This window comes from Aplidium turbinatum, chromosome 1 (assembly GCF_918807975.1).
Source record: "Aplidium turbinatum chromosome 1, kaAplTurb1.1, whole genome shotgun sequence".
NCBI classification, from domain to species: domain Eukaryota; kingdom Metazoa; phylum Chordata; class Ascidiacea; order Aplousobranchia; family Polyclinidae; genus Aplidium; species Aplidium turbinatum.
This window is the reverse complement of record NC_137472.1, coordinates 30,852,759-30,924,847: the sequence shown is the minus strand read 5'-3', so window position 1 is coordinate 30,924,847 and position 72,089 is coordinate 30,852,759. Positions and strand designations below refer to the sequence as shown.

Genomic DNA, 72,089 nt, shown 5'->3' with positions numbered 1-72,089 from the left:
CATTCTCCTTTTTCCTAAAACCTGTCAATCAAGAAGAAGTATTAAAACATCTTAATAATCTTTCTGTCTCTAAAAGTACAGGACATGATGGAATACCTATAAGATTTGTCAAACTATCCTCACCAATAATCGCCCCTTTCCTCACCAACTTATTCAATGAGTGTATCGATAAAGGTGTATATCCTGATGTACTAAAGGTCGCTCAAGTTACCCCAATCTTCAAAAGTGGCTCCAGGAAAAATTGTTCCAACTATAGGCCCATATCACTATTGTCCCCCTTCACCAAAATATTCGAAAAATGCCTGTATGAACAAATGTACAATTATCTAACAAAAAAAGACCTGATCACACCACATCAGTATGGATTTAGACCACAATATTCCACTTCGTTAGCTGTGTCAAACGTTTGTGATAACATCTTAATTAACCTAGATAATAAAGATACAACTTGCTCTGTATTTCTTGATTTAGCTAAAGCCTTCGACACAGTTGATCACACTATTCTCATACAGAAACTGCAAACATACGGTTTTCGGGGCCTTCCATTACAATTGTTAAAAAGCTATATCAGCAATCGTCTACAGCACACGGTCGTCAATGGAATCTCTTCAAACTCAAGACAGGTTACCTGCGGCGTGCCCCAAGGATCGACATTGGGACCCCTTCTTTTCTTACTGTATATAAATGACTTACCAAATTCAACAAACATGAATGTTAAACTATTTGCTGACGACACCAATCTTACGATGAGCGACAAATGTGAAATAAATTTGCAGAACAATGTAAATGCCGAAATGCAAAAAGTTTACAACTGGTTGAAGCTTAATAGATTATCATTAAATTTCTCAAAAACTGAATACATGCTAATAACAAATAAAAAACACATAAAAAATTTTAACATTAACATTGGTAACACAAGCATTCAACAAAAAGATCAAATAAAATACCTTGGCGTTTACATAGATAACAAATTAACATGGAAATATCACGTAGATAAAATTTGCGGAAAAGTAGCAAAAGGTTCATGGGCGTTGCTTAAACTCAGAAATTATGTCAACACAGACACTTTAAAAGATGTGTATCACGCTTTGATTTAGTGTCATTTGCAATATTGTATTTCAAGCTGGGGAAAGGCCTGTGACAGTGCACTGGATCCATTAATAAAATTACAAAAAAAGGTTATAAGAATAATTACGAAACAAAATTACTATGCTCACACTAATTTTTTATTTTTCAAAATGAACATCTTGAAACTAAAAGACATACATAACATTGAAATAAAAAAACATATGTACAAAGTTCATATGAATGAGTATCCGTCTACGTATTGTGATTTATTTACAAATGCTTCATCTATTCATCAGCATAACACAAGATATCAAACAAGCAACAATTATTTTATAAACAGATCAAACACAGAATTTGGCAAGAAGTCCATGCAGGTATTGGGACCAATGCTCTGGTCAGAGGTTCCAAGTAGGCTAAAAAACCTATCATTTCATTGTTTCAAAAAAGAGATCAAAACGTTAATTTTACAAAGCTACAGTGCATCGTAAGTGATATGTTATGGAAACCAACTTGTCAGTTGCTTCAGAAACTTTATTATTCTCTGCTTGCTTCATGGAATTTTGTGTTTTGGCCTACGTTATCATCAATATGTTTTTTTTTGTGCGTATGCTGTTGTTGAAGCGCGGAAACGTTTCAATTATTATTTTTCTCTTGTAAGCTTATTTTAAATGGCAAAATCGTAATTTCCGTAGGGTGGCAATTGACTAGTAGACCGTATGGTCGTCTCGTTGTCTCCCTGTCGGTATGGAAACTTGTGTAACTTTTGTACTGTGTATATTGCATATTTCAAACATGTACCTATGTTCCTGTTACTGACAAATAAAACATTGATTGATTGATTGATTGATTGATCATCAAGACCATTCTCATATCATCTTCACTACGTTTTTCATCATCATCACTTTGACATCATGCTCAAATAATACTTAATGTAAATTCCTGAACCCATTAGTTATCGATTTCTATTTTAAAACCATACCACTGTCGTTGCTGCTAACACTTCACTTTATTTAAAAGCGAAACACTGTAGCTTACATAGTTTTTTTTTTATATTATGGGCTCATCGTACGTTTATTCTTAAATGTTCCTGTTTTTGATTTTCGTTTTTTCTTTTGGTTGTAAGGTTCAGTCGTCCCCGCATGGCTTCATCAACTGGCACACCTCCAGTTGCTTTAGGTATGTGGAGCCAACTGGTTCTTTCAACTAATTCATTTATTTTAAATTATTAGGTTTGATGGCCGTGCTTAATCTACTTTCATCTACGTAACCTTTAAATCTACATCGCATGCACGTTTCAAACTTCTGTGGTTTTGCCACCTTTTCCTTTTGTTGGTTTTGTTCCTGTACACTATTTGTAAGTTGAAACGGTTGAACTTGAAACTATATCATTGCCATTGTTTTCCAACAAAGAAAAAAAATATTCAAGAAAAATGTACGACGACTCCAAATTATATCAAGTTATCTTATTGTGTATCGCGATTTCGAATGTTAAATTCTCTTCAGCACAACTTTATATCAGTCACTTTTCGGTGGCTAAGAAACAAATAAATTTTGTCTGCGAGCAGTAGTTACAAAATTATGTAGGCCTACATTATGAAGAAAATTAAGTCACACATTAGTAAAACGGAGTGACAAACGCCAGGGAGAGATTCTGGGGAGGCAAGCTATCCTAGCACAAAAGTGACACAAATTGTCTTATAACAGATCAAAATGATACAGTCACCATCAATTAAAATGCAAAAATAATAAGAAAGGCAAAATAACGCAAGAGAACAACTACACGCCCAGCAACCTGGTGCTATAGAGAGAAGCCCGATTACGGATCCATAGTTCATATGGGCGTGCAGTTGTTCCAGATTCAATCCTTTAAAAATTTGATCTGGTAGTCATAAACAACCTTCTTAGTCAATGGTTACAGCACCAAGCCTGGGCTGGGTTTAATCTTGGTTGGGTGAAAGTGAAGGTTGAAAACAATTTGGTGGAGTATAAAGAAGGTCAAAACATTTCTTGAGACCTCTTTTTACTTTATATTTAAAATTCAATACTAAAAGTGGCTATCTAACTATGAACGATCCAACTCAGAAAAACGAGCCGATCGATCGCCTATTTGAAGAAATGTTTGTACCAGACCGTCTTTTCTAGTTATTTTTTTCCACTTTTGAACCTTACTTGAGCTTTCAAACTCTGGGATGCGTTGATTGCTGGTCCAATGTGTTAATTTTTCGACAAGTTTGAACATACATGATCATCTCTGATTTCTTGATTACGCAGAAAAAAAACTTGCTTGAGTTCATCTTAGGAAAATATTTAATAATTTACTGGAAAGTGCCATAAGCTTGAGAAAATCACCCTGCGTCAAATCAAGGCTTGTGTTGTTCCGAAAAGTAAGCTGTGGCCAATCTTGTTACTCTTCTCAAAACAATTGTTTCTTGAACTTAAGTGGCCTACTCCAGTACTCCAGTGACATCACTTTCATGGGTTGTTGACCGACGGTAGGCTAAGTGGGATAAGAGAAAAAGACAATTAATTTAAAAAATATTTTGCTCAAATCCTGGGGTTTGTCAGAAAAAAAATGTCGTTTTTTTACACGAGTTTTGGAATTCAACTGATTGATGCTTTTTTCATAGGATACGCTCAGGCAAAAATGACTCATCGAAATACATGCTTTAAAAATTTCAGGATAATTTCTCATGACGACAAACTTTTTAGTCAGTAAAACTGTTTGACAAAGTTACGAAAAATTTAAGGATTATCCCCCCCCCTCAACTCTCCCATACATCGCCGACTCTGTGCATAAGTGTTGCAACGTGTCGGGGCGTGTTTATGACTTCAAATCTTTATTGGTAGTTTAACAACATGGTCCTGCGAACGTAAATTAACATTTTTTTAGAGCTTTTTTGTCATCAAATGTTTCAGAAGCTGCGTTTCTGATCTTTAGGACTTCTCTGAACAAGTATTGTAGGTCAAAGCATAGCCACGGTCAAAGTACGACTAAATTTTAAATACCATTAAGATTTAATAGTAAAATTATGATTCTTTTATTACAGTATTTATGTAATTTTCACAGTTTTACAAGTTTTAAGAATTTTGCAAAAATATTCCATTATCATCCCAATGCAACAAATTGAATTAGATTGTTGTGTTTATTGCGTTTATTTTATATTGCATTTATTGCAAAAGCATCGTCACGATTTTGATTGTGCTGCTCAAGTTAGCTGTTCGGATATGTAAGAAATTACTGTATATTGAAATTTTTATCGAACTTTTGGAGACGAAATATGAACATTATAAGAATTTCTCGAGTTCTGCAAATTTATAATTGTGCGCCACGTTTTCGTTACAACACTTCATTTTTAATTTGTGTACCACGTTACAAATCACGTGAAAAAACTGTAGGCCTATAGTCGTTAAAGTTGATCGAAAACAAAGCAAAAATGGCTTTTCGTCAAACTAAAAATACCATAGTTGTTCAACATCAACGTACGCTTTCCCTCATGCAGATGGAGAAAAATTCACGTAAGTTTCTTGTTTCTCTAATTTCTGGATTCTCATTCCTTCCCGCTTGTCGTTTTTTACGCCGTCTGTTATACAAATCCTCGTCATCCCCATCCTCGGCGGAGTGGCATGCTAGCAAACATTAAATTGAATTCAGAAAAAAATAGCTATGGTAGCGTCAATGACAATTCTGCGCTCTTTAATCAAGGACATGAGTAAAAAAGAAGCAACGTAGCCTACCTATTTACAAATACTTAAGGAAGCGAATTCAGAAAGAAAAGGTGGTAGGGTATTGACATGAAACTTCCATCTAATTATATCAATGTAGTATAATGAGAAGATACTTATAAACTTCCCTTAGGGCTTTTCCCGAACTGTGGAAATGTTTCTTTTCTAAATCATTTTAACTTAGCCTACATCTGTAATTTCAACCATACGGTAAAATCGTTGAGTCAAACCAACACAAAAACTTAACCAAAAATAACGCTAAAAGTATTAGATCAAAAAGAAAATAATTGAATTAATATTTTACCTAATAAGCATTAGGCTATTTATTTACTTCTTATGTTTAATTGTTCGGTTGTATCCTAAATGAAGGATTCTCGTATAACTTTTTATTTTCAATAAAATCGAAGAACTAGAATAGAGGTTGAGAATGAGAGACATCTGCGTCCATTTCATTACAAATATTTTACTAGTGGCCGCTTTAGCATATAAGTAAAACCTTAATAGTCTTGTATGACAAGCCATGGTTGCAGTAAAGTGGCCTATGCCAGAAGTGCAATTGCATTTCCCTTAGTGAAAGCTGCTTTCACAATGTTTTAACTTTACTTAAATAAAAGGTTCCTCTCTCTCTCACTAAAATTAAATGTTTAAACTTGATGGTGACAAAAATATTGGTTTATTTCAATAAATTTTTCTCATTTAAACTGTGACTGATTCAAAATACAATATTTTGAAATAACAAGATTATTGTTCTAAGATTTACACTATAACTTACCTTTAGTTAAATCAAACAAAGTTGACAAAACACAAAGCAACAGCAATGCTGCAGTGAATTTTGAATTCATTTCAATTAATTTGAAATACGGTACCTAAAAGTTAAGAAAAGGCGGTGTTAAGTTTTGTGAACCTGAATTTAGGTCTAGTGGTGCAGTCAAGGTTTGGGGACTTTTCAAGTCTCATACGCTTCAATTATTTTGCTTTTCTTTATCCCCACCATGACGCAAAAAAAAACTGTGACGTCTGTGATCAACCGAAACAACTCAATATAACGATCTAATCAGGAGCGAGTTTAACTGATTGGGGCCCGGGGCACTTTTAGATCGGGGCCCCCTTGCAAAAGTTTTACAAGGTAACTTGAAAGTCACCCACACCGTTGCTAATACCTTTACGCCAAGCTCAGTCGCCACCTTGTGACTAAATATTAACCTTGAAAGAAAAAGAAGGCATTTTGCAGAAACTTCAAAGGCTGAAAAAAACAAATAATAACACAAAATCACATTTTTCTTTGTAGGGGGGGCCCTTCAAAATGAGGACCCGGGGAAGCTGCACCCTCTGCCTCCTTAAATTCGTGCCTGGGTCTAATAATCCCTCAACCTTCGAGAACGTGCTGCGCTATTGGGACAGATCCTATTCGGGGATGACAAACTTTTTTATTGTGTGACACAAAAGACTCCTTAATCTTTGAAAAAATAAAAAAGTTAGCCATGCATCATAGCTACATGATGCAAGTCTGATTGTTACCATTGGTTGGTAATGTTTTCAGCTTAAGCATGCAGCAACCATGGCCACCTGGAGATGCGGCCTGATTTGTCACATTTTGCAGATTTTGATTACTGCTACTGCTAGTGTTTGACTGACATTTTTTGAGATGTTTTTACTTTTTGCGGTTTCCTAATGACAAAAAAAATTTTTGTTGCCTTGGGGAAGCAGTAGAAAATGAGAAAAAGTTAAATCAGACTGTTATTGAAAAATTAACAGTCTGACTAAAATCTTCGAAATCAAATTTTCTTTGTTTTTCAACATGTGAAGATGTTAAAACCTAATGTGTCATCTGGGGAAAAAAGTAAAGAAAGCTTAAAAATATAATTTTTAGAAAAAATTATTTAAACGTTCGCCCAAAGTTAGAAAAACCTGGAAATTTCTGCAAAATGTGACAAATCAGGCCGTATCTTTAGGTGGCCATGCAGCAACCATATCTGATCTGAAACGATTCCGTGTGCTTGGTTGTATAAAATTCAAGCGTAAAAATGACCAGGAATTCCAAACGAAAAAAATACGCACAAATATTAAGAACCAGCGTCAACACAGTCACCACAAAGCTTTTCATTGGTTTCAAACGAATTTCTGTTTGCAAGGATGATATTTTTCAACAGCAAGAATGTCACAACCATCCATGTTCATTACTTATTATTATTTCCGTTTTATTTTCATACTACACATATCCTAAAAAGTCAAAAGGCTTAAAATTTCGCACCCAAAAAATATTCAAAAAAAGTGCAACCCTAATGTTTTTAAGCTTATCCTACCTTCTTTCAAAACCAAGTGAGCTTTTGCTGTTTACAAAAAAAAGGAATTACAAATAGGTCTTCACAATAATAAATAAAAATTATTGCTAACAATCAAGAGTACACAGCTGTTGCTACGTTAAGCACCTAATTACTTGCCGCAATAATGCACTACCACGGCCAATCGGCCATAGTTATATGAACTGCTATATGATAATTCGGTGCGGTACTAGATTATAATTGGGTGAGACCTTATTACAAATATTTAGTGAAGTACTTATTTCTTAAAGAAATATTTCTTAAAGCTTTGTTATTTAAAAAAACAAATGGGTCACTGAAAATCTATAATGGGCCAGTTCATGACCGGTGGGTCAGCGGTTCACCATCCATGCCCTAATTTTTGAATAAATTGAGAAGTCTTGGATATGTCTAGGTCTATTTTATGCCTGTATTATCTAAATATTTTAGTCTCGAACACCTTTTGCAATAGCCTAAACCATTTTCGTGTTACTTTTTCTGTGCTTTGAGTTTTGTGTTTCTGAACCAAATTGCTTGCACAAACCACTAAACAAAATTTGTAAGTGAGATGCGCTTATTATCACATCACGTTTAGTCTAATGCACTGCCTAAAGGTCTTGTCCAGGGGTCACCAAACTTTTTTCTCTGAGGGCCGGATTGCTGCGAGATTAACAGCTGCAGGCCGGATGCAAATTGCGAAAAGATATACAACTACTTAGAATCTCCATTGACTTGAATTGAGCACAATAAATAACAAAGTCAGCGGTGGAATAGCAAAGTTGTGATGAAAATCGAAAGGTTGCTGGAAAAGTTATCCCCTGCTGTGATACACTACAGGGCATCGTGCTCTTGAAAAAACCTTACATCTTTCCAAGTTTGGCCTATAGGCTGTCCCCATTTGTGGTGGCCTAACGATAAAAACAGAACACCAAAATGTAGGCTGTCTGGTGTAAAAATGTACAAATTCAACATACAACAACGAACTATAAGAACGAACAATTTTAACAAGGAAGTCTATATTAGGCTACACAAAAAGGCAAAGCCAAAGACGGTTGCTAATGCCAAGGGAAACACACGTACAGTATTTGTAACAGTGTCTGGCAGTTTTTCTATTACTGGTATTATAGAAAAAGTATTAGGCCTATTATAAAAACAATTCTTATTTTAGTTTTAGAATCTATAATAATTTGTGATAGGCATAAGCAACTAATATTGCTATTTGCCATTAATGTTTGCTAATATGGAAAAATCATTAGCAGGTTGCGTGTAGCACAACAGCAACGTCAGTCCATTACAAAAAGTTTGGTAACTTTTTTCCTTAACAGTTGTAGCGCAGCTGTTATTTCCGCAGCACGTAGCGGGCCGGATGAAATCAGTTCGCGGGCCGGATCCGGCCCGCGGGCCGTAGTTTGGTGACCCCTGGTCTAGCCTAAACATTTTGCTTATTTTTACCGCAGGCGTTTTACTAGCTTTAACGTGCCAAGAATGAAAGCGAGAGTATTGTATGACATCCGCGATATCCCTGACTATGAGCAATCAATTTCTTACAGAAGCACTTCTGATGATCACTTGATCTATTTAGCCCAGGGGTGCTCACTGCTCAACCAGTCAACGGAGGAATGTCTGTAGACCGCGAACTAAGCCCAACTCGACCGCGTAGAGTGTAGAAAAAATTATATAGCATTTTTTCCTGCAAGGATTGTGTTTGTTAACAATTATAAATTTGTAAAAATCGAGAAGTTATTGTTTAACTTATCTTTTGTCTCCAGAAGTTCGATAAAAATCTCAATGTAATAATTGCTTTACATAACTAAACAGCTAACTTGGGTATCATAATCAAAATTATGACAATTCTTTGCAACAAGCAAAATGTTTTTCTAATTCACTTTTTGCATTGGGACGATAATGCAATATTTTTTTCAAAATTCCTAAACTTGTTTGGCCTAAGCTAAAACGTCACATAAACAAAGATGAAAGAATAGTTTTGCAAATAAATTTTATGGTATTTAAAATTTGGTCTTACTTTGAAAACCAAGCTTCAAGGAGGGTACATTTTGACAACAATTCGACAATGAAATCATCGGGGTTGTTGCAGCGCCGGATTAACTATAGTAGCAGATGTAGCAGCTGCTACGGGCCTCGCGCCTCACAAGGCCCCGCGCTTGGTGAGCATAACATTTTTTTTGCCAAAAATGTTGAACATAATTGGTAAGTAATTTTTAGCTTGCAAACTGGAATGGGATTGGAGAATATTATAGTTGAAGGATTAAACTACTAGTTCCAACCTCATATTGTCCCTTCCTAACTATTGCAAACTTTAAAAGCCGGTAATTTCCGCTGGAGGCAACTGCCTGATCGAGTGCCACGAGCCCACGATCCTAATCCTAGATATTTTGAGATACAACTCTGTAGCACAATGGTCCGCAAGAGCTGATGCCATTAAGGTTATTAAAGAACGTTTTCCTTTTATAAAAGAAGCACCGGATATACTTGCGAATGACCAAGAGCAAAAGGCAGAATGTCGACAGCAGGCAAATAGACTCCTCGAGAAAAAGAAGTTGCTAAGTTTAGAAACTGGAATCTTAGTGTTTTTTTTTTGGAATAGCCTACTCGATCGCTTCCAGGCAACTTAAGCCTGTCTTCGTGCTTGTTTCTTTGCACTTTTTTCAATGCCGATTGCTTCGTGCTTTCTTTTGCCTTTCTTCGTGCTTGTTGGTCGGTAATCCGGTAGGCTACTTGAGTCAGAGGCGCATAAGCTGACTCAAGTAGCCTACGTAGCCTACCGGATTACCGACCAACAAGCACAAGAAGAATTGTCCAAAATCGAAGGCGCGATGAAGATGTAGGCAGTGGCCATTCAGTTCCAGATGCAATGGATAATTCAAATCAATCACCTAAAGACAGATTCCGGATGGAAGTTTTCCTTGCAGCATTGGACAGCCTACAATCTGCGCTGGAGCAACGTCGCAAATCATATAGGCCTTAGGCCTACAATACACATACAATTAAACACACGGTTTCTTTTTTTGCGAAATCTGCATGACCTAACACCTGCACAGTGCACAGATCCAAGAAAGTGCTGATAGACTTTAGAAGCATATTCCCAGGATTTGGAAGACGGATTGAAAGAGAACTACCTCAGCTTTCAGAATTCGTAAAGTACATTGCTATTGATTGCTCTTCTCCAAAACTCAACCATTCCACTTTAATTAAAGAAAACAATATTGACACCACATTTCCTAACATTGACAATATGTTACTCATTTATCTATGTATGATGGTAACTAATTGTACTGGAGAGAGATCATTTTTAAAGTTAAAGTTGATTAAAAACGATCTGCGAAACACGATGGGGCACGAGCGGCTGCACAATTTAACTCTTTTGAATTTTGAAAAATGACATTCTGAATTCACTGAACTCATCTGAAATAATTGCCAAATTTGCAGAGATCAAAATGCGTCGAAAAGACTTTTGAATGATATTGCCAAAGTTTCATTTTTCTCCTTGCAAATAAAACATTACAATTTACATTAGACTTTTGTTATTTCTGTTATTGTGGAATGTAGATCAAATTTATAAAATATTCAACTAGGCCTACTTCCCGGTCATTATCTGTACATCAAATCAATCTGCTACAGGCCCGCGCTTGGTTAATCAGGCAGTGGGTTGTTGTTGTTTCGTACGACGCTATTAGTCCAAGCAGTTTTCATTTAGTTCAGACCATCCATGAGGACGTTGTTGCAATGATTGGTGGGCAGTGAGGTACCCTCCTTGAAGCTTGGTTACTACTAGCGTAGGCAATGAAGGTGAGATGACGAAATATAGCTAATGACACTTTCCAGTAAATTATTAAATATTTTTCTCAGATGAACTCAAGCGAGTTTTTTTCTGTGTTATCAAGAAATCAGAGATGATCATGCATGTTCAGACTTGTCGAAAAATGAACACTTTGAACCAGCAATCAACGTATCCCAGACTTTGAAAGCTCTAGTAATGTTGTGTCAAAAATGACATTTTGCAGGTAGGAAATGTATGGGAATGGGAAAGCGCACTGGATCAGTTGTTTCAATTTTTGACATCTTTACAAAACATTGAATGTTGAGAAGTTGTAGTGTTGAAACAGCACCACCTGTTGTAGATAAAGGAGTAACCATTCTGCAAATAAATGTTAAAGGCATCACCAACGCTACACTGGACATCATCACCCACAACAACGTTGTAGTGGTGGTAATTTTGATCAAGAAACACGTAAGGCCATGGAAAAGATTAAGGTTTCAAATTTTGACCTTGTCCTCTGTACCTTCGGCAACAATTATGGTATAGCAACATTCGTTGTGAGGAAGACTTTCAAGAGACACTGAAAGCAAGTTTTTCCAGTAGAGGATAACCTTGAATGGATCACAATAAGATTACAGGACAATGGTTATCATTGTGAATATCTACAAACGTGCACTTGGTAGATTTCTTTTGACAATAGCTTACCACCAATGCTTAGGCCTACTGATTTGCACCCTACATATAGCCTATGCTAGTGATTCAACTACTTTTGTCACAGTAACTGAGGCTATTATAACAACAACACGGATGGTAAAAATTAATAAAAATGGACCTCTAAAACAATATTTTTATGCATGCAATTTTCTGGACATAGATAGTTTTTATCTGGACGTTGGAACAAAAAAAAAAACAAAACAATCCTGACCATGCTTTTTCAGAATAGCCAACTCCCAGTCGAACCTGCATCCCAGATCGTAAAACTATAAAAATGTTTATCATGGATGATGTTTGTTGGCATTTATTGTGAACAACGAACCAATCCGGTCAGACGCTGGCACTTCAGGAAAGCCAGTTGGTAGAACTCTGAAACCACGATTAGGCTAAACTAATTTATTTACTGCCCCCACCCAACGGTGCGAATTTCAATACCACCTACTCACCTAGGTCCTAGAGTATAGACGACAGGCAGCTTAGGCTACTATGTAGCTTTTGAGTGGTGCTATGCAATAGGCCCACAGCAAAAAAGGAAATTCCTCGTGGTGAACGCATGAAATATATAGGCTACCGTGTTGTTGTGAAACGTTTCAGTTTGCAAGATAATACAAATTACTCTAAAACATCTGAAGACTTCCAGAACGGTCTGAATAAAGCCTTATGCAGAACAACATTGAACGTCAGCATCGATGGATTGAGAAGTCGAAGCTACAGATTTTACCAGCTGTAGTCGGAAAGTAGGATACGGAGTATGACAACCACTTGAGTGGAAAAGGTTCCAGAACTATTTCGCAATATTCGGCACACATAGCCTACAGTAGGCTATAATGCCATGTCATAGCAGATTGTGCAATACGGACGCACCAATAAATAGACCGTAAATTCTAAGTAGAACCTCAAGCCTCGCATCATAAATTGACATTTTTTCCCCCAAACGATGACTTAAGATTCCAGGAATCATATCCGAAATGATTTACATAGGCTTTGATTGCATAGACATTTACATTTACAAATAAGATCACCTAAATCACTAGTTCTCAATCTTTTAACACCGGGGGATCAGCAAAATGTTTCATAAATGTTCGCAGACTTGCAATTCAATAGCCTACAATTTAAACAAAATTTTCTTACAAACAGCCGAAACAAAATTGAAACATTTCGTAAGTTATAGGGCCTACAAAATATGGTAGGCTATCTATAAGTTAGGCTTAGGCTATGACAAAACTCTTAACAAATATCATCAAAGGTAGGGAAAAGAAATGATAAAAGAAACAAAGGTAGCCTAGAATTTGGGGGCCGGTTCAGTTTACTAATCCCATCTGGTTCAAAGCCGCTGCAAGTAGGCTATGCGAAACTGCCAGGATGAAGCTCTCAAAGAAGCTTTATCAGTCCGAGGATAAAGATTTCCACAATCAATAAGAATGTGAATTTTTACATTTGCACATTTTTACTAAAATTATTTTAATTACAGCCTATTTTCCCCACATTTATCATGTTTTGAGCTTGTTTCATCACTTGTGACGATTGAGCTACTTTTCACGAAAAAATATCTCTTGGAAAATAAGAAAAACAATTTAAAATGCAACTGCACGAATGACTTCTACCGCACTTTGTCTGAAAGAGCAGGATTCAATCTATAAATACCAACCTCGCCATTAGCCTATATTTTAACGCTATGTTTATCTCAATAAAAATTATCAAAACCATAGTTCTCCGCGCGCTTGTATTTTTGGCCACGTTGCTGCAATGGCGGATTGTATTGCACAACACAGATCTGTTCAGTTTATTGCTTTGCTGGCGATAAACAAACAAAAAGTACATACAAATTGAGTGTCTATCAGCACAAAAACACACCGGACTATGACGTTAGTTCGAGACAAACCTCGAAGCGACAATTTGCTTTTACAAGTCCTTTCGTTATTTTATGCCAAGCCTATCTCGGCTAGTTTGGTTTCCACTCAGTTCGCCTTGACCTGACGTTATATCACCAGATGGCGTTGATGAGTTTGCCACTTCCAGGTGGCGTGAGAGAAAAGGGCTAGAGAGCGTGGGAAAAAAGTCGGTTTCTTGGTTGTGGGTCTCAATTGTAAGGAAGTGAGTTTTTCAACTGGTTCCCGATGTCTTGGCAATGGATTCTAGCCAATGTTAATTCGATTGTGCAGTTGCACTTTAAATGTAAACGCAATTTCCCGATGCTTGACATTTGTCACATTAAGAACAGGGAAGAAGCTGACTCGATGACTGATAGTCTTTCGCCACTTCCTGTCTGTTGTGCTATCTCATTCATTCATTTTATTTTTCGTCATTAACGGGCTGGGATGAAAAAGATACTAGGCTACTTTACAATAGTCGATATAGGCTTACTATTAATGTGTTAATGAACGGGAAAAGGTAGCAAACCCTTTAAAGGTTTAAAACGTGGCGATCATGTAGCAGTAGCACACCCAGAAAAGAAGTTTGGGGGGGGGGGCTAATTCAGAAATGTCGGCCGAGTGATTTGCGACAATAGTGAAAGTGACAATAGGCCAATACCCATCCCTTTGATTAATATTTAAAGGCATTCACAGCCAGTAGCGTAGCCAGGAATGTTGAAAGGGGGGGGGGGGGAGTTGACGGCCGGCGGGCGAAGCCCGACGGCGTGCTCGCCTAAGACAACACCCAGCGGCGGGGAGTTTGGGGAGCTCCCCAGAAAATTTTGAAAAATTACTTTGAATTGGTGCATTCTAAGAGCATTTTCGACAACAATGTGGGTATGAATATTCTTGTAAAATGGTGCTGTCTGGTGGCATAGCAAAAGGATAAGATCATGTTTTCTTCGGCACTTTTTCCGAAATAAAACTAAGTCTCTATGTTTTCTTGTTGCTAATTCCTGGCTGAGATATTTGAATGTTTGGTATTGGCAAAACTCGCTCTTTTAATGCAGTTTCGCTTGTAATTATGCAAACTTTGTCTTAAAGACATAAAGAAACTGAAAGCATTATTCTCAATATCGTGACTTAACATGCGTGCCAAAGGGGGGGGGTGTGTTGAAACCCCCCCCACCTTGGCTACGCCACTGCTCACAACCCACCGGTTGCCGATACATCAGGATTCGTTCTCTCAATCAGATTAGAAGTTGGCCTAATGAACCCCATGCTACTAGCACCATCAGCTTCCTCATCCCTATACGTCCACTCTTGCAATCTTCTATAGATCTCGACGTTTTCGTCATGTAGGCCTATGACAAAATAGAATTAGCTTTTCGTTTGCCAACACAAATAAGTGCGAAAACAACAACTAGCACGAAAACAGTTTCAAACAAAACACTAATTTTGTAAACAATAAATTTGATGTGGACGTTTTTTCTACTTGCAAAACATTCAAATTTAGTTCGTATATTTTCAACTAAAGTCCCAGACGCCTTCGTCTCTCTGCTCAAACGTCGTAGGGCAAAGTGGGGCGTGTTGTCACAGGGGCGTGTGGTCACAGCACGATTTCCATGTGATAACCCAAGCGTACAACCACGAGTTTTCAATGAAAGGCATAGTTTTCAGTTCTCTTTCCTACAAGCAGTGAAGACTAATAAATTTGTCACCACAGCAGAAATTATGAGGAGTGCCATTGAATTTTGGGCAAAATCAGGTTTTATAACTAAACTAAAAATGGTCTGGAAAACTAAGGTATGATCATAACTGATCAGGAAAGATATCATTCGTTAGCTTTAAGCCTGCTCTTTTCATCATACCAAACAGATAAGACATGCAAGTAGAGATGTACACATGGTTGTTGAAACCACCTGATTTCATACCACGGGGCGTGTTGTCACAGCTGTGACTACACACCCCGAGGTGTGCATTTTTAATATTAAGAAACATAAAAACTTATTTGTGCTTATACAACGAGGTAATATGCGTATTTGTTAAAATACAACGCTTTTTTAGGAAATAAAAATTAATATTAGATTATGATACACACATATATTCGATAGTGACACATAATTCTCAAGATGACATTTTTATTGTTTTTGATAATGGGCATAAAATTTTTACCAATATGTTGTAAATTAATTTTTTTTGCATTTCGCATATTTTTTATTCGTTCAGCCTGTATTAAAACCATTTTTTGTTGGTTTCTGTCATATTTTAGTCATAAAGCATGTGCAGAAATTTTGTGACAACACGCCCCATGCTCTGTGACAACACGCCCCGGGGTGGGGCGTGTTGTCACAGTCCATTCACTTGCATTAAACCTGCATTTATGTAAAAACGAAATAATCCAGAAAAACTTTAACTGTAGCTAAAAGAAGCCGAATGATATCTCTTTCAATTGCACTATCTAGCATTTCGATACCATTGATACAGAACGAGATATATGCTGATTTGTAAAAATTGTGACAACACGCCCCACTTTGCCCTATACATTTTTACATGTCCGTGTGATTCGGCATTGACGTAGGCTACGGTACATCGGTACGTATGTCCACCAGACATTTGACCACGAGAGTAATTCTCTGCCGACTAATTTAAAATTTTACGCAATGACAAATCCCAATTTGACACCAAAATTTAGAAAGCACTGTTAATCAAACGCTCAGAGGTGGGCAGTAGCGCGCTACTTTTGTAGCGGCCGCTACTTTTTTGGTAAAAGTAGCGGTAGCGGCGCTACTTTTTAGTTGGAGTAGCGGCTACAGTAGCGGCGCTTTTTTTGTTCCAAAGTAGCGGTAGCGGGAGAGGCGCTACTTTTTTTCAGTCGCACTCCCGCTACCCGCTAGTTTTTAATTTAAATTGAAAAAAATGCTTGTTTTTTTGCAATAGGCTACTGGCGTGGTCAAGCAGCTATATAATCGGCTTGGTTGCAAAGTTTCGGTCTTTTCTAGCTGACGTCAATTTCTTCGGCGAATATCTCCGTGTGATGAAGCCTATCTGCCAGGCTTTAGACATTCTCCAGGGCGAGACCAAGGCATATTACGGAGTCTTGCTTCCAACCATCACAATTTGCGGGAAGAAGTTGACCGAGATCAGTGATCTTGTGACCTGTGAGGAGTTGAAAGTGAAAGTCCTTGAAGGGGTGAAGAAATGATTCAACAAGTGCTTCAACAACATGAAATGCGTTATGGCATCATGTCTTCATCCCTCCTTCAAGACGTCGTGGGCTCGTGGCTACAGTTTCTGCACTACGTTTCCACGGATGATGCTGACGCACTGCGAGAAAAAGTCAAGACAGATGTAATTCGACTGTTGCGGGAGACATTAAGCCAGGTTGATACCGAGAAGAATGACACCAACACCAGTCATGACTCCGAGTCTCCGAGGATGTATTTTTTGGAGTGTTTGCGCCATCCCGTAAAACGTCGGTGCAGAAGGAAGCAACAATTGTGGACGCCTTTTTTTCGGACAAGAGCAAGTCCTTGAGCTTTTAGAATACCGAGTTAAAACACCTGTTCATTAAATACAACACCCCCATTCCTTCCAGTGCTGCGGTGGAGAGACTTTTCTCTGTTGGAGAAGATGTGCTTAAGCGAAAGCGGGCAGGACTTAATGACTCTCATTTTGAAATGCTCGTGTTTTTGAAAGATGCGTAACAATAAATTTCCCTTAGAATGTGTTTTCTATAACGACGAATGACAGCGTAAACGAATGATAACATTCGTTTTCAAGGTCATTTTTGCGTCACTAGGGACTTGAGTGTTTCCTAGTGTCATTTTAGACAAAAGTAGCGGTAGCGCGCGCTACTTTGGCCCGAGTAGCGGTAGCGGGTAGCGCGCTACTTTTGTAAATTGGTAGCAGGTAGTGGTAGCGCGCGCTACTTTGGCCCAAATAGCGGTAGCGGCTAGCGCGCTACTTTACAAGTAGCGGGTGCCCACCTCTGCAAACGCTATAACTCAAATTTAAACAAATAATTATGTGCTGGAGGCGAGTCCATTCTCTTTAACATTTACTTGATGTAGCCTATCACCTTCTCTGCGGAGCAAGTTTTTTCGTAGGTAGTTATTTATGCAACTTAGTTGCCTTTTCCTAATGGAATTTTATCTTCAAGAAGTTGAAATTTATTGCATTATTATAAATATTTTCAGATTCCTGATGAGGGCTTAAGTTAAACCGAAAACGTTCAACTGTTAAAACTATTTTTAAGTTAAATATGTAAAATATATTGTTATAATGCTCAGCCCTGTTGTATTGTTGTGTCTTATTCATACTTAACCTGTAAGCAAAATATATAGGCTAAATGAGGAGCATACAAAAACTTCATTTTTAGTGGCGGGTTTGGGGGGGCTTGAGCCCCCTTAGCCCCATGCTGGGTGCGCTACAGTCATGTAGTAAGCTATATGCCTGTAAATAGCACGGCCAGAAAACCCAAAAAACAAACAGCAAAAAATAAAACAAAAACAAAGAGAAGCGCACATGTAAGTTTAGTAATGAATGACTGCCAAATGAAAAGTGTTGTGGATTGAGTTTGCCAGTTCCAATATTGATGTAGATGAACAGTCATAATACACAGTAATAATAATAATAATAATTAATAGGATGGAGAAAGAAAACCTGACATAAAAGAAATCAATCTTAAGGAAAAAGCCCGTTTCGATGTGGCCTAGGAGAGCATAATGTTGAGCTCTTTCTAATTCTATGGTAAGACTGAACATATCCAGCTTGTTATAGTGCTCTTTTATTCGTATTGTTTATAGCCTAATTGTACAAAACTATTTTCGCAACAGACAAAATAAAAGCTTTTGTCATTTCTCTCACTCTTTTTCATTCGGTAGCAATTGGGCTAGAAACTTTATAAACATCTGGCAACCTTGTAACTCAAAAAAAAAATAGTGGTTGCTGGTTGCTGCTGCTGGTGTTCTCATTTTTAGGGAATTTGTTCCTAGATTAGGAATTTTCAATTTTATGCCTACTTAGAAGTTGGTGAAATGAGCTATTTGGGGAATTTTCATGCCTTGGTTCACTTTCTGAACTGATTGAGTATAGTGACTGTGGGGTAATTTGTTCTAAATTCTGTTGAAATGCACTTAATTTTATAAATCTTTTTGAACTGATCCATCTACCTCAATCTCCCACATCAATTTTTACCCAACCATAGGAACTGTTATGCTTTGAGCTCTGGACTATAGTGGAATAACAGTAGAGACTAGAACTGCAACATTCCTAGTTGTTATTAGCAAGTTTTATGTGTGATGTGGTTAAGCATTTCAAAGTGCAACTGCGCGATGACTTTGACCGCACTTTATCTGAAAGAGCATGTTTCAATCTGTAAATACCAACCTCGCCCTTACATTTTAAGGTTATATTTGTCTCAATAAAAGTTATCAAAACCATGGTTTTCCACGCGCTTGTATTTTTGGCCACGTTCCTGCAATGGCGGATTGTATTACGCAACACATTGGATTGTGACGTCACTTCAAGACAGACGTCGAAATGTTTAATGAATACTAATTGGCTTTTTTTTGGCTTTTTCAGGTATTTTCGTCTGACTTTTTTTAGGCTTTTTTGTGACTAGGTCTGGCTTTTTTGATGAAGACAGGTTGGCAACCCTAACTATCAGTTTTGCAAGTCCTTTCGTTGTCTTCGTCCTAGACGAAAGAGGTTTTTTTCACTGCTTTGATCTTGTTACACATGCTTTTTATGTGAAGGCAAGTAGTATAGGCTAGGCTCTTTGCAATCTCGAGTTTGAAAAAATAAGCCAGGTCTATTGTCTTATCTATTGAGATTGTTGGTTAAGGAACCGACCAAAGCTGTCATAGGCCCATAAGGAAAGCATGCGAGGTACGGTAGGGTACGTCTTAACCAATGTTATGTGACATTCTTGTAAGTTTCAAGTCTTTCGTTCAAATGTATCTCTTGGAAAAATGAACTTTTAAAACGAAACATTTCCCTAACAACTCTGTTTCGTAGATTATTGTAGTTCTGAGCCAAACATTTAAAATGGTGGTAATTTGCTCTATCTGTCATACAAAATCTGTTTCTGGGGCCAAGGTGACATTTTTTGCCTTCCGTAATGATCAACGTTTGCGAATTAAGTGGTGCAAGTTTGCTTATCAAGTCTGTAAATGGAATGGACCCTTCCCTAGCAGTGTTAACTGCTCAAATCACTTTTCTGAGCAGGATTTTGAAAATCATCTTGAAGTTAATATGGGATTTTGCTAACGTTACATTCTGAAGAAATCTGCTGTTCCCACCATAAAATGTACTTCTGCTACCTCTGATGCTTCTGCTTCTAAGCTGGATAAAGATCATCGAATGCAAAAGCACTTCTTGCATCACTGTGTTGAACGACTTCCATGCACTGGTCAATCCAGCAGTCCTACAAATCTTCTTCAGGGTTGATAGATAGAAAGAATTTGGAAAAAGCTGACAAGCCCAGACGACGCAATGGAAAGTTGTCAAATGAGTGAGTACTGAGTAATCTTGTTACTGTTCAACAGCCTTTCAAGAGCTAGTTGAGTAATTATTCCATTCATATTTAAACGAAGCTGTTAATGTTATACAGGGCTGCAATTTTTTCTTTCTTGTCAAACGACCAAAAATTCTGCGTTTGTTTGTCGAATAGTAGTATGACGTCACAAGAGTCAGATTATAAGCGTTTGGCCGCGAATTCAAAATTGAGAATGCTTTGCGACGTTAGGCTACTATACGCTATTAGCCGGAAGTTTACCTGAATGATAAGTTCCTAAGTGACAATGCTTCTCTCGATAGCTTCTTTGAACAGATCCCGCACTTCACTCGCTGTTTGCTGAACCTTAACCGCTTCTCAGTAAGACCGATCGAAGCTTTTGCCATCCGTGTTGTCGGAGGATTCTTTCGTTTTTTAGTCATTATAGGATACTGACTAACTGAAGACTATCCTATCTGTAGTTGGGCAAAGCTATACTGTTCTTACAACTTGCCCATTACCTTGCCTTGTCCACTCCCAGTGACTACCTACTATTCTTCTAGAAGCGAACTCTTTATAGCGACCTTTCTTATCTGTGTTTCTGATTCTGAACATCTGGTCGGAAACTAGGCTATTTTCTTGATGTAAAAAACTTGCGTAATAAGTAGGCTTTATTGTTCTTTTATTGTGTGCTTCTGTGATTATTTTCTCCTGTATCAATCACCTGCTTTAAGTTATATAACGGTAAGGAAATCTTAAATTTGTTTTCGTCATCATGCACTGGCTACATAAATCCATCATTGTTAAATCTTTCAAAGGATCTCACCTGGTGCGAGACAAATTTCCTGAAGATGTCCAGACTTTCCAGCCAGCAAACTTGTTTATACATGTCATGCATTGACAATGTAAAAACGACGGGTTTTGCTAGCTGGGTGGTGTGCTTTTGTGAATGTGCAAAATCGCCCATTACGTAATCACAGAAACTCTTTCAGTGGAAGGAAGTTGAGTTGCAACCGTGCTTATCTGTCTACTATTCTTTATTCATATTGCAAAACATTTCTGCAATCTTGGAACAACAAGTGCATAAGTCAGACATAAATACAAACTTGCAAACACGTTGACAACTAAAAGTAGCCTACTTCGGTTATTTTATCTATAAAAGAAACCCGTTGTGTCGAATAGCATGAAACGTGTGTGGCAAAATGTTTGATGGCAGGCGTTAGAACTTCGATCAAAGCATTTTCCCCGCAGTGTTCAAAATATTCTGGAAGAGAACTTCGTTCCATAAAAATAGCGGTTTTTTTCATCTGTATTTCTGAACATCTGGTCGGAAACTAGGCTGTTTTCTACATGTGAAAAACTTTCATAGCAAGTATCCAACAGTCATTTTACCAGAGCAATATTGTTAATTGGCTCAAACGGCGAAATACAAACTGGCATAGACGTTGACAACTCAACGTAGCCTAGGTTATTTCATCTATAAAAGAAGCCGTTGTCCAAAAGCACGAAACGTGTGTTGCGAAATGTTTGATGCCAGGCGTTGGAACTTCGATCACAGCATTCTCCCGCAGTGTTCAAAATGGCGGCGCTGACGCCTTGGGAGTTTCTCGTGTGAAGCGTCGCTTTTAGACCTTGCTTTGAAGTACCTGGCGCAAGAAAGTTTACGTAAGTCAGCACTTTTATGATTGCATCACGTGATGCCCCCCCCCCCCCCCCCGATTGTTCCTCGACCTGACGACGTTTAGTCCTCTCTCAGTTTTTTTTCCTTTTTAGACTATTTTCCTTTTTTTTTCCGTAAAGCACGGCGCTTGTCGAATAGTGATGGCGCGTGTCAAGTGACCTCGTCACCGAAAAAGGCAAAAATCGCAGCCCTGCTGTTATATCTCTCAGGCAATTCAGGCTGGTCGCATATATAGGCACGTGCTGGAGTGGCTGTTGGATGGAGAAGTTCTGGGCAAGTCGAACAGAGTCGTGCTGCCATCCTGCATTGTCTCTTTCATATGCAGAAAATACCCTAGCGACGATGGAGATTATGCTGTGTTCAGAAAACAGCCCCAATGAATGTTGAAGCGTTATCGGCTCATTGTTGTAATGTTGTACATACAATACAAAATCTTTTAACCAAGTTTTCCTGTTCCAATCTGCGAAACTAGCCTTCGGTGAAGGGCATTACAGACCATTCCTGGACCCTGGTACACAGGCATCAACAACTAAATTTGTATAATATGCTGGCTGAAAGATGCGTACTTCATTATTTATAGCTGCCTTATAAATTTGTGCATTCACTAGCAACCAAGCCTATCTCGTCTAGTTTAGTCTCCACTAAGTTTGACTAGAAGTGATGTCATATCACTAGGTGGCATAGACGAGTTTACCACTTCTAGGTAGCGTGAGAGAGAAGCCCTAGAGAGCGTAGGAAACAGGTCAGTTTCTTGGATGTGGGCCTTAATTGTAAGGAAGTGAGTTTTTCAACCCGTACCGGATGTCTTGGCAATGGATTCTAGCCAATGTTAATTTGATCGTGCAGTTGCACTTTAGCCTTTGAATCAATATTGCTGCAACACTGCACCAAGTTCTTTTGGAATTTTGAACGTAGATTTTGGCAATTTTATTTTTGCATTTCTGAAAACACTTCCACTGGACTGGTTATTGGTCAGCAGAGGTGGGCAGTAGCGTGCTATTTTTTGGGTAGCAGTAGCACTGCTACATTTTTTTCAATGTAGCACAGAGGGCAGAGGCGCTAGCCTATATTTCTTTCAGTCGCACTCCCGCTACTTTCAAATTTAAACTGAAAAAATCACTCGTTTGTGGAGATTATTCGTAAAGATAAAAGTAACTTCATGCTCAAGTTACTAGGGGAACATAGCCTATAAAGTGATGGCTACCATATGTTATCAATGGTCATATCCACTGTATGTATAGCGTTTATACACTTTTAAGATGAAACTTTCAAATTGCTTTTATTGTTTTTCAGCCTGATTTGTGCCCTTAAAATGTGTGTTTCCAAGATTATTTCTATTTATTCTTTTATATCTGTTTCAACGTTTTGCTTTTTTGTCAATAATAATGTATATGCACATGCAAGAGATGAGGCGACTAATGGTCACACTCCAGATTTAACCAGTCCACAAGTAAGTTAAGTTTTTATAATCTTGGCTCAGGATGGTTAGCTCATTGTGTGTTTGGAGAAAAAAAATCATGCTCAGACACTGATAACAAAGAATTAAAACAGTATTATTTTAGTGTGCCAATGACAATAGTAAGTATGTATCATAGGCAAACCTGTGTTTGAGTGTCTCACATTTTGTCAGGTGTCACTGATTTATGTTTTGCATGTTAAACACCTAATATCTAAAACAAATTGTATATATGTGTATAACAAAAGCACATACATTTTGTCATAAGTAGAAACAGGTACCAAAATTGTGACATACATTTTCCAAGTTTGGATATGACAAAAACAGTATTTAACTGAGATTGAATGATTAAAGTCTAAAAACAAAATCAACTTTTGTTTCAGCTTGAGCAAGACATTGATTGGTACAAAGAAGCTTCGGTTTGTATGGAAAGTACATGGATATACAGTGATATTCAAGTCACAAAACCATATGCTATTTGCTATAGCAGAGATAAGGTAAGTAGCCTATTGAATATCATTCTGCACATCTCTTAGAAGACTGGTCTAATCTTCTTGTACAAGCTAGTTGTAATGTTAAGTTTATGTGACCTTCAATTAACCCTGGTCTGCTTACTAAATTTGTTAGTGCTAGTTTTATTTCAAGTTATAATAGGGTCATTCCATGCCAAACGTCCTGAAATTTTGAAACTTCCCAGTTTGACCCTCTCCGAATTTGCTGAAAATCGGACAAAAGGTTGCATAACATGATTGAGCTAAAAATTGAAAATTTTAGCTCAAAATCTATTCTACTTTTCAAATTATGACATTTTTAAAATGGGTACACCCCTGCACTGATGAGCGCTCGGTCATTTTCGACCATTTTTAAACAAGCATATATCTCTCATTGCAAATTTAATCTACTTCATTTCTGGCAAAATGAGACACTTGTAGGTATATTACGTGAATCCAGTTTCAAAATTATATTGTCTCAAAGCATTTTGAAAATATGGAGGCCCAAAGTGTCCCCATTTTGATGCGAAGACAAATTTTGGACCATATTAAAAAAGCTGTAGCTTCCATACAATTACAAAACATAGCATTGCTCTCAAATTTATCCTGGAGGCTCCCCTCCTACTGGATTACAACTACATTGAATTTGGAAGGAAACACTGCTTTCATTAAAAAGTTATTTCACGTCAAAATATGGACCAGCAGCAAATTTTGCTAAAATATGCCATCTTGTGGTTCTATCTCTTAAACTCTTCTATCTCTAAAACTAACTTGAAATTGGCAATTTTGATGGTAGATATGAAAACTAGGGCTGCTTCTTACTCAGAATACCAAATTTCAGCTTTGTAAATGCTTTAGATTAAAAGTTGTGAAGACCCAAACATGGAGGAAAATTTACATGAAAAAACATTTACAAGTTTTACATATACGAGAAAGTCAAATTCCAGTAGCCTATAAGGCAACCAGTCATTTTAGATTGAATGTTCTTTGCTTCCTTTGTACAATGTGCTGTAGTTGTTTATGTAATTTACGATACAACAAGTACAATTGGCTAACTTAAAAGTTAATGTTGATGTTTTTCTCATTGCTTGAAATGGATATTAAGAGGGGGTAAACATCACTGCATCTCACCCCTTAATAGTTGCGGAACAAAGTTGAAACTCAGAAGATGAGTTCCTTATGAAAATCTCTTTGAGATGAAAAAAACAATTTTTTGAAAACAGTGTCTGACGGGGTCATTTTTTCACCACAAGATGGCATATTTTAGCAAAATTTGCTGCTGGTCCATATTTTGACGTGAAATAACTTTTTAATGAAAGCAGTGTTTCCTTCCAAATTCAATGTAGTTGTAATCCAGTAGGAGGGGAGCCTCCAGGATAAATTTGAGAGCAATGCTATGTTTTGTATGGAAGCTACAGCTTTTTTAATATGGTCCAAAATTTGTCTTCGCATCAAAATGGGGACACTTTGGGCCTCCATATTTTCAAAATGCTTTGAGACAATATAATTTTGAAACTGGATTCACGTAATATACCTACAAGCATAGGCGTCGACTTTTATTTTTGCACGGGGTGGCGGATGGCACAATATGGCAACCTAAAAACTTTCAAACTGCATGTTTTTGTTTGATTTGTACTAAGCGTGTTTCGTAGATGCACTTGTCTTTTCACACCTGATTTGTAGCTCGATAATTTACAAAGCAACTTTAAAACAAAGCACAGGAGGCATGTCGTGAATTTTATTGTTACGTTGCTGCTCTGACACTTAACATTTGGCAAAAGTATTTTTGAATACCACTTGTGAATACCACTATCCCTATGTTATTTGATACCTTGTTTTCCTTTCTTCCAGTTACCATACCCGGTTTCTGTCCAAACTTTTACAGAGTTCTGAATTAATGGAGTTAACGACGCCACATTTATTTTGTTGTGCGAAATTGCCCGTTTGCAAATCGGACAGAATGCTCTATCTTTGCATCTATCGTGTTCTAGCCACGGGAATTCGCTCTCCCACGATTTTTGATAGCTTCTCCCTTCAACAGCGATTATCCTGCTCGTGCTCGGTTCTTCCACCTCCCTGATTGTGCTAACGCCTTTTGGCAGTGGTACACTTTCATTTCGTTCAGGCGTTTGGTCACTTTCATGCTGGCTGGATCCGGACTAGACGCAACAAAAAATGACTCAATGGAGGGCTGCAATTTTGAGCGCTTTTTCGGTGGCATCTTTAAGCTGAATAAAACTGGAATGTCGGCGAAAAACTTTTACTGGACGACTTTTCGTAATTTTTTCTATGATGTAACAAGCAACTCCTATGTCAGACCAATAAATTCCCGCCTCAGACTTTTACAGGACAACTTTTCGTATTTTTTTCTATGATGTAACAAGCAACTCCTATGTCAGACCAATAAATTCCCGCCTCACAGTTTGTCACGCATTGACACGCAATATTACTGCATGAAGTAGATAACAAAGTAGAAATTAAAGCATGGAGTAGATGACAGTAGTACACTCCAATTGAAATCGGAAAATAATTCAAAATGCAAAATCTTGAGTAATCGAAAAAGGTTACTTTTATTATTGGGAATTGGCAGGGGGTGTAGCTTTCCTCGAATAGAATCATGTAAACGTGTAAATTTGCAGAACGTTAAAACTGCTACTTTACTAAGTGCACTTTTTAAATAAAACTCAAAAAGTTCCGAAAATTGTATTTTTTTAATGAAATTTGAAAATAGATATTCATTTAGGGGGTGGAGCTATCAATCATCGAGATAATTTTATTTCCAAGTATTTTATAGCTGTCATAATTTATAGCGATATTACGAGCAGTTTAAAAATTTTCAAAAAAGATTTTTGAGGGAGGCAATGGAAAGATGGTATTTTATTGATTAATAAATCCCATTGTAAACCTAACAAATGTAACAATGACTTATGACAAGTAACAAATAAAACGATCGCAACTACAAGAAAAAAACTCGTAGCCACGTGTTGCGTAATCTTCACGTAGCTTGCTTGATGTTACGTGAGTATCATGCTTGTGACAAAAACAATTATTTTCTTCGCAATCCTGTATTGGTTCACCTCTTGCTTTACGTCAGCGTTTCTTAACCGGGGGTGCTAGCACCCCTTGGGGGTGCTGGAATAGACTGTAGGGGGTGCTACATGCATGTAGTATAATACCAAAAAATGCCATTTTACTTTTCTGCATTTTTTCATCTTTCTGCCAGTATCAGCAGTTGTCATATCAATGATTGCTGTTTTGAAGTAGCCAACATGATTGGCTGTTATTGTAGTCATCTCCCAGTCAAGTACGCAAATTGATCCTGAGTAGATTGTGCGAACTTACCTGGTGGGTGCTTTGTTGTAATATTGTTGCTCACCTCTCGCTTCTAGAAACCACCATGGCAAAATACATTCCCACAAATCACTCGTATCCAGAGAATGGATACAGCAGCCCTTCTTGGCAGACATGAGTGATGATAATAGACTAAAACTGATTGACATGCAGGTGAATCAGAGTTGTTGGACAAAATTTCGTCCTTCCGCTTCCTGATTTCTGGTGTGATCAGTTGACAGCATATCCTGCATTGGCACGAGCAACACTAAAATTGATTGTTCCATTTCCGACTACCTACTTGTGTGAAAAGGCGTTTTCCACTATGCTCCAAATAAAAACAAAGGAATCGCCTTCAACATGGGTTGCTCCACGATATGAGAGTGGCTTTGACCAACACGAAGCCTCGAATAGAGAAATTGTTCACACATAAGCAACAGAAATCCCATTGATACATGTGTAACTATAGTTACCCAGCTGGATAACTTAAGTATGCTTAAGTTTGTCCATGTTCTTTCACTATTCTCGGGTTTTCCTATTTCTTTTATCACTAATGACGATAGTAGTTTTGAAAAATAAACAAAATGATCAATTTGTACATCGCTTTCTTTTCAATAGTGCAGGCCAAAGTTTAATGGCGGCGCCGAAATTTTGACATGCTTTTTGATCGCTGGCGGTATATTTTGTATTTTTTGTCGCCTAACAAACTGTGCTGTTGTTTTAAGAGGGTTGAATCACTTACATATGATTATAATTGAATTTCTGTTGGTGAATGAAAGTCAAATACCAAATCCTGAGTCAACTTCGTTAAAACAACAGCACAGTTTGTTAAACAACAAGAGACTTCATTACAAAATATATCGTCAGCGATCTGAAGGCATGTCAAAATTTCGGCCTCTACTAAACTTTTGGTCGGCACTGTAGTAGTCGTATGTCAACAATAGTTAGGGGGTGCTAGACTGGTCAGGCCTGTTTACAGGGGTGCTAGAGTCCGAAAAGGTTAAGAAACGCTGCTTTACGTTGACTTGAAGCGAAAACCAATGATCAAAAAAAGATTTAAACGTCCGTTCAAATTACATTTATTTGCAGTAAGTAATGTAACCTAAACGGGGTGGCTGCCACCCCGCCACAGCGGTTACGGGGTGGCGTGGCCACCCCGTAACCCCGTAAGTCGGCGCCAGTGCCTACAAGTGTCTCATTTTGCCAGAAATGAAGTAGATTAAATTTGCAATGAGAGATATATGCTTGTTTAAAAATGGCCGAAAATGACCGAGCGCTCATCAGCGCAGGGGTGTACCCATTTAAAAAATGTCATAATTTGAAAAGTAGAATAGATATTGAGCTAAAATTTTCAATTTTTAGCTCAATCATGTTATACGGTACAACCTTTTGTCCGATTTTCAGCAAATTCGGAGAGGGTCAAACTGGAGGGTCCAGGACGTTTGGCATGGAATGACCCAATATTTCTTAATCTGTCACAACATCAAATTTGTTTTGACTCATGACCCTTTTTTAGACATTTGCTATCTATCAATTGTATTGACATGTATAACTGTATGTGTAATTGTGTATATACTAGTTTTTATCGATTTCCTCATCAGGGTACTACTTAATTGACTTAGCAGGAAAAACTTCTATAAGATGAAGTCTTGGCAATTGGCATAGGTTAGCCAACAGTGTTCTTTTCTTGATTGACAACACAAAAATTTCTGATTTGTTACCTGTTTAAGCTTTTGACTTGCTAATTTTACCTACGGAACTTTACCTGAAGCAATATAAAACTAACCCATATGAGCATCTGTATTTCTACTTACTAAACAGTATGTACAGTTTGTGCTCATGCATGGTTGTATTTTAGTTAGGTGTAAGTTCTCATGTACCTATGACACATACAATTGATGATCGGTACCCAACTGACCAAATTCCTAACAGGTGAATAATAATACTTGAACAATGAACATATCTGAATACCGTATTTGTGGAATTATGTAATATGACATAGCTATGATACAAAATCCAGCAATAAAATCAGCTATATTTTACGTCGATTCCAGACTGTATGTCTGCAGACGTGTAGGGGAGATGTGGGATCTTTAAACCAGTGGGACCTTTGAACCACCACCCTAATTTTTCCTTTTCTTGAAATCAAATCTGTTTAAGTTAAATGTTTTTGAGTGGAGATTAATCTTAGTCTATGTTTTCTAAAGGATCACAGCAAAGCAGTGATAAAAAAGTTACTTTTTTACGACTTTCTGTTTGGAACAGCCAATAGTTATTTTTATCATACCAGGTTTTTGTTTTTAACGCTTCATCAGTGCTTTTTTATTATCTTAAATGATTATTATTTCTAACAGATAGGAAGGCTTACTGCGACTTATCGGAAATTATTCAAACTGATAGTTATGTGAGTAAAAACTGCTAGGTTAAAAAGCATGCTTGATGCTATACGGGGCCTTTAAACCTGTGGTTAAGAATGTCAACAAAGATTTTAACTTTTTGCAGTATATATTTTATCATCTCGTCTAATCCTTATAAGCAGCTTTAATACGAAAACCCACAGTTGAAGTTTATCATAAGTACAAAAACATATTGTATTTTTGATAACTAAAATATTACATTCTGACACATAATTCCACCAGTTTGGACTGAGTTGATAAGTAGGGTGATACATTTTTTCAAACCAACTACAATATAGTGTTTGTTTGGTGGGAAATGCACTCAAACAAACTATGTCAAAATATTTTTCACTTAAAATAATATTTTGAGGTTCCACACTTGCATTAACGATTCACCCGATATTGGCGATTTTATCATATGAACAACACAGTAACAGTATGACTAATTTAAGTTATTTTGGCAGCCGATTGTAGCATCGAATAGACAGCGATAGACACGTGTTTCGCCCATGAGGCTGGGCTCATCAGTATCGCACCGTATTCTTGCCACTTGAGTAATCGACCGCCGCTTTACCAGTCAGTTTAACTCTTATCTTTGTGGAAAGAAAGAGCCAACAAAACCTGCCTTGTGCCTTGTGCTGATAGCCGGGAAGAACGCCTTTCTTCACAGTATGACTAATGTTATTGAATCTGTCCTGGTAAGAAACATAGACATGGGCTAATACATACAAGGACGTCGGCAGAATTTTTTTTAGGGAGGGGGCGTTTTTGTAACTTTTTTTTGTAATTTTGACATTTTTTAGGGGGCGCCACTTGAGTAAGCTACATAAGTAGAATTACTTTCCTTACTTTACACTTCTGGTCATGGCTAAGTGGAGAATTTGGGGCATTTCTTATTGAAATAATGCGTTTCACAATCATATTGATTATTCAAATTCCAGGGGGGCCAAGGCCCCCCCTTGCCCCCCTCCTGCCAACGCCCTTGAATACATGCACTGTATTACTAAATAATATCAAACTCTCATAGTCCACAACTCACTAGTGTATCTGTATATTTTAAATACAGTATACAAAATATTACCAAAAGATCAAGTGTCTTACAGATATTCGAGACTGGTGGTCATGGTCATGCAAGTCAGTAGTCACATATCCTCTGATCGCTGTATCAATCTTTTTCAGTTTTTTGTCACTCATGTCATCATTGCTATCCTTGATTTTCTTTTCCTCCAAGCATTTCTTAACATTCCCAATCAGTCTTTCAACCTGTTCCTCAGTGCCAACTTATGCCGATAAACTGTAACATGGGATCGTTTTGCTTCTGGATGTTCAAATATTTCAGCAGCTGAGTTCAATAGTGATGATGATAAACGGTTTGAAGCCAGTTTTTTATCCGCCATAATACAGTTATCTGTGCTAACAACACTTAACCTTTTTGTACGCTTAGATGGCCCAGCCTCATCTTCTTCAACTTGGATTTCTGCACTTTCCATTTCATAATTATCATCACTATTTAACTCGGTTTCATCAATTGCTGAACTGCTTGCCTGTGTTGATTGTTCATAAAGAATTCTGCGTACATGGTTCTGGTCTATTGTTTCTACAGCTGTATTTGCTAATTCTTCTCATATTAGCTTCAGTTTCCTGAATATCTAAACCACCAATCACTTGTATTTTCCTATTTCTCTGATCAATGAAAAACCCTGCTTCTAGCACTGGAATGCGCCTTTCAAAGTCACATTTGCATACTGTTTTCTTGTGCCATTGCTGCTCAACTGTTATTTTGCACTTACAGGAACTCACATCAAATAAGTTCTCAAGTTTACTCTAAAATGCAGCTACTTTTATTAAATATGCTGGGTAGGGTGTTTTTAATTTTCTCATATCGTAAGTTTGATTTGTACAGGGCACCAGGTTGTTACAATTGGTAAGAAAACAACGTCTTTCAAATTTCAAGAAATTATTTCAACATTTACAACTTGCGCAAGGAGGTTGAAAAATTCGCAAAATCAATAAAACAAGCAACTTTACAACATGCAACCAAATAACCAGCTTTATTCAGTACTATTAATATGCACGCATTTCAGGCACGTTTATAGGATTTAACAAAGCAAATATAGCAACAAAGCAACTATTCCTCTAACAACCTTTACACCGTGTTTCATCCATAACCGAGATGATCAGAAGCAGTGGCGTAATTAGAAAGCTTATTAGGGGGGGGGGGGGGGGCAATACATTGTGTCAGTCAGCCGTGTAGCGGTCCAGAATCGCCAAATATACCGTCATATGATATTTGAACGGCCCCATACATTAAATCAAGAGCGATTCCGCAGAAGTATGTTACTGTTCCAATCAATGAACCAACAAAAGATATCAAACACTTCAGAACATAAACAATAATGGAACATAAACAATAAGTTAGTCCTTCCGACCTCGAATACTTTTGAATATTCTCGACGATTCGCAATGACAGCCATCGCATTAAACTTAGAGTTTGCGCTTGGCAAATATGTCAATGACTGCATCATACTCGAGTACAATATCCTTGTTTAAATACATCTGAGCTAGACCATCCAAACATGGCTTTTAATTTTTTTTGGCTACAGGAAATTTTCTTCGATGATGCTCCACTACCTGCAGAACGTACTGTTTCTGCTCCTCATCTCTGGTCAATGTCGAATTGAACTCTGTCATAAGCGCCACTCCTCGTTCTGCCAAATCGTTTGTCACCCTCAGGGCAGAAACTGTTTCCTTGGCACTTTGGTACGCCTCATTTTCAGCCCAGTATTTAGGATCAAGGGTTAAGAAGCTTTTGTCTAGACCAAGTATTGTGAACAATCGTTCAGTTGCAGTAGTGCAGAAATCAGACAGTTTTCTCTCAGCAATATCGGTAGGTACCACGGCCCGGTTTGGCGGATCTTCGGATCCATGACTGTTTGCCATACTGCGAACCATTTCCCTCTTATCAATGTCAGTAACTCTGCTGTCAAACAGTGCAAAGGCAATGAGACCTTCTGACAAGTACCACAGGTGTCTGGAGTAAGCCTTGAAGGCTAATTGAGATACTTCTCCATCAGCATACGTTGTTAAGTTCTTCATAAAATTCAGGTCGTTGAGAGGTGCCTGTATGGCTGAATCACAGCTGTACCAGTGGCCTATGTAAACACTCACAATAAATAAGCACATGCGTAGCAATTGACTGGACGTTTTGGGCTGCGTCTGTCTTCGGCCAGTGGTACGAAGGTCCAGTTGGAATTGTTTCCTGAACAGCCATATTTTAAGGGAATATATCGCTCGTGCCATCCATCTGGCTCGATGAAGTGCACCAGGGTAACGGAATTTGACACCTCTTTTCGGCACTCCTCCGAGAAATATGATACTGAGTTCTAATAATTCAGCGTAATCGTCCCGAGGATGATTGAGATCCAGCTTGTCGGCCGCTAACTTCAGGATTTCTGCGCGGACAGGTTGTAACTGATCAGAAACAGCAGGATCGTCCAGAGATGTGCTGAAGTTTGCTTGATCTATATTTGGCCAGAAGTCGCGGAACCGAGCGAATAAGTCGATGACTGGGGACTTAGAAACAGCATCTACCAGAGAGAAAACTTTTTCAAGGACAATCTCCGACATATGATGTCGACAGGCTAAATTCAAGAGTTGTTTCTTGAGAGAAGCTTCGATCAAAACACAGACTCCGTTCTGCCAGCCAGTGTTGACACTGGTTGTGTCGAAACACATTGCACGTACAAGATCCGCTATGCCCCAACTATATATTTCGGAGACCACTGCTTCAGCTTCGACGATTGATTTTCCCGATTCTAGTTTTGGTACAGCCAGAAGTTTGGTAACGTCTTTGCCAGACACTAAAATTGGCAAACGGTCTACTTTGATGTGATTGTATTGCTCATAATCACCCATGATCTTCCCATCCCAATGTATGGTCAGTGGGGTGCAAGGGTCAAAAGCCTCCCTAATTTCGTCCGACAACTTTTGACGATAGATCTGGCGAGCTTTGTGAATTGAACTTGGGCTAATCATCAGATCATCGGTTGGATGGAGCAATTGCTTGGACACCGCCAGTGCATTTAAAATATGAACGGCCTTCCTCGAGGTAGTATTGGTCCTGTCCAATGCTGCTGCTATCTCGGGGGTTACTACAGCAATTTTACCTCGTCGGAATTTCGGCAGACAGCTTGCAGCACTGGACCCAGGCTGTTCGGAGCACATCGATCCACCAGCTGATGGATGACGCCCATCTCCAGACTTGTCGAGATTATCTTCTTGCTGAGTATCCATTTCTGAATCACTGGATTCCAGTATGGTTAAATTAGTAGATTCGGCAACACGAACTGCTTCCGCCTCAACTCGCTCTCTCTCCTTTAATGCTCTATTCCTCACTCGCTCGTCTCTCCTGCATAGAACCATATCAACGCCAACCATGGAACCTAGGCGCCCCTCTTCTCTCTGGGCAAGAAGGAACTGGCGATCTTCTTCTATGTTGATCATTTCCAAAGCATTACTGTGTGCTATATCGAATAGGTGATCCAATGATTTCTTAAAGTCTGTCCGTTTGACTAACTCAAGCGCACTCTTACGATTGATAGATTTTTTCAAGTTTTGTCATTCCTGGTGTAATTTTTTCACCTGATTAATCACATGGTTTTGATGGCGTGTTGGAATTCGTGCTCGACTCCAAATAGGCAAAAGCAAAGATACTGTGTTCTTGACACTACTTTTCAAATCAAAACCTTTTTTACAATGAAAATCAAACAAAACTTGAAGCACTTCTCCCCTCGATGGTAATTTTACAGCGCTGAAATGACCTGAACTGCTACCTACCAGCCAAATTTTATCTTTAGACCTTGTCACAGCCATTGTACAACCGCAAACTGTTAGTAAACTGAAATAAATGCAACAACACAACAGACTAGACATTGACAATGTAATTTTTGTAGTTTTACGAAGTGTTGCAATTGTGACGTAACAATGCTTTATTTGTTCTGTGAAGTGACGTAGCCTAGAAGTACCGGTAATTGCTTATATTCCGCTGCTAGATTATAGGCTAAACAACCTAAACTTTAGCTTCCTTGCGCAAGTAGTAAATGTCGACGGATTTCAACAAAAATTTGCCAAAAGGATTTTTTTACTGAAAGGAAATGAACACCACCCTGTACATTAATATTAACAATGGTTAGAATTTTGCGTATTACGCTAAAAACACCCTAATGCTGGGGAGTTTAGACGAGATAATGGCTGAGTTTGAAGTTTTTTCACCTGATCAAAAAGTTCTTTCGTCATTTGAGTTACACGATCATTGTTAACATGTGGCAGACCAGCTTTTCCCCACAACTGAATGATATTTTGTATTAACAATGTCTTGACTTCAACAAATGGCATTTTTTCAGTAAATTGATCAAGCATTATTTTATTTCTTAACCAAAAGAAAGCTCTTGCTACATCACCATTAGTAGGAAGTTGAAGCTGCGGTAACTCAGTTGGATAACCAACACAATCCAAGATTTTAGTCCGATTTCTAGTGACGTGTGAAGATATCATTTTATATTTTAGGTTGCCAGATAAGTACACAACAACTTGATTTCATAAACTGATGTTTTTAGAGCCTATTTGCTGAAAAAAAGTTAATACACATGAATAAATCCAAGAAATAGCAGGTATAAAAATCCTGCATTTTTTTGAATTTTTTAGATTTTATCCAATATTACCCATAGAGCGTGGAACCTCAAAATATAAATATTTTTAATTTATTTTTTGTGCTAACTAGTTTTTGTGCAAAAACCCATCAAATAAATGATATATTGAAAGATTTTGCCCTAGGTGGTAAAAAAATGTAACACCCTATTGGTAAGTACTACAAAAAGCTATTTTATGTTTAAAATATTGCTTGCATTGTACTTAAACTTAAATATAACTATCGTTTATTTTTTCATTTCTTGCAAATTTGAATTCAGCAAAGTGGTTCAAAGATCCCACACAGGTGGTGTAAAGGTCCCTTTCCAGGGGGACCTTTAAACCAGTTTTCAAAAAATATTAAAACTCTTGTAAATTCGCGAAAAAATATTCAAGCTAGTGCTTACTATTGTCATAAAAATTGGTGTGTAAAATTTATTTAGCAATTGCTCGAGATATAAACTTTTTACCTTTGAAAACCTTTTGGTTTAAAGGTCCTACATCTCTCCTACTGACAAACGTAAAAATAGATTGGCTAGCTTTGCTGTTTGATTAGTGATCATTTGCCACATAGAAGCATTAAAATTAAGACTATGATAATATGTATTATTCTTGTAAAAGAAGTGATGAAGTAAGAAGACAAATTTTACTACATTGTTAATCATAGGCGCCTAACCCGTGGGGGCGTGGGGGCCAGGCCCCCACGCATATTTATGCGTGGGAGCAACTTTTTATGCTGCATTGATACATAAAACAATAAATGAACTAGCGATCGGCAGCAGGAAAACATTTTTAAATGCAAACCGCAACAGCTTTGCGCTAAATTATCACTAGAACGAGTAGCGATGCTACAATCCCACACCAGACAAAAAAATCTGTCATTTTTACATTGATTTAACGTCTGCAGACGTTGAATCAATGTAAAATGACAGATTTCACTGCCTGAGATATAGCAAAAATCTACCATATTGCGTCGATTCAATATCATCAGATGTTGAATGCACCCAAAAACAACATAATTTGCTACGTTGACGCAGCGTGCGTTTAGCTTTATGCGCATGCAAACAGACTCGATGTCGCTTTGGAAAGTCGAAACCTCTGCAGAGAATTGTCGCGGCTGTGAATCGCTTGCTGTGAAAATGAACTTGAAGTCTCGGCCCGAGGTAACCACTAACCAACGTAACAAGGGCTGGTACAAACCGCATTGCGCACACGTGGCATAATCAACGCAACAATGGACTCGCGCAAACTGCATGGCGCACACACGACCGTTGCCATAGAAACCCGATCAAAGGCGTGGAATATGCGCATCTTTTGTTTCATCTGCAACACGAAAACGGGCGTATTACAGCGAATTGGAACTTGAAAGCTGGTCAGCCATAAGTTGCGATATTGTAGTGAAAAGGGAGCAATGTCAAGTCGAAAACTTAATCACACGTCTCTCCGTAACTATTTTTCAAGGGCTGTTTACGGATGTCAGCAACTTTTAAATTTATTCAACGTGACGTGCTGTTGAATTGATGTAAACATGAATGATTTTGCTTGCAACAGGTATATTTTCAAGCGTATGATCAAGTTAGTATTTTCATTCCATTTACAGACAATACCTTTTAATAAACCTTTTCGTCTCTTGTTTCATGCTAATAAATCTAGTTCGTTGCTAAACTTTATGTTGTGCTTAGCTTAAAGATTCGCAGTCCATCAACCGCTAGCCAACGCAGACGCATAGCATGTGTTTTGGTCGAGTTTTGTTAATAATAATTAACGGTAGGTCGAACGTAGCGATAACTCCGAGTGTGGCAATAAAAGCAATTCTAGTGTGACGACATAATTACGTCATCCATCTGCATGACATTTCGCTGAATTTACGTTGCTGCTGGTGAAACACGCTTTCGCCCCCACGGCCAAAAAAATAGTTAGGCGCCTATGTTGTTAATAGTATTTTTGCTTGAGGTTTATGCTTACTGATGAATTTGATCAATATCAGATGTCAAATGAAAAACTCAGTCGTCATATTGTATTTGTGATTTTAGTGGTCCTCACCGTCAAGCATGGGGCGTTTACGGAGAATATAAATACCTTCCTCCCGGTCGATTTGTTCATAACCTAGAGGTAACAATGATAATGATAAATTCATAATTGAAAAGGTTGTGCTGCCAAGATGGTTTCACTGGAAACATTGCTGTGTATCTTCACATAGTTAATAACTCTAATAAAGTAAGGATTAGTACTTGCAGTTTAGGTATACCAGGCTGCACGAAATGGCCTTTGTGTCAGGCAGAACCTGAAGGTTTTACAACCATTGTACGCTACAAAGGATAACAATATTACTCTCAGTCTCAATAACAAAGAATAGGATGACAAAGGCTCTTAAAAAGTAGCACATATTGCTGATAATGTTACTTACCATTAAACCTTATGAAAATCAATGATTCTATCCGCTTCATTGGCTAACTTCGTCACCAGAGTTACTTATGTGATATCGTATTTGCAGCATGGAGGTGTGGCGTTCTTGTACCACCCTTGCACTCCTAAAGTTATGATCGACATGTTGAGGCAGTTAGCAACGGGTTGTACCTGGCAGCATGTGATGAGCGCGTATCCAAAGATCTTGAACCAAACTTACGTGAGTAACTGAGTGGTAGAGTTATACTTTTAGAACCAGATCTTAACGGTTTTCTCAACGACAGGTCAGTATATAAAACGCAAGCTCATGCCGCTTCACTAGGACAGGACATGAACTTATTTTTGTAAAAAGTCGTTTGTTGTCTCACATTCCTTCAATTTTTTTTTTGCGACCTTACTTGGGTTCACTGATGATAGAAAGAACCAAAATCAAAATACACACAAGTTTATATTTTGTAAGTTTTCTTGCTTTAATTTCAAATTTGTCTTGCATTTTTAAACGTTTCGGGCACCAATGTCTTGTTATTCTGATCGATTCTCAACATGATATATTGATAAGTCTTAAAAGTACGTTTTCAAACAACTAGATTGAAACGTTATCCGTGGAAATTGATTTTATTGCTGTAAAAACAAGGCTCACATTATGTTGCAGTTGTTTTTTTTTCTTCGACGTGCAATAAACAAGCTTCACATACTTGTGTGACGTGACCACAATAACAATCACAGTAAACCATTGCAGCCGATGGCCATTGTCACATACGGATGCGAATACAGAATGTCTGACATTAATATCACTGACATTCAAGAATGGATGAAAGTGATCGGAGTGAGCCCCGAGAGTGAAGTGTATGGCCAGGGAATGTACAATCACAGTCTCTTGCATGCTTCAAAGATACCAAAATCACCTCAGGATAAAAGCAAAACCCCTTTCTGCGCAAATGTTGCGGTGAGTAACGCACACGTCGATTCAACGACTGGTTGTGTTGATTTGATGCAAAAACAAGTAAAGTTTAATATTAAGGCCAAAACTTGTCATTTATTTACTTTGATTCTGCAACTGAGCAACATCAGTTACGTGGCATCACAGATCAACGTGACACGCTGACAGTCTTATGTGGTTTTGTATAGAAAAAATGTGATGAGACCGCGCCGAGCCTGTCAACTATATTGATTCCTTCTCCACTAAATCCGTGTAAAGACTGTGTTTCACCACTGCAGACGTTGAATCAATGTAGATTGTAGAAAGGACTGATTTTCTGTTATGCTGCACTCCCAGACAGCAAAATTCGCCATTTAAGTCAATACAATATTCAGTACACAGTTAATGTAAAAATGACAGATTTTGTTGTCTGGGTTGCAACTGGCTGCCACGCATGATAGCCGGTGAAATCACAGTTTAAAACGGTTGTATTAGATATGTCAAATCTACCCGCAATACGTTGCATGTGTTGTGAACAATTTTTTGGACCAACAAATATGAATTCCTTTTCTGCATTTTACGTTTAAAATGATAGTTCTTTTCTATCATTTCTTGGGCTGTCGTGTGTTAATGATCTCATCTTTTCTATTTCTAGCATATCCAACGCCGAAACGATCTTAAATCGTCTTCTACAAACACTTCATCTTCAAACATCACCTCAAATTCATCATCGAATAAAACTGGTTCCTCCAGCAAGACACCCAGGTCAGTTTTTTATATTTAATCTTTAAATTTGCTAATTTCTATGGGGAACGTTGATAAAAAAAAAGATCAGCAATTGTTTAATGCGCATCCGAGGATTGAAGAATCTGATCCTACCCAGTCTCGTCAACCAACGTTTCCAACCAGACAGTTTTATCGCATGCTGAGTTACTCCAGGTGGTTGAAAGATCAAATTAGTTGAACTGGAAGTAGAAAACCCAACTTTTGTGCCTACCTCCATGCACGTCATCCAGTGTTTGGCCCAGATACGTTCAGTTCAGATATTCTCGCATTGCTCGGCCACGCAACGAACACACACTATTATTGAAAGCAACGGGTCTCCGCTAGGTTGGAGCGATATAAAGTTGTTGAAATTTCAATCCTTGTATCTAATCTTCATGGTTACCCATTCACCAATTACAATCTTAGTGAATGATAGACGTCAAATATACTTCGGTATTTTGATCTTTATAAGTCCAGTAGCGCTTACTCGTCATTGCTACAAGAATGCAGTCTGATCAAAGATTTTGCGAAGTCTTTTGCATACTGTACCAACTGTCTCTTCAAGTTTCTTCTCTTTAAATCGTTTGTTCATCCAAGTTTCCGAACGTATCCTTCATTCTTTCGACCACAGGACATCGGAAGCTTACTGGGCGGTTGGCTCCCTGGCCTTTCTCCTGACCGGTTTGGTGGTTGCGGTTTGTTACACGCAGCTCTGGCGGAAGGGAAACCAGGGGGAGAGTTTTGAGAAATCTCGCGTATGGAACGATGAGAGTACCCCTGGATCTGTCAGTGTGGCAGGTTGGTATCGTGGCGTGTTTCTGATGCAGTAAAACTCCGGTTAAAATTTTGAAACTTCCGAAAGAAGTGCAGCTAGCAAAATTGACTTTTTAGCATTAATTCAACGTCTACACATTTAAATTTATGCAATAAGGGAAAGCTTTGCTAGTTTAGTTTATTCATCAATTGTTTAACCGCTTTCAAATAATTGAATAAGACTAACTATTTTATTCATTGGTTTCATTTTCAACTCCAAAAAAGCTATTTGCGCTCGAAACCTAATGTCGCAGAGCGGCATTAACTTTGATTATTCTCTTTTCGCAAATTATTATTATTTTTTTATTTTTTATTTGTTTAATTGAGTGTGTAACTGCAGACAGTGCACACCGTTTCGATTTCGACCTTCCGGTCTCCTCAGTGCAGTAGGTGTCTTTTCGCAATTTTTTTTTTTTTTATTGAAATCATCCATTTTATGACAGCGACATCTAGCGGGATGAGATCCAATCTGGCCAGCATTTTTTAAATCTATGGTATTTTTCGAAAACAATGGCAATGTGAGATTTGACTTGTCTCAGTTTTTTGTTCATAAATCGAAATATTTGTGTGTTAGTTTTTTTTTATATTTATAATTATAACGTTGTGCTGTAAAGTTGCACACAGCCAAAAAATTATTTCTTTGAACTCGACAGCCATCGTTCGAAAGTTCCCACACATGCTCAAGAATAAAATGAAAAATGCCAACATATTGAAGACGTCACAAAAGAACTACTACCACCGAATTGTTGTCGATGACGAAACTTACTCGGAAGAGGAGTTATGATTTGCATGGGCGATAAGATTGTTGTTTGATGTCATTCCAACGTCGAAGCGACGGAATTGTTATTTGTGGAGCAATGAACTGAGCTGCCAGCTGATTTGAAATTGCAGTAAACATTGAAGTGAAGTCAAGTTACTATACGTAGCCAGCAAATCAGTCATTTTTACGTTAATCCATGTAAAAACAACTGATTTGTAGACTGGTTCAAGTGTCGATAGTGGCAATTGGTTGTTTTTTCTTTGCTGCAAAATCAAACTGCAATGATTATTGTTAACTGAGAAGCAGTGAAGTGTTACCGTTTGTTCCCGTATGAGCGCTAAGCATCGCTTGATGAATGCATTACTTGAATATGTTTATTTTTCTGCACTTGTTTTCTTATTGTTTCTTTAAAGTCTCTAGAACGCTTAGTTTGCCTGAGCATTTGAAATGATTTACCAAAGAGCAACAAATTCCATGCTTAATCGCATGTGACGCATCATTCCTTTACTAATAGTACAGTACACTATAGAAGTCCACGTTGATCAAATACGGCCTACTGTGTACTGTGTTGGTGACAACAGACAAGTATCCGTTTGCATTTGCAAGTAAAATGATGCACGCTTGCAGTTTGATTTCAAAGTTAACACCCAACCATCAAGACTCAGTTCTTCTTGGTACAACGTTCTCTGACCTGAACGACGATAAACTGATTTCGTTCGATGAATGTTATACAAACAGCACGTAACTTACTCCATAAATCCTTTTCGTACGGTACACACAATTGCTACTTTTGTATTTAAAGATATTGGCTCGCTGTGAAGCAAATCCAACTTGTAACGTTAGTGTGTTTTCCATCGCTTCTTTTCTTTGGTTTTTCCAACTCCATGTGCTTTCACATTTTGCAATGACCTAAAATGTAATGTAGAAGAAGACTGGTTTCCTGGGTTGGGTGATATTACGACCCAATAATGAAGATCGTAGAAAAAATTCAAAATGTTGCTTTTTACTTCTTTGCTGAAAGTCCATAGCCAATTTTCTTTCAATTGAAAAATTGCACTTTTTCATTCATTTACAGATGTGAAATTTTTATCTGGAATGGTTATTTAAAGTTGAATTGATTAAAACAAATTCATCTACTTTTTTTTCTAATTAAATTAAGTAAAATGTCAGAGTTTCATGCTGTGGAATTACATTGTGCGATTGTTTGCGTCAGCTCAAAAAACCTTTTTTGCACTGATCCAATATTTGGTAATGTTAGAATGTCTGTTTCTAGATTATGACGCCATGCGCTTCAACTTTGGTCGCAAAATGCATCACTAACTAGTAACTACCCAGCTCAAACGTGCAATGTTTGTTTCTGCCTTTTCCTGTCACGACTACACGAGTTCTTGCCAACAGAGAGGATTTAGTGCAGACCTTTTATCTTGTTTATTTTTTGTCGCGTTTCACCTGGAAATGTTCTGAAATAGACCGATCTCTGTCCACGTGAATCGATAGTTTGTTTATTGTGCGAGGTTTGGGCATTGTGCGGTTCCAGTCAGCAAAAGAAAAAAGTCGATTTTTTTTTTACAAAAAAGCAACTAATTTTGTTACAACATCGTATTAACATTCCAATGCATCTAAAATTGGTAATTTTTGAACAACCAATCGGTTGAAGATAAAACAATGCAAACAAATTTGTTCGTTTTTGTCTGCATTACATCAATTTGATGTTACACTAGATACTTTGTTGCTGATTTCGAGTGTGATGTTAATCTGATCAAACAATGCAGTGGTCTTGTGGCAATATGATCTTTATCACGATGTTGCAATGTTGTCTGTTACAAATTCAATGCCGTAGTTTCAGAATGGGTTAACGAGCTTAATATTTCGTTTTCACGTCGTATATCATTGAATATACTTTAGATTCAGTTAATCATTAATGTGATGACAAATGGAAGTGGTTTGTTATTATGTTTTCGTTATTCTATTCATATGTCAGAAAAAATCTCATTCACCAAAGTCTTCTGGCAATATGATTCCATCTATAATAATATATTGATATCACGTTGACGAGCGACAGCTAGCTCTGTCGCATCGTCTTTAATTACCCTGTCAACAATGCCCTGTCACATTGTCTATAATTTCAAACCGATATCCAACTGGTAAGTTGTGCAAATGCTCCGGTCACGTGATATGCTTACTGACATTGCATTTTGTTGTGAACTCCATCAGCGCTTCGAGTGAGAAAATTGTTTTCGTGGCAAGACTGACGTCATGCCTTTCCACTAGCGGCAGGCTGACATCGTTGTTGCAGGTAACCCATAGGCTAGAACATCATACAACTAAGGCGAAAGAGCCATGTCCATTAAGTCGTGTCTTTGTCATGAGTTACCAAGGGGGGTGGGGGGGAATTGTATACCTGGGACTGGTATATAAGTACCCCCACCCCCCTTGGTAACCCATGACAAAGACAGGACTCAATTCAATTTTCTCTTTCGCCTTAGTTGTGTGATGTTCTAGTCGTTACCGTTGTTGCACTTGAGTTGAACCCAGCCGGCCAATCAGTTCTTGTTTTACTGATTTTACATCTGCCGACGTTAAATTAATGCAAAAATGATTGATTTGCTGAAAATATGATTCTTCTCAGAGAGCAAATTAGTCGTTTTTTACGTTGATTCAACGTCTGCAAACGTTGATTCAACGTCTGCAAACGTTGAATCAATGTAAACAAACGTTTGATTTGCTGTCTTCGCTGACCTATCGAATTCGTACTTCACAATTGAAGTATTAAATTGATTGTTCCAGTAACTCGTCGTGGCGTTTCCCCCTCAGCGGTACTGATATTTTCTTCCTTGCAGTATTATCTTTGGTGTGGTGATAATTGTAGGACACAGGTTTGCCGTTGTTAATTTTGTTGGATGTCAACCCATCACATAAAAATAGAAACGTTGCTATTTTTACATGATTTCCGTCGACAAAATGATACATTTGCTCGCTGAGATATCAGTGGCTTAATTTTATTTTGATTGTAGTAAATCACAACTTGTTTTAAACTTCCAGTGATAAAGCATCGAAACAACGCTGTGACGTTTGCTTGGTCAGTTCAACTTTGGCAATTGTTTGATTGAATGAAGCGTTTTTTTCCAGGTTGGCTTTTGTTCGTTTTACTTGACAAATCAACATAAACAAGACAGTCGTTAATTCGCCAATTGATTTTCAGATGTTATTTTGTACTGCAGTCTGTAATCCTCTTTATACACTCGATAACTACCCGCTCAAGCTTTGTTTATTGTTCGTGTCAACTTCCTTCGTCCACAACTATGTGTGTCAAGATCCCTGAGAAGCAAGATTTATATTTCGTAGTGTTTCCATCATAGCTTCATGCAGGACCTCTTATTGACCAGCAAAATCCTTTTTCACATTGATTCAGCGCCTGCAGACGTGGATAATGATGTGCCTGGTGGGATTTCGGATCTTAACGGTTGTAATTATCAAACATAAAACTTCTGGTAAATCAGTTTTTTTTTGGTGGAATTTATTTTTACGAAACCTCAACCCAAATCGACAATTACGATTTTGCACAGAATAAATAACCTGGAATGACGACAATATAAAGGTATCAGAAAGCATTGCACAATAATTAAACGTCAATTTCAACAAATTATCATGGATAATCTTTAACTTAAACATTTAAGCCAATCTCTTTGCCAGAGGTTCGATTTCTAAAAGCTTAAGAAGTTTTACAGGAATCCACACTAAAAACAACAGCGTAGCAAAATAACATTCATTGAAATATCTAGAACTTTCACCACTGTTTAGAAGAGATATGTTAAGATTTGCTTGATCAGACAGTTTTTCTTGAAAAATTTTCCGTTGCAGCATACAATTTATATACAAAGCAGGGTCGGATCCAGCAAGTAGACTTAGGGGGTTTCAACAAAACATAATGAATTGTAGATCTATTAATCCGACCTTGCAATATACCGTAAATGAAGTTGTTTTTCTATGTTTTAGGGGGTGAGCAACCCTCTCCCCTGGATTCGCAAAGGATACAAAGTTTCTATTGGAGGTCACTTAATCTCGCATTGCAATTCAAGCTTTCAAAAAGATTTAGGTATAAATATATATGAAGACTTGTCGGGAGGAAATTGATGAGGCAAAATAGAGACAACAATTCACACAGAACGTTCTAGAAAGGTGTGGCTATCTGCCCAGACAGCAAAATCTGTCATTTTTTACATTGAGTTAACGTCTGCTGACGTTAAATCAATGTAAAAATAACAGATTTTGCGTAGTTGCTATCAATTAAAAATAGATAAAAGTTACGAAAATCAAAAAGTACGTAGAAAAATACAGAAAGGCGGTGGTCAAAATTTATCAATTCAACGTCAACTTGCATATGATCGCTGCAACGTTTCTCAACAGAACTTTTTGACAACAATTGCTGACAACAACTCGCATGTCAATCTATATAACTTCAATGGTTTACATGTATCAATGCAAAAAAAAAAAAACACAAATATAAGTTGCATCTTTGTGTCAGTCTTGCGCTAAACTACGGAAAGCAATGATATGATTGTCTGTTGAACAACTCAGTGAAACTGCAAATGTGCAAAACTTCAGTCCGCGCTAACAAAGCCATACAATTTCTGTAACAGTTCAACGTCAAAGAATGTTGAACAGATAGAATAAAGTAACATAGAAATCGTAGCAGCTGAACATTAACACACATTGCATAATGTACATACAGGGCATTTGCTATTGGTAGTTTGTTTTTATACAAAAACTTCAACTGTGAACTAGAGAAAATAACCTGGGCACATCACGGAGGTGCTACCCTACACACACACGATGAACCAGTGAGGGTCTATTGAAATATCAGACGATCTTTTGGGATATCAGAACAGTTATAAATACGTGATATTTGGGCAGCCTGTAATCGTACATGTATAAGTAAATGTGTTTCAACGTTTTTCTCGTCAAGCATTCTTTACGACTCGTGTAAAAGCTGTGTTTTGTAACAACTAGCTCGGTCGGACAATAGCCGCACATTGGCAACACAAATTCAAGATATAAAAGCTTTCATACATGGTGGAAATGAAACAAAGGGGTCCACAGGGAGACCATCACATTGCGAGTCAAAATTGCAACAAGATAATACAAAACTATAGGATCAGATGACAAGGCAGTGTTTGTCTGCTGAAAACAATTTATCCGAAAAAGCAATTTTATGATTGAAAAGTATCGACAAGGCAAAATAAGAAAACAAACTACGCGGCCAGAATAGTGGTTGTGGGCCGACGTCTTGCCCGTATAAGAAAGGGTTTGCAATCGGCCAACAATCCAACATGATGGTCAACAACAGGCTTCATGTCGTCGGGGGCAGTGTCGTCTGTAGAAGAAAAAGTGGTTAGATGAACTTGGTGTATTTGAAATATCACAATTAGCAGGATTCTTTCAACAGAATGCAAAGTTTTAAAACATGCAAACAGGTTCACAACACAGACAAAGTGCTCGTTATCTCAGGAAATTTTCATTCGGGACTTCCTCGGGGCAGCTGAAATTCAGGAATACAAAAGTGAAGAAAAAGTACAACTAACTGCAATCTGAGACGGCAATGTAAAGCCAGACCGACAGTTTTTTTTTTAATTCACAAAGCATTCCTCTCACCTGGAGGTAAAAATTCGATGCTTTGTATTAATGTTGCTATGGAAACGAAGAGGTTCATGCGAGCTAACGCCTCCCCAGCACATGATCGCTTTCCTGAAAAGACAAAGCTCGTTATGTTGGTTTGTAGTGAAAAGAGCTTAATACTTTCAATAACAAAACTATGACCAAAATAAACGGCCAGAGCCCTCGATTCTGCTCATTCTTAGAATTCAAAACGGCTGCGCCAAAAGCTCGTCTCAGGTAAGTACACAAGGATGCCGTGTATTTATCTAAATCACCTATTCCAAAAGGAAAGAAGCCGTGCAGCAATTCCTTTCGAATCTCTCCGTTCTTGAGCCACCTGCTTGGCCGGAACACTTCTGGATCGGGAAACACTTTCTCGTCACGGTTCAGCGTCCAATTGTTGTATATCACTGAAATAAATTTCGTTAATATTCTATTAACTGTCGTGTAGGCAACAACAATGATAACAATTCTGATAGCGCCGAACACTTTTGTATATTTTCTTGGAGGAGCGGCAAAGTTCCAGAAATGGAGGGTGGCGATTAGTGATGCAAGCCGCGCCGCGTACGCGGCCGCTTTTGACTTTTTCGCCGCGTGGAAGGTTGAAGTGACAAAGCCACGCCGCGCCGCTTGCCGCGTAAACTTTCAAGATATTAAACTTTCAACTTTTCAAGAAAATCAGTTATAAAACTTCAAATTTAAATTGGAAACACGTATCAGTTTTTTTTTCTTCGGAAACCCTAGCTGGAAAGCTATGCAAATTGCAAATGGTTTGCAGTTGACAGGGTTTTTGGGGCTGTCTTGTGAGGGAAGCTGTACGAATGTTTTTGGTTAATAGCCTAGCTGATAAGCTCAGCTCCCAGGCTGTAGGCCTAGCGCAACTACCGCGTTAGTTACTATAACAGTTAGCCCAGTGAGTTCAGGCTAGCCTATAAGTTTTACTCTTGTGTGTGTATTCATATAGCCACTAACATTAAAATTGCATTATTGCTTACAAAAAGTGTTCAAAAGTCCTGATACTGGATCCAGGAACATTCTATTTGTCTTAGTTTGTATTATGTCTTAGAACTTAGATGCATTGCTGATAAGAGAATATGATCTGGTTAGCCTAGTCAATTAGTGCACAACTGTACTCTGTACTGGTAGGTTACTAGTTATATGACATGGGTGCTTTTTGCCACAATTGACTTTCTAAAAAATAACGCGTTAAAATATTTTTTGAAAATTTTGTAATTTGCGGTGCGGTGCAGTGTCAAAGTTCCAGATAAATTGCGGTGTGCGGATAAAAATTTTGGGTTTGCTGCATCTCTAGTGGCGATCGCCTTTCCCAGTAAAACACAGAAAGTAACTTAATCTTTTACCTTCGATATTTGCCGGCACGTCGTAGCCACCTATGGTCGTGTCGCATCCAGTCGCGTGTGCCACTAGAGGGAGCACCGTAGCTATCCGCATAACTTCGTTGGTCAAAGCTTCGATGTATCGCAACTTGGATCGGTCAGTCATGCTTGGGACACGATCTGGGCCGATCATTTCCATGATTTCGTGATAAGCCTGGAACCAAGAATAGATTCAATTAAATCGCAGCCATATTTGGATGAATGCGACAAAGATAATGATCGGAAACAGCTACTTGCTGCCAAGAATACTTTGTAGTTCTTGCATGTTGAAAGTTGAAAAAAACTTGCACAAACGTTTTGCATGGAAACATAGATCGGCATTTACCTTATCTTGTTCTTCCTTGTGAAGAGTGAGCAGTAAAATGCACCAATTGAAAACAATGCCTGTAGAATGTGCTCCTGCCACGATGATGTCTTGCAGAACATCCGGGAGCTCACTAACGACCTTCTCTCCTGTGCCGATAGGACTCCCATGAGGAGGCGAAGACTCAGACGCCTTTGCTTTCTCCATATCCGCATCACGCGCCTGTGAAAATAAAAAAATAATAATAAAGTTTAATTGTTTGTTGAAAGTGAGATTTGTCTTCTCCAAGAAAAGAAACTAATGATGCTTTTAGATCTTCGTCAAGCCTTTTTACATTGATTCAACGTTTGCAAGCTAACAAATCAAGCCTTTTTTTACATTGTCGTTTGTAAACGTTGAATCAATGTAAAAAGGCTTGATTTGTTGGCTGGGTAGTCAGTATTTCCAAAACAATCTTTCTTTCAAGCACAAACGACAATATTGGCAGTTTCTATCTGATAGACAACGAATTCTAAACCAACCTTCAACCAAGCGTCCACAAAGTTGTTGGTGATTCGTGAGTTGTAAGATTGTTTGTGCTCGTCAACACGGCCGCGCATAAACTTGTTAAGATCATCTAACTGATTGTGGAAGCCCCTCAAGCTGAAGCCAGTCAAAGTACGAAGCTTGGAAGGAAGGATATCATAGATGCTTGCTTTCGCTAAGAAGTCAACCAGGTAGACAACTGTGTTCATGACATAGAGTAAGCCAGGGTGATCATACTCATATCTGAAATTATACGGTTGGCAGTTAGTGTGGAAAGAATATCATTTGCAGTACAATTGCTGATATCAGTGAAATTAAAAACACAGCATAAGACAATCAACATTCAACAATCACCAAAGAACAGTGTACAAATGCACATATGTTTGTCAAACAAATTTAGCTCTTCCAGTCTACCAACAAGAAGTAAAAAAAAATCAAGAGATTATACACAGCATTGAATTAAAACTTGGATAAACGGTAAACCTTCTTCCTTATATTCCATAAATTGAACACAGACAGTTAAAAAATTCAAACTTTTCTGCCCACCAAACTTTTTGTGAGTAATATCCTGGTAGGATCCACTGATTAAATAAGTGGTATCCTGCCACATAAAGCAGCCTCTCCTCACCTCTTCCCAAATAATATTGAGCAAAGGACATTCATTGGTGACCTCCTCAGCATGTCACGCGGGTTGAAGTTACATTTTCCATTCTTTCCAGCCTCAAGCATGCAATTCATAAGGCAAACAGCTGCAAAAGAGAACAGTGATATTCATCAATTTTGTGTTGATAAGTCTGAAAGCTTTAGTTTAGCTCCTTTCCGCAGATTTTCACACAATGCATTAAATCCCCCATCCTTCCTCTGTAACTGAAGGATCTTTTTCTACCCACCTTAGAGGATATTTTGATTAAACTTTTCTATTCAACATCTCGAGTGGGGAGTCATAAAAAATCTCTAGAAAAACTATTATTTCTCAAACAATCACTTGAATTTTCCGGAGCCTTTCCTGCAAAAATCCTACAGTTGACATTCCAGATTATAAATGCAGCAAGATTGCATCAATGCAGCAACATAGCAAATTCAATGAGTTGACACATTTTGGATTTGCTGTTGTTGCTCCCAAAAACTTACAAATTTTTTCATATGAGTTTGTTACTCACATGCGTGCTATACACACATCATAAAGTAATTATCCAAAAGTGTTCTCCAAAATGATCTGTACATTTTACATAGACCAAGAGAATTTTGCAAAGCTGTAAAGTGCCTTAATTGAAATAAGTATTAGAGAGATTTTTATACAACGTTAATAAAATCAAATGAAACTTTTCAATCACAGATTATGGAGAAAAAAAATTCCAAACTTAAGACATTTTTGTTCATCAACACAAAAAACTCACTTTCTTCATAAATTCTATCCTCCATGAAAGATCTTCCCATTCCAAAATCTCGTAAAATTGTCAATGTTCTCCTTCTTGTGTTAATCCACTTTTGACAATAAGGTAAAACCGACAAACCTAAATATCAACCACATTAAAATGATTGTTGGATGATGAGCAGAAATTGCCTATTCCCACATAGTATGCAAGATTAATCCTGACAATACTAAGAAGCATCATCTCAAACAGCAGCTGGTAATGTTCTAGCCTACAACTTGGCAATTGTGGGATGTTTTAAAATAAAAAAATAGTTTATGTCTTTGTTTGACATGCAAAACAGACCGCAAAGTTTCCAACATCCATATACATCCTTTTTGCATAAATATTGGGAGCTGGTATACAAGTCTCCGCCCTGGTCAAAAACACCATAACGTCATACATTGCAATCAACCAAAAATATAGGGTAAAACTATTTTACCTTTGCTTTACTGTTTATACACTTCACCCTATCTACCTTGGTCCTTGGCCGATTCCTACCTTTGATACCGGTATATATTTATGTCATAGCATTTATGACTATGGCGAAGACGTGTACACCAGCTCCAAATATTGTGCCTCAGTGTTTGTTTGTGAGATAGGTAGAAAGCAGACTGAGTTACTCATTTTTTTGTAAAAACTAACTTTATATATACTCCTTGGGAAAGGATAACATTATGAAACCAAACGTTAATGATTTTTGCTAGGCCAATTGGTTTGGGTTGTTCATTTTAAACTTTACAATTAAAACATACAGGCAAATAAACAAAAATGAAAGCAAATTTCAAAGAAAAACTTTGAGTTATGAATGATCACCCTACTAGGCGGGTCCGTTGTGTTCATAAATAAAATAACTTTTTACTCTTACCTCTAAACATGCGGATAAAACAATATCTCCATTGGCACCTGCTGTCTACATCAGGAGATTTGCTGACAAATGCTTCTCTTATAGTGTCTGCATCACCTAGCACCACGGATGTTCCAATTCCCAAAGAAAATTTGTACACATTGCCATACTTTTTTGTCCATTCTATATCATAACAAAAGAGTTTCAAAATATTTCACCCCTGGAGCCTATTATAGATGCATCATGCAAATTATAATTTCAAACTAACATAGTAAAATTGATCATTTTTGTGCAACTCTCCCAATAATTCACTCGAACATATGAAATAAATTCTTGGTCTTGATGCAAATGCTGGCTAGCCAATAAGTTTTTATACAGTACAGCGCCATCACTAAGTGCAGATCTACCGTAAGCATACCGTACATTTGATGCCATAAGCTACGGTGATAATAATTGACAAAAATGGAAGATTTTTTACAGATAAGCTAAACCATATTTTATCATTCGCAAAAATTCTAAATGGAAACAAATCTCGACAATAATAAAAACAAAAAGATGAAATATAAAAGTAGGTTACTTTAAGATCAGCCAGTTACTTACGATCAAAAACAATGTGTGCAGGCGCCTTTAAAAAACTAGGGAAAGTCCCCAATATAGGAATTCCTTTTGGTCCGGGAGGTAAATTATATTTCTTGCTTTTTGTATTTTTCCGTGCTTTGTCGATCGCAATCAAGGTTAACATACCAATTAATACTATAGCCAACCAGCCAGTGACAGATATGTCAGATAATGGTGCTATGTAACTGATCATTTTTACGTGTATTTTTTAGAATGACCTGCAAAATAGGGAACCTGCAAAAGTTTAAACAAAATATTAAATAAAACCGATACATATTCATTTTTTTTATAAATTTATACTAGGCTAATGAATATTTTTACTCTGCCGATAGGTTCATATTTATGCAAAAAACAGCTCGTAAAACAAAAAATTTGAAACTGTATTACATTATTTAAGTCAAAAAGCAATGCATTTTGGCCTAAATTGTTTCATATGTGCTTCGGCCTACTTGATGCTTCAGTGGTGGAAAGCTGTTCTATAGAGCGTTGCTCAAGAACACACGTCTACAGTGGTTAGTCTGCTTTGCCTTTTAATTCTTCGTTAGCCGTATCGAGCGTTTATTAACTGAACTAGTTTTTCTTTTATATTCCAGCCTACTATAAAAAAAATCATTAAACTGCTGATCTCAACATCTATGTGGCACAGGTCACAATCTTTTCGGAGAAAATATTGTTATGGCACTTGTTGGCTATAACTTAATTTAATTTTGCTGACAGTCAATTTACCTGTACTTGCTTCTATTTTACGCCTATTATAACTCATCAAATTGATCGTAGAAGTGAACAACAAGCCTGAGAAAAGATTGATATTTTGATAAAAACTTTGATTAAAAAAGCATAGGCCTAGGCCTATTATCTAACGTGGAATGTACATTTTCTTTATGAAGAGTTTTGGTTTATAATGACCCATTTTATTCAAACAAAAGCAACACATGTTTAGTTCAATAGCCTATAGTTTCATCAGCTCATATAAAAATGATCATACCGTAGCTTATATGACATTGACCGACACGACTTCTTTTTCTCTTTTTTTGATTTAACTTTAAATTTATTAGATTTCATGTTGATACGGTATCGCATTTGGTTGGGACATACACGACTCCAAGTCATGTTGTGAAAAGTCTAACTCTCTGCATATTTACTGATCCCAACCGAGCTTCTTTAACTTCAATTATAGCTATAGGCTACATCTGTTTTGTGGGATGAAAAAAACGCCCACAAAGCTAGCAGTGGGTTAGCCTATAGGCTGCTCTGATCTTCCTTTGCATACATTGCTTATTGACGTCATTTGCGTTAATCACAAACTGACTGCGGCAATAAAAATGCTGCTTTACAACAAAGCTGTACATATTTATGTTTATGAAACATCAAAATATGTCGCACAAACGAAAAGAAATCTATTTTCTATGCATACTTAACTTAACCTAATTAAAGTTAGTTGAAGCTAAGTGCATGCAATTATTTATCAGAGTAGCCCACTGTAACCGAGTTTTGCTGCTTGACAGTCAAGCGTATTTTTTAATGAAATCTTTTGGTGAATGTGTTAAGCTAAAAATGATATTAAATTGATTGCTAATTTTTTTTTGTTTTGTTAAAAATTCATTATACATCCACAAAACTATTGCTTATAAACCCAAAAATTAAAAAAAAAAATGTATAAGATTCTCGATGATACTGGAGATCCGCCGGCTTTGACGGCTCGGCGTGAATGAATGAGGCGGCGCAGCGTTGGTGGTTATATACTGGTCAATACCTCTTTGAAGTTTTAAAAAATACAGATGCGCAAAATTGTCTAACGCCAGTACTAACCACAATGGAAGTAAACAGAAATTAAAACAACTGGTCACCCCTGCAAAACAACACGCGTGGACTGATAGGTAAAATAACATGCGGCAGTTCACATAAAAAATATTGTCCTGTCAAACTTTGCGTCACTTGATAATTATGTCGTCAAGAACGATAAGAAACAAAAGACTTTGATGTTTGACCAATAGCGAAGCACGCGTTTGACGCATCCACTTTATGGCAAACACATATTGAAAGTTCACATTACTGTATTGTTTAGCAGCAAACAGAACAATTTAAAATTAGCAGATTTGACACTGTTCAAGAATATGCGAATAGATGACAGTTTTGTTATTCTCACTGAAAAAAAAACAAAAAAACTGAAGAAGGGAATGTTGAAATGTTGCTGTCCTCCAACGCGTTGTAGTCAAAGACGTAACTTAAGATTTGTGTCAGAAGAGTAAGCGCAGCAGTCACTTTTCTATCCAAGAACCTTTTTAATGCATAATATACAAAACAGAGGGCCAGATTTTAACTTTTGTTTACTTTGCGAGGCGGCTCACGCTCTGCTCTCCTGTGATCTACGCACTTGATTGTGCTGCATGATATGCTGCATTGTAAAAAAAGTATGTATTTTTAATCAAACCATCAATGTTTGGTCGTAAGCATAGAATAAAAAGACTTTCAAACTGTCTAATCCTGCTGGCAAAATCCGGGATTTTTGCATTGATTCAACGTCTGCAAACATTAAGTCAATGCAATCGCAAAAGCGCCATTTTGTGGCCTGGCTTGTCTACAGAAGTAGGCTTGCTTATCTTTAAAATCTCATTGTTTCATAACATTCTCAGCCATGAAAGTTTCACCTGGTATCATTGAGATATTATCGGTTACCTTTAAATCAACCCATCGCCCACTGAAAAACAAGTTCCGATGTTTCTTCCATGCCGATGGAGCGCATCTGACATGTCCTGCCTGTCACTTGATTTGGCTTCCGGTCTTCTATCACTGATGTTGCTTAAGCCAAAATGACTTGTTTGTGCCAAAGGTTTTAAATTACCTCCCACAAATGTTGTTGACACTTTCTGTAGTGTCCAGCGATGGCGTAAGGTGGTCTTATTATTTGAGTCAGCTGTAAGACAAAGCATGCCCACACTATTTGTTCCAACAGTATCGCTTTTACTCAGTGGACAACACAAAACTTAAAAATTCTCCTTGAGTAAATCATCATACTTAGCTGTTTCAGAGACTTGGCGTGTGGCCTACACAGTCTTACTTTTCATACGCACAGTTTCAAACATTTGCTAATTGCTAAAATTGAAGAAAACAAATTTAAGTTTAAACATACTGTATAGCATAAAGTTTATACTACAACAACTCTAGCCTGGTTTCTCTGGCAAAGCAATTCTTTTTTTATTGACTCTTCATTTGCAATTGACGACAATGCAAAATGGTTTATGCTGTAGGGCGTAGGCTTATATATTTCAAAGCCTTGGTAGAGAGTTCGCTTTGTTGAAACATAGACAGCGATAGACAGACAAAACAAAGTAACTTCAACGGGTTTAACACACAAAGAGACCTATCATAATTAAAATAAACTCAAACGTTTGAGTTTATTTTGTAATAAAACATGTTAAACCCGTTGAAGTTACTTTGTTTTGTCTGCCTATTGCTGTCTATGTTTCAACAAAGCGAACTCTCTACCAAAGCTTTGAAATAAATAAGCCTACAGCATGAACCACTTTGCATTCAATCTCAGCAAGAGTTTGGAGAAAAACTGAACTTTCTGGACAATGCTGTTGTGGCTTATAGAAATATGACTGCAAGTAATTGATTGATGTTTGAAAACTCGTTTCACCCTTTTTATATTCGGCAATTTTTTTTTCACAGACTCTTTGTGTCTGAAAAAAATGCACGATTGATGGTCAAATAGGCCTAAAAATTTTTGCTGCACTTGTTTCATTCTGCAATTGAAATGAGAAAAAATGCTGTAGTCGGAGAAATGCAGTTTATATCGAGAATCTATCATGAAAATTAAAGGAGAAATTTATTCTTGGAATTTTTGGTTATTGCAAAGCAGCTTATAATTCGAGGAATCACCGAACAGTCACTCACGTGTGACGACAGTAAAAAATACGCCTGTCGGAAAAGAGAGACTTGACGCTTCGCTTATGTAGCACGCGCACCTAAGTGTGTCTCTCACCAGCCTTGATGACAAACCGGTGTTTATGTTTAGATTAAATCAACGGTTTAAGCAACACAACACAGACGCTTCTGCCACATATAGCATCGCTACAAAGTCATCATACATTACATCGATATACTTTTGTCTTCCCTAAAATGCTGTCATCAAATGAGACGTGCTAAAAGCGTAGACAGCAACAATATCTAGTCTACCAACTCACCGGATTTTGAGCGATGCGTGAATCAAATATTTGTTAAACAACCTTTGAAGTTAATTTTTTTCTTATTTCATAATGATTTGTTTCTTCCTGATTAGATGTCAACGTCGTCTCAAACTATCACACATATCATCAAGCCTAAGTTCAACTTGGGATTATAAAGTCTTTTTAAAATCGACATTTTCTATCACAAACTGACATGTCTTTCTCTTATTTGTTTTATTCTGTTACGTTTGATATAATAATCTCCTGTAAGCAAAAGAAAAAAATGTGCGCTTCCGTTTAGTTCCAACAAACCATGTTTAAACCCGCCAGACCATCACCACGCAGAGAAGGCCGAGGCTACGATTTTCCGTTGAAATGACATATGTGATTATACTCAGACTCAACCGAGAGACAAAATTACGAAACCATCAAACCACCGATGCTTCAACAGCAAAAGAAAGCTGACATTCTATTGTTAAATCTGCATATCATTAAAGCAACGTTATATAAAGCGCTTATGTGAAGTCATTTCCTCATTGTTTACGTTTACACAGGCGACACGTGGCGTGTGTTCACGTTTCGAGCAGTCATTAGTTCGTCTGTTATGATCGATTTCTCGTTTTTTTTCTTTTTTTAAAAGCGATGGACAACGCACCCAAAGACCTGCATTATTCTCGAGACATATTAGAACAAAAAAGAAACAGCTATTTGCAATACCAAGTTATTATAATTGCCAACACAAAACAGAGGCATCTTTCATTAGAAGGCTGTTTTCACTATCAGCCACTTTTCAAGGTCAGATTAATTGAACTTCTAATGCAGTCTGCTCTACATTTTAAAATCGGAAACCGTGGAGAAAGTTTGTGTTAGTTTATTTTAAAATGAGTGTAGAAATGTAACACATACCTATCTAAAACAATCTAAAGACAACAAATCTAAGGATGTTGTAAATTGAAACGTAAATAACTTGTTTACACCTTGCAACAAAGTCAAAATCATGGCTGATTTTATTCGACCCTCTTTCGAGCAGATTGTGCAGTGTTGTGACAATGACAATTTCTTACTCGTTTGTTGAAAAGTGACTCGCTTTAGATTACAGCGAATGCTGATACCCCACTTTATGGAAAACTTTTTTCATTTTTTCACAGGACTAAGTTATTACCCTACATACATTTATCCATATAAGTTACTCCTAGCTGGCAAACAGCTTATTTGACCGTCAAATATTCAATGATGCTTTTGACTTAGTAGAACACATTCGCTACAAACCAAAGTATAAATGCGTTTAGATTTAATTAAACCCAGTGAAAAGTTTCCTCTGTAGCATATAACGGTACACGAATATATTCCTGTATGTACGCCAAGTTTCTACACAACACGACTATGCAAACGACTTTGGCAATACACGTGCTGAGCTTTATTTGATTTTAAACTTTTGTTTCCATTTAGGCATTTATCATTCTGATAAAACATTGTAGGCTACTGTACATTGCCTGTGCGTTTATTTTGTGGTGCACATTTGAACAACAAAAATGCGAAGTGAATTATTTTCAAAGAACTGACATTCTAGCCTTAGCTTGACATAGATTGTCATGATGCCCAACACGTTGCAGAATATCACGCGAAGTGAAAACCAATCATTAACAAACATTGCTCGTTAACGCGGATGTAACTACGTTGATCGCGTCATGCAGTTTGCTATGCTAGGTATGACCTTTTCAACTTCAATACTTAGATATGTCGGAATTAGTTTAAGACATGCAACATACCAAGCCAGCTACATTTTTCCCGGATATTACATGATTATGACGTCATTATAATATATTTGCTAAAAATTATAAATCGAGTGTCTTAATTGATTAATTTATTTAATTTATTAAGTGTTCTATTTGAATAAGTTTATACTGATGAAGCCACACTTGTGTGGCGAAAGCTCTGTATTTAAATAAACCGATTCTTCTGATTTGGTGTGATATTGTTTACTTTATTTATTGTCTTAATTGAGTTAGTTCATTTACAGTTTTGATTTTGATTTATAGTTTAAAATAGGCTACTATTCGACTAACATTGAAACAAAAATTGTTGACAAATCTATTGACCCACAAAAAGAGCTCATACGATGGAACTTCACAAAGCAAAGATCTTGTTTGGGCGATACACGGCCTTTTGTTTATTTTGTGCAACCGCTAGGTTTATATTTATTGGTGAATTACAATCGAAAATCCATGTTAATCTATTTTGACATGTCTAATTAAGCTCGTCTAATTTATTGTTGATTTTTGCCGCTGACATTCAAGTCAACAGAGTTCAATAAAATGCTTGAGCTTAATGAACAATTTTTACAAAATGTTTCATCAATTAAAACATCAAAGAACGTAAGATTTTAAACTTACATATAATTAGGTAATTGTCACCATGAGCGGTGATTATTAATGCCTTCATCTGCGGAATGAATCGATTGACATAATAGTCTGAACAAACCTAAACAAACCTGAACACACCGGTCAAAACAGGTCGACGTTTGAAGCAAATTTAAAAAAAGATGAACTTTACAAGCTTACACTCAAAATAGTAAACGTAACAGCCTTATATTAAAGCCACCATGGTACGCCGATTTTTCATGAAGAAAATACTGTTTCAACAAAAACTTAAGTCTTTGTCAAGGAATTTTAAGCTTTAATAAAACTGATTTAGTGATAAAAACTTAAAAGAATTTCCCAAGTCCAATGCGCCAGCTTACAAATACGTATCTCTTAAAAAGTGCAACCTCCACGAGAACTTAGAAGAGCTTAAGCACCCACAGGATGCTGCTATTCAGCTTTTGCAACTTTGTTTTTTTATGTCTTAGAAACTGTAATCAAAATAACCCGTATAACCAGAAAACACTAGATTTTGAATAGAACAACTATACGTTACTACATGTTTTCATGATCAAAACCCTAGGAGAAGTCTCATGGAGAGGAGGTCGTTGTGTTTTAGTAAGACTCTTTATAGTTTTTGAGTTGGACACAAAAGTTGAGCTCTTAACCTTCTGGTACACTTAATTTAACTTTTCATTACACAGGTATACAGTAGACCTCATTAGGACAATCAATGCAAGTGTTAACACAATGACAACTGTGGCTCGTGGCGTTAGAATTTCAATTTATATTACATCTAATGATCTTATGATCTTGTTTTCTTTTTGAGAAAGTTGTTGATGTTCCTTCGCTGTTAATTATTTTTAAGCTGTCTTGTTGTTGAGCTGAGGTCTTGCATTATTGCATAGCCTACTTTATACTAATTTACACAACAACTTTAAAAGTTAGTAATTCTCAACCTCATAGCCATTTCCAGTGGCGTACGCATTGAGAAAGAAGGGGGCATGGCCCAATGCCCCCTCCCTTCTCTTTTTAAGAAGAAGGGAGGGATGATTTCTTCAGCGTTGTTATGGTTATGTAGTGCAAATATGTTATTGTTCAAGAGTGGTCTTGGGTAGCAGGACCGTATTAACCGCCCCTTGTACCTGCGTACGTCACTTGCCACTTTGTTAAGTTGCTCGTTACAACGTTTGCAAAACATATCAAACATTTCGCAAAATTTTCTGTAACAACAATAAACTAAATTTTCGTTAATTATCAATCTCCAAGCATTAACAACCAAAGCTCTTTTCAAAAACCATCAAGCGAGCTGTTGTTGGCATGCTTTTTATTTTGACTACTTGAAACATATTGTTGATGTTATGTGCGTACATAGAAATCCAAACGCTGTTATGCGTCAACTCAGTGAAGCCATGCAAAAAACTGGTTGAAGGAAGTCCCTGTTTATTTTTACGATCGTGTTTAAACTCGGCAAGCGTTGTTTTCATTCCGTGGTTGTGAACGCTCGAACGTGTAATGTTAACACTAAAGATTGAAGCCTAAACATTTTGTTAATCTTCATTGATTTCTTAATTGAAATCCTGCCATCTCAGAAGCTCAGACAAAGACTTCTTGAGAGACTCGTTAGTTAAATAAATATCGTCCAGTTTGCAGAAAAGTTTGTGACACAAAGTTTAAACTCAGGGTATGATCTCATCCAGATAGCGATGGATTGCGCATTCACAAAGTTATGAACATTGTACAGAAAAATAGTAGACACCTTTTATTCTTTCACCTCTATTCTGGATCCTTGCAACGTCGCTAATTTGTGTTGGTAAAAGACAAAATTCGCACCCCTGGAAGCTCAAAAAGGGTATAGTCTACCAGTATATTAGCTATGTCATGTAGCTATGCTTCTGTATTTAATATTTGAGAACGTATCACATCAACGTTTACCTCAACCAGTTGTCTAACTTTTAGTTTTACAAAACAATTTATTTGTTCATGAATGAAGTCAATATTTTTTTACTAATCTTTTTGTACAGTAATTATGTTGACAAAGATCAGTGACGTTCGGTGGCTTAAACCATTGGGAAAGCAACTTGGAAATATGCTGCAGCAAGGTAGTAGGCACGAGGGGCGTAACCGTCGGGCGAAGCCCGAAGGTGTGTTGCCGAAGGCAACACTTCCAGCGGGGGGTCTGGGGGGCCTCCCCCAGAAAATTTTGAAAAACACTTCCAATTTGGTGCGCTCTGAGAGCATTTCCAAAACAAAATCTTCGGACTTTCCCAGTCCGAGGATAAAGATTCAATCAATCAATCAAACTGGGACTAGTCTAGAATGTTGGCTGCTTTTTTAGACTGAGCACAAAAACTTATTGTCAATGTCATCTGTAAGCATTTACGACATGCATTGGACTGGTGCACTAGTAAAGAGCAAATAATTAGCCTATAAATTAAGCTAGTCCATTCTTGAAGAACACAAGTATGTTTGCTCTGAACTTGTGATGTCAGTCTGTTGACCCAAAGAATTTAAAAAACACTTGTGCTGTTTCAGTACTGGTTGGTTAATGTACCCTTTGGAATTGCATGTTTTATTGTAGAATCTATGTTTTTTTTGGTAAGAGAACCAGCTTTATTTTCAGCGTACTCAGTAGCCTATAGTTACAAGCCCGAAAATCACTCATGCGTAGAGGCTGTATTCCTTTCGCCTGAAACCAAAAGCAGCCGCTATGAGATACGCATTGACGTCACTGGGAAAGCAACTTTAACCATAACACCAGATAACACATCTGATTGGCTAAGCAGCTGGTGTCGTTTTGCAAAACGATTGAGGATTGGATAAAACGAAGGCGTTTTTCAATGTAGGGTAAGCAATTTTGAAAGTTGATTTCCCTGGAGCTTCAGTGATGGTTTCTGACAAAAGCGTTTGCGTTAATTGGCATTTATAGGCAAGATATGCGGTTTGGTGAGGACTTAGACTACTCACAAGCGTTACGAGTAATTCTAGTCACAAACACAGTAATTTTCAAGTTAAAATAGACTTGATAAAAATAATAAGAAGTTAAACCTAGAATTCAGTCATTATATTTTGCATAGTTTTCGCTCAGGTAAGCACTGCTTTCCTTGCTTTCCCTCACCGATCGTCACTGACAAAGATATGAAACACGATTCACTGGTCGATGCCGATCGATCTGCTAGTCTTCTAGCACAGATTCTCTGAAGTTATCTAAATACGAGAATTAGAAAAATTGTTTTTCAACATTACTTTTCATTTTGTAAGTGAAATAGAACAGCTTTCAATTTTTTTCAATAAACGAGTAGAGTAGGCTACTGCGAGAGAAAATAGGGTAAGTTATTTCTTAATGAAAATTATTGACAAAATCAGTTGTGGCATATTCAGAACATATTTTATGAATACAGTTTGTGAACCTGCTTTAGTAATAAAGAAATATCGCGGTACTTTTTCAATGAAATTGGAACCAGACCTAAAAAATGAATCAAAATAGCATGCACTATCACGATGTAGACTGCGATTTGCAAACGTATGTCACAATAAATCTTAACCAGACTTACATTTTTTGCAGCTGCTTTTGCCTCTGTTTCCTAAAAATGACCTATGACCAATAACTGAGCAGATTTTTCAACCATCTTACTCGTGCGTGAACAAATAACCAACCTAACTTTTATTGACTGAAAATTTTGTTTCTCGATACCAATGGAGAAGCAGCCGACAGTTTTTATCACGTCAAGTTCATTTTCATTTTTATTTCGTAACCTGTGTGATATTATTTTGTTAATGACCGATTCTATGCTCTTTCTCTTGTGAATAAAAAGTTGTACTTCTCATGAATGAGAAAATAATACAACATAAGATGACGTATACGATACTGTTGGTCATATTGACACGTAATTTGACGTAAAACGTCACAAACTTCAAGCATGATTAAGAGTTTCATACGTTACCCCCGCCAAAATATGACTGTGAGGTAGTAGGTTATGTACTCAATTTTGATTGGACAAAACCAGCCATTCATAGAAGTACTGGATAACCAACTACGTGCCAAGCGAAGAGTGCGTCAAACAAAAGTGATACAAGATGTTTCCTAATTTAAAAAAAAGTATTTTAAATCAGTGGTGGCCTAACGTTGAAATTACATAAAATTAATTTAAAGCAGCTTGTAACTAGGCTACGTTATCTTGCAGTGAGACTTACTTACAGAACTTAAAATTACTATATAAGAAACTGTTCGTTTAAAAAGTATAGCCTATCACTAAGTAGTTAAGAAAAAAACAAGAACGGCTACAAAATTTTGGAATAGTTATTCACGTGCAAGATTTGCATTATAGTTCCATCCATAACTTTGACAAACATTTGGCAACACTTTCGCTAAACGCACCCTTTACTTGTCACGTAGTTGAATCTGGCTTGTATAAATCCTTGAACAAAATCAACTGAATAACTCTGAACAAACAACATCTAACTTCACACAATGTTAGCTCGAATCGTTCTGACGATTGTCTAAACCTAGAAAAGAAAAAGTAGGCTACTTGTTTCTTGAAAACTCTTGAATAAAAAAAATTTTAACTTATAATTTTCTTCTCAGAATAAGTTCGAAACTATATCGTCACTTTCCACTTTTTACACAGTCATAACAAACATAGGGAAAATGTTTTTGTTTAACTAAACTGGTTTCGTCCATTTTCACTACAACTTTCTTCTTTGTTGGTGATAAGTTTGACGTAAAACAACGTTGCACTAACCACGCATTTAGTCTACAGCGCAGTGAATGTGGGCCATTTAATTGAAATTGTAAGGCTAGCAAACAATCACCTTCAAAATTTGCAAATTTTTTTTCAAAAGTAACGTCATCTTTGAAAGAAAAGTACGTTGGTGACGTGATTGAAATAAATTAAATTGCAAAAAGGACTTTACTTTTGGTTATGTATTTTGCTGTATCTTCAAAATTGCAAGCCCGAAAGTCACAAATATATTAGTCTTCCAGCAATGATAGAACATTGCTTTTACTTAGGCTACTCTTTTTCTAAAAATAATTCCAGTCTTAATAAAATTTGCGAGGATTTGTAATAAGTTGACGAGATTTATAATAAGCTATATACTAATGAGAGCAGACCTAGATTTTTGGCCCTTTTTTCCATTAAACATGGAAACGAAACAGAATGAAAAACAGGAGTAACGCGATTGGCTGCAAAGGGGCAAGGTCAACGTCACTTGGAACAAATGGTTAGTTGTAAATAAACGTAATCTGTCAAATCATTTGTATTTTAGCAATTATTTTTATCATGCATAGTAAGGACAGTACCGTGGGTAGATGTTACAAAATTTAAAGGGGAGGGGAGGTCGTGAAACAAAGTGGATTTAAAACTACTGTTTCATCTAAATGCTGGCATTGCAACTGAAGAAAGGTTGGATTGAGACGATTTTAGCAAGCTGCTGCTCTTTTGATGACTTTTAAAATAGCAGTGAGCTAGAAAAAGATATACCGTTAAGTTTAATATTATCATTCTCACATTAGTAAATCTCGTATTGACTTAACGGCAATAGCTATTTAACTACACAAAGACTACTCATGTCTATATTTTGTGCCATAAAACAGACCAGCTGCTGAAAGCCAGTTTTCTTAACATATCATGTCAAAATACCTTTTTAAAAATCACGAACATTAATTGTCTGACCACTTTCGGATCAGCAAGAGCTTTTTCAGTTTCCTAAAAAAGGGCAACCAACTGAAAAATTCTGTTTCACCAATTCCAAGTAGGCCTGCTGTACAAAATTGGATTCTGTTACAACTTTTGCTAACTTAAACAGCAAGAAACTACGTTTCTTCTCAAACAAAAGCATCAGCTTTTTGAATTAAAGTTATTTATATGCGTACGTGTGAACTACAGCAAACGCCCTGTCATTCATGCATTATCATGCTTCAACGAAATCTGCATATACTGCTAGCTTAATTTGATGAATGTATCATCACAGTCTACTTGCTAATATGGAGATAGGCTACTTGTTATAAAATCGGAAATATTGCTAGAGAGTAACGTAACGTTGTTGCAGGGCTAGGTTAAAAATAATACTCAGCCTCACGCGCACGAGGTTCTATCAGTTGAATCATAGCCTATATCGCAGTAGATTAGTCTATTGTTAACGGATTTTTTTTGGTTATTGAACTAACTGCTTCATCCAACGCAACAACTAGGCATTACAACTAAGCAGAATGACAAGAGCGTCATGAATAAGGGCGTCATAAACAATCGCTGATCATCCAAGTGATGACTTTCTCTTTCGTTTCTGTAGTTTAGCTAGAACCCTACGTGAAGTAGGCTTTGCTTTTGTTTTTATTTATTGCAGACTTGCAGTATTCTATAGTAAACTTCTGAATGGAAGACAAGCTATTCTGTTTCGCCCCAGTGTAGGCGAAATAGCCATTGGAGTGCATGGCTAAGCCGGTTTCTTTTAAATCTTTTTTTGGTGCAATTAACACATTTTAAGAAAAGGCTATAGCCATTTTTACGCCACAAACCTACCGAAACGATGTTGTATTAAATTTACCTTCATTGTGCACTTGTGCAGCTTGCATAAACGCTTTACAACTATGTTTCATATAAGAAGTGTACTCCTTCTCAACTGCACCACCAAGCACATAAAAGGCCTGATTAAAACATGCAGTGCATTGCACCACAAAAGACAATCCCAGGAAAGTGGATATGTTTGTCCGTTCACGCTTTGGTCAGTCACGTAGTCCAAACTTTAAATCAAGTCAGTCCAATCGATTTGCAGAGATTTGACGCCAAATGTTGGATCCAGCCAAGCTGCTGATATTAATTTAGTCAGCATTCAGCTTGCTTGTAGTCAGGGGCGCAGGAACGATTTTTGACTGGGGGGCAAGATTATGAAAAATGGGCACTTTTGTTGCTAAAAAGCCAATTCTTTTAAAAGTTTTAAGATTAGATATAACGATAATGCTCATCTATCTGCTCACTATCGAGTAAGTATACAAGTGTCCGGTATACAAAGAAGGGCATCATGGTATGTTATAATGATGCAGAATTTTGGGCCGTGAATATTACTTTGAGGTAAAAATGAAAGATTATAATTAGGCTAAAAGCGAATAGCCGAAATTGTTATATTGCAAAATGTGCAATAGCTTACATGAACTTTAAAGGGCACCATTGCTCCCCTGCCCCTCCATCTACAGAAAAATGGAGGACAGGGTAAATTCCCCCTGCTCCTCGCTTCCGGCGCCCCTGCTTGTAGTGGCATAGCACTTTTCAAAATTTGTGGCTTCCAACCTTGATTTGAGACCCGAAAAACATACTGGTAAAACTAAGAACAATAATGAAATCTGTTATGTGTATGTCTTTAGTTGGCTATACTTTGCAATGACAAAAACTTGAAGAATAAATAGGTGAGAACTGCAACTTTCGCTTTAAGCCAAAAATAACATAGCTGAAAAGGGATCCCTGCTCACACTTTTACACAGAGGTCGCAATTTCCAAAATATACCGGTAAGTAACAAGTGACTTTTTTCTGTAAAAAGCAGTAGCCTACCAAGTTGCCACTCCTGTAAAAAAGCAACAAAAGTGACGTTTTTAGTTTGTTATTTTAGGAAGATGTAACCACAAATGTGAAACTAGCTTAGCGTAAAAATAATGTTGACGTTAATGTTTATTTTGAGAAGTGTTAACATGTTCAATTCAAGAAAATCACGAAAAGCTTCTTTGAACATAATTTTACTCTATAAAAAGCTAATGAGAAAATAATAAAGTATAAATATTATTCGTTTTCAGGAAATAACTGCAAAGTTGGGAAATTTTTGCGGTTATTTAGGCTACATCAGTTACCAAGCGTCAAAACTAAACATTTTTAAATAACATAGGTTACCATATATAAAATACCTAGCCTCTCAAACGGGATAAATTTACCCCCTGGAGATAAATTTGATTTATCAAAAAATAATTGTAGACTACTAAGATGAAAAGACTGACGACATGATAAATGCCCAACATTTGATTTGAAAAAAGCTGATGTGGGTAAATTTATACTTAGGCAGTCTACAAGGTTGTAAACCAGAATAAAAAGGTTGAAAACCCGTGAGCTAATGAGTAATTTTTAATTTTAATAACGTTAAATGAGAGTTCCTACGGTATAACCTCGTGTCGTGAGGGACATATTGTCAACAAAATTGCTTAAACTTAGTTTAAGCTGTTCATGCAACAAAGTTAGAGATTGTGTGTTTACATTTTCCTGACAAGGTTTGAATTTGCTGCTAGTTTTGTGAGTTAGCCTACTGAATACAATTATGTAGCCTACTTAACAATAAAAAGTAAAAAAATTAATGTATTTCTAAACCCTCTACTGTTATTATAGCCTACTGTTATTTATTTGTTTTAACGAGAACCAATTAAACTTTATTCAATAAAAAATCAAGATATTGAAAGTTAAGGTTTGTTAATTGCTTCACTGTTTAAGAAATTGTCTGCTTAAAAACATGACAAGTCAATTACGTTTTTTCCTCATCTCGAAGATTCTTGGCAAATTAAATTGACCTCGTGTTCTTAATAATCGTTTAATGTCAAAATTTGCATTGAAATACGAAATTATTGATATCAGAATATTTTTCATTTTACATTTTGAAAAAAACAAACTTTATCGAGTGGACATTGGACATATCCCTAATTGGACATATAGTCGAATATCACTGGACACTGGGCAGCTGTGACTTTGTGTCCATTGTCCATTCTATAAAGTTTCTTTTTTTATTATTTCGAAATATAAAATGAAAGTAATTCCTTTAGAACTGGTTGGTCATCGCTGGACAGCTGTGACTCACAGAAATTTGTTTTACAGTCAAGTCTCAATTTTTTGAGTAGTCTGCAGAGGCGTTGGAACACTTATTCTACCGTTATAAAAATCATTTTTTTAAGACTTTTGAACGCCTACTTAAGTTGAAATCAAAAATTGATGCTCCACGTAAATCTCAATTTTGGCTTGCTCCTATTAGCAGTCCTCTGTAGCTCAGCCTACTGTAGCCTACATCAGCTGGTCAACTGCACGATGGGCATGCTGCCATACGTCAGAGGACAAGCACAAATTGAAAGCGGGAATTTTTTCATTAATATTTCGGCTGGCTTTAGGAAGAAATGACGTTTTAGAAGGAAGTTCGTAACTTGCAATTTGAAGAAGATGATCGTGCCGACTATCACGTTAAACTGCTGCAAATGAAATGACGTTGGATTGACATAACTTCATTTCCTAAATCCACAACTAACTTAAACACGAAAAACTAAAAACAAAACCAGTCAATCTCGAAAAATATTGTCAGATCCTGCAGCCTACAGCAGTGCCGGTCTTAAGGTATTTCGGGCATTGTGCGCAGGGCCGGATTTACCAATAGGCTAGGCAGGCTGAAGCCTAGGGCCTCAACGTCCAGGGGCCTCGAAATTCGGTTTCGAAGTTTGTAATTCTTTTAAAAACTTGACAAGTTTAAATCCTATACCTGCTAGCTATTTTGGAAAGTTACAGTGCCATCACCAATGCTCTCAGTCATTTGCACTCCAATGTAAGTGAGAGGGTGATACCAGACTTCATGCTAACAACCTTTTGCAAAAAATGGAAAAATTGGAATTTGTGTTTATGTTGCATTTTTGGTCCAGAGCGCTATAGGTCGTTTTCATAGGGTTAGCAAAGCCCTTCAGAAATCTGAATTGTTATTAAGTACTTGTGCCGAATTGTACAGTTCACTTGTAGACTTTCTAAGCGAAATTAGAGATGAGTTTGACGAATTTGATCAGCAAGCAAAAGCAACCTTGCCGAATATTAACTACAGAGCTGTCACTAGGAGACAAAGAAATGCACCTGACGCTTTAAGTGAACTCTCTTCAAAGGAAAGGTTTAAAATAAATTCCTTCATCCCTATGCTCGACGCACCTGAAGCCAATTTAAGAAGAAGAGCTAATGTGTACAGTGACATTGCAAAAATGTTCCTCTTTCTTGCTAATCTGAAAGCAACTAAGGTAGAAATTGTGCGAGGCGTAGAACTTTTAAAGGAAGCGTATCCGGAAGATGTTGACCCGAAACTTACTGATGAACTTCTACATTTTCATTTGTACATGAGACAAACACAAAACCTAGGGCTTACCGGTACAGAAGAGCAATCTATTTCCTTGTCTCATGGAGACCTTTATGAAATTATGTGCAAGGAAAAAATTAACACTGCCTTTCCTAATGTGGAAGCAATATTTAGACTGTTTCTAAGCTTAATGGTCACTAATTGCTCAGGAGAGAGATCTTTCTCTAGGCTCAACAGCATCAAAGATAAATTGAGATCGACAATGTCTCAAGCAAGGTTATCTTCACTGAGCATTCTGTGCATTGAGAGTGACAAACTTAAACAGAAAAATTTTGATGAACTTTTGCATGATTTTGCTTTGACGAAAGCTAGAAAAAAAATTTGGTAGCCTAGTCTTACTCTATTTGATGGCTGTAACCATTTCTTGTGTCCTCGTAAATAAACTTTACAATTATTGTAACGGTTGTTTGATCATTTTTTTTTTTTTTTGATCGAAGAAATTAAAAGATTTGTTTAATAAGATTTGTTTGATCAAAGAAATTAAAATTAACAGCAAAACTGCCTTAACTAAATTTTTATTCTTTTAATTAAAAATTTGCACCCATAAATGTGGAAAATGAAAAGAACAAAGAGTTTAATGCACTCATATTTTTAACATTAAGCAATGACATGTGATGTTGTTTAGAGAGAAATTCTGAGCTCAAAAATAGGGAGGGGCCTCACTAATGGAATAGCCTAGGGCCTCTCATGGTCTAAATCCGGCCCTGATTGTGCGGGATATGCTTTGCAGGCCCCAATGACAATGATCCAATTCAGTAGCGTAGCTAGGTATTTTGAAAGGGGAGGGGGGTTTTTGACTGCCGGCGGGCAAAGCCTGACGACGTGTCCGCTGAAGGCGACACCCAGCAGCGGGGGTCTGGGGGGCCTTTCCCAGAAATTTTTGACAAATTACTTTAAATTTGGTGCATTCTGAGAGCATGTTCAACAAAAATTACTGCGTTTTCTGAGTAAATTGCGGGCCCTGTGCGATCGCACAGTTTGCACACCCCAAAGACCGAAACTGCCAATAGCAAGTGGCTGTTGCAACAACCGTGGCCAAACTCTAGTTTTGATAATCTAAGCTACATGCACAAACTCCTATAGGAATCTGGTGAATCGCATAAATTGTAAAGACCTTGCTGTTCCGAGGTTAGATGGGAGAATATTAATAGATCTTGTGGTAGATGTGTATGAGGTAAATACGACCACAATTTATATAACTGAGGGCCGGGTTTGTCCGATATTTGCATAGAAAATACTGCACTTGATGTCAAAGATGAAGCGGCAAAATAAATCGCTAATTTTACCTTTTTTTTTAAACGTTTACACTTGGGAAACACTGAATAATGAGCACTATTTGTTTTATTATTCACCATTTTCTTCCTGCCGCTACCAGAAGAAAGCAACAAATATTTACGTTTATGCAATAAACAAATGAGCTTTTAGAAGAAACTTATCGCTGTCCAAATCCCGGCGTATAAACTAAGTCAACAACATACCGTACTGTAAAGTGTAGAAGACAAATACCAACTTTGGAGATTTAAACAGAAAAATGCTGCGTTTGTTGAATACAAACCACAGAATAAAAAGGCAGCTTATCTGCAATCCACGTGACAATAACTTTTGCCTGCTATACATTTTAACGTAAATATTTTTACAAAATGTTTGAACTCTGGTGAAAATTTATTCTGGTTGACGACTTATGCTGCCAATGCTCGCTCATGGATATCATAGACTAAAAGACCAAAAGCATGAGCTCAAAACGATGGCCATAGCAAAAACGCAATCTCACGTGGGTAAGTTGAGATTTAAACGGTTTTACATGTGAAGAATGACCATTTGCGGAAGGCAGTTTGAATGCAGTTACTGGAATGTTCATTCTTTCGATCTACCGCAAAATAAAACTTACAAAAGCGCATGTAAAGAATAATTCTCAAGGCAAAACCTTTACAAGTTGTTGAAATCTTGATATAAAGAAAAGAGAAACGTTGCTTTACTGTAAAACCGAAACTTTGCTATACTTTGAGTAATACCCATCACTTCTTCTATTTCCGTTGCGTAGTCGCTTGTCATTGCACTGAGAAAAAGCTAAAATTACAGTATAACCTACGTAGCATAAACGTCACTTTCGTGCTCTTCTTTTTCCTTTTTCCATAGTTTGAAATCCTAACATCGCTTCTTAGCCCAATCAACAGCATTTGCAAAAACTTACAAAAACAAAAAATTACATCGCCTACGTGCATTTCATTTGAACTCACAATAAAAACAAAGCATTTGTTTGTACCAATGTATCTCCTGTTTCTTAATACATGCTTGCATACTGCATTATTTTTTTGTATTTTTTTCTTCTAAGCGACAGCTGATAGAATATGAATCTATCGCAGATTATAATGTAATGCAGTATAACGAATCTTCTTCTTGCGTTTGAGGCCACCACAGATCACGTTGTTACATCCAGGCGCAGTAGCCAATGGATTGTGTTTTCATTGAGCGTTGTGAGGTCCACATATCTGACAACGCTCGATGAATTAACGAATTATGATAGGTTTAACATGGCAAGACAAAAAACTGCTGAATGGATTCGAAATCAAATTAGATTGCGGGGTATTGTAATATCTATCAAAAAACTAAAATGGTCATAGGCAGGTCATATAGCAAGACATCAGGACAACAGATAGACTAACAAATTAACAACTTGGACATCCTGGGAAAACAAACGCAAACAAGGAAAGCCAAAAATGAGATGGAGAGACGAAATTGACAAAGAATGTGGAACAACAAACTGGTACATAAAAACCATGGGCTCTATCCAAGGGGGGTGAGGGAGGTGATCGCCCCCCCACTCATTGGAGTCAAGTTGAAATGACTATGACGATTTTAGCCTACTGTCCAAAAATCACCCCCCCCCCCAAATTCTAAAAGTGGATGGCGCCCCTGATAAAAGCACACAATCGACTGGATTGGCAAGAAAAGGGGAAGGCCTTGCTCAGCAGTAGGCTACCACAGGTTGAAAATGATAATGATGATGATGTGATGTGAGTATGGTTTGATCGATTGGTGTGGTTTTAACCTTTATTCTTAAACTGAGAAAGCCTCTGAAATGTCATTTATGACACCTTTGCATAACCTACTGTACTTTTAGAAGTTTTAAACCACTGACGTAGGCCCGGTTACCGAGATTGACAGAGTAAAGTTTCCACTTGTTGTTGAAGTATTATATTATGTGAATTACTTCTTCTACTAAGTGCCGTTGAATGGAGAGCAGTTCTTAAAATGCATTGTTCAAGCGCACACCCCGAGAACCGGACTTGCGCTGATCTTGCGGCTTCTTCGTGCACAAAGTCTGGCACTCAACCAGGCGCGGATTTATGGGGGGGGGCCCAAGGGGCCCGGGCCCCCCCCGAAATTTTGTGAGAAATTATTGAATGGTTTGATATGCTTCTAAACAGCTGATATTAGTCTCACAGCGGACTTACAACCCCCCTTTGGCACGCGTGTGAGGTCACGATATTGAGAATGATGCTTTCAGTCTCCATGTCTCTAAAACAAAGCTTGCCTAATTTTAAACGAAACTGCATTAAAAGAGCGAGTTTTGCCAATACCAAACATTCAAACATCTCAGCCAGGAATTACCAACAAGAAAACATAGAGACTTAGCTTTATTACCGAAAAAATGCCGAAGAAAACATGATCTTATCCTTTTGTTATGCCACCGGACAGCACCATTTCACAGGAATATTTATACCCATATTTTTGTTGAAAATGCTCTCAGAATGCACCAAATTCAAAGTAATTTTTCAAAATTTTCTGGGGAAGGCCCCCCAGACCCCCCGCCGCTGGCGTCAAATCCCCCAAATTCCTGGCTACGCTACTGGTTGTTCATATCTGTTTTTTCTTACTTTTTAATTCATTTTCAAATTTTCTGGCCCCCCCCCAAAAAAACTCCTAGATCCGCGCCTGCACTCAACCAACTGAGCTATCTGGGTGGACAAATGACGCTGGTATTAGGACAGTGGTGACTTACAGGTTTAATGAGATCAGCTGGTACAACAAGTAAATA

General features: G+C 37.4%; 2 protein-coding genes across 3 annotated transcripts; one reads left to right on the top strand and one right to left on the bottom strand.

The window, feature by feature from the left end:
* The first annotated feature begins 19,832 nt into the window (after positions 1–19,832).
* On the top strand, positions 19,833–42,983 carry LOC145774570 (uncharacterized). Of its 2 annotated transcripts, none has more exons than XM_082585846.1 (9): positions 19,833–19,953; positions 23,456–23,569; positions 28,752–28,825; positions 37,008–37,086; positions 37,469–37,600; positions 38,120–38,326; positions 38,955–39,064; positions 39,696–39,862; positions 40,531–42,983. In XM_082585846.1, exons 2-9 carry the CDS (start codon positions 23,498–23,500, stop codon positions 40,659–40,661), a joined length of 972 nt encoding a protein of 323 aa, XP_082441972.1. In that variant the 5' UTR covers positions 19,833–19,953; positions 23,456–23,497; the 3' UTR covers positions 40,662–42,983. The 2 variants fall into 2 exon arrangements, with proteins under 2 accessions (XP_082441972.1, XP_082441964.1); XM_082585838.1 differs by lacking the exon at positions 19,833–19,953 and adding an exon at positions 22,915–23,066.
* A 1,109-nt stretch (positions 42,984–44,092) lies between these two features.
* On the bottom strand, positions 44,093–51,588 carry LOC145764708 (cytochrome P450 2J4-like). The gene is made up of 10 exons (XM_082576368.1): positions 51,522–51,588; positions 50,799–50,960; positions 49,916–50,032; positions 49,147–49,267; positions 48,515–48,761; positions 48,015–48,215; positions 47,654–47,843; positions 46,568–46,702; positions 46,290–46,382; positions 44,093–46,011 (listed from the first exon to the last, which is right to left on the bottom strand). The coding sequence occupies exons 1-10, from the start codon at positions 51,586–51,588 to the stop codon at positions 45,890–45,892; spliced, it is 1,455 nt and encodes a 484-aa protein (XP_082432494.1). The 3' UTR covers positions 44,093–45,889.
* Between the last annotated feature and the right edge of the window lie 20,501 nt (positions 51,589–72,089).

Coding starts and splice junctions, on each gene's coding strand:
- LOC145774570 (XM_082585838.1), top strand. CDS start 22,929: ATGTGTGTTTCCAAGATTATTTCTATTTATTCTTTTATATCTGTTTCA. Junction 28,826..37,007: donor ACTGACCAAATTCCTAACAG/GTGAATAATAAT, acceptor TTGTGATTTTAG/TGGTCCTCACCGTCAAGCAT. Junction 39,863..40,530: donor TGGATCTGTCAGTGTGGCAG/GTTGGTATCGTG, acceptor TGAACTCGACAG/CCATCGTTCGAAAGTTCCCA.
- LOC145764708 (XM_082576368.1), bottom strand. CDS start 51,588: ATGATCAGTTACATAGCACCATTATCTGACATATCTGTCACTGGCTGG. Junction 50,033..50,798: donor TTTTATCCGCATGTTTAGAG/GTAAGAGTAAAA, acceptor GTTGATATTTAG/GTTTGTCGGTTTTACCTTAT. Junction 46,703..47,653: donor CGTGCCGGCAAATATCGAAG/GTAAAAGATTAA, acceptor AATTTATTTCAG/TGATATACAACAATTGGACG.